General features: G+C 38.6%; 1 protein-coding gene and 1 pseudogene across 1 annotated transcript; both read right to left on the reverse strand.

The window, feature by feature from the left end:
- Positions 1-41,694: 41,694 nt before the first annotated feature.
- Positions 41,695-58,091, reverse strand: Nnmt (nicotinamide N-methyltransferase). The gene is made up of 4 exons (XM_020180119.2): positions 57,773-58,091; positions 57,014-57,274; positions 55,419-55,626; positions 41,695-42,164 (listed from the first exon to the last, which is right to left on the reverse strand). The coding sequence occupies exons 2-4, from the start codon at positions 57,165-57,167 to the stop codon at positions 41,723-41,725; spliced, it is 804 nt and encodes a 267-aa protein (XP_020035708.1). The 5' UTR covers positions 57,168-57,274; positions 57,773-58,091; the 3' UTR covers positions 41,695-41,722.
- Positions 58,092-58,264: 173 nt separating this feature from the next.
- LOC141420946 (U2 spliceosomal RNA) lies at positions 58,265-58,442 on the reverse strand (annotated as a pseudogene).
- Positions 58,443-60,948: the final 2,506 nt, after the last annotated feature.

The raw sequence follows: 60,948 nt of genomic DNA on the forward strand, positions 1-60,948 counted from the left end.
TCTCATTTATTCTGTTAATTCAATGAATTACATTGATTGATTTCAAATACTAATCTACAATAAACCCTATTTTGCTATTCTTAATATATGTTGATTTGCTAATATTTTTGAGGACTTTGATATTCATTAACAAGGAAGTTTGGTTTATAATTTTCTTGTACTAGGGTTTAGGAGATTTCAATGATGCAATCCAATTTATCCAGATTGGATAAACTGGGCAGAAAAATGTCATTAAATTGGCAAAAGAAAGAATTCAGCCATTCAACCTTATGTATCTGGTGAAAGGAAGGGGAAAGGACAAAGAAAGAACTGGTGTTTTTCCCATTTTATTATAATTTTCTTGCATTTCAATTTGTGAATTTCAAAAGTGAGAAAATTCAACTTACTGAAATTGGAAGAAGTTTTGGGTTGTCTCAATAATCCTTATGCAGAGAAGCATCTAAAACCTTTGGCAAGTTCTGACTGGCAGGTCCTTATTAATGACAAGTCTGTATGGGGTTTTTGACAGCTCTTTGGTTTAGTTTTCATTCAAGGACCTCCTTTGAAAGGCCATTGTCCCACATCTCTATCCTAAATTGAAAAAAAGAAGTTATTTATATGTGGCTAAGAGCTACTAGAAGGGTAAAAACAAACAAATTGATGGAACAGAGACAAGATAAGTGTCACACATTGTTTTCAGATGTAAAGACAGTGGGAAGAATATGGCACTAATGTGTTAAAAACACATGTTTTTAAAAAACTGACAACAAAATCTTTGAAGAAAGCTGCCTCCAAAGACAGAAAAGCATCCTATACTTACTTAACGACAATTTTAAAATCAAAGATATGAATGAAGACATATACATGCTACAATATAAGAATATACCTATAATAACAAACTTTTCTAACTGTACCAGAATTATTAGTAAATAATTAAAGAGACACATGATACAGTAAATTGCAGACATGGAAAGTCATATTCATGAAATATATGCAACTTTCTAGAAGATATCTATGGTAAAATGTAACACAAAGTCCAAACATGCACATATTTACATATGGTATGCTCAGCAAAAAATAATCAATTAAAAATAATGAAAAAAAAACCCCTCAAATGTTACATATATACACAGAACAGTTATTAGAAGCAAAATACTAAACTGACAATAGTGATTATCTCTGTAGGACAAGAACATATATGATTTTGTTTTTCTTATAGTTTTCTGAACATTTGATTTACTTCATAAAATCTATTATTTTTCCTATAAGAAAAAAATATAGAAAAGTGATTTTTTTTACATTTGGTTTGGCAAGTATACCACGTTATATGTGACCTAAGAGAATAATTTTCCATTCAACATTGGATATGCCCATGTAAGATAGTAAGGGACATAACACCAAGGGGTGGCTGTATTTTGGTACGGAGTTTGTCTCTTGAAGGCTCCAGTGAGGCAGGCTTGGTTCTTGAAGAACAGAGCGTGCAGCCACATCCTCAGCGACCAAGCTCTCATTTCCAGCCAACTTCCTTACTCACAGCTCTCCTAACACCTCAAGCTATCAGTTTCCAAATTACTCGGAACCACTGGTATCTTTGAAAGCAGGTTGCTATGCAGTAGACCTGTGTCTTGAGTAAGTATTGTGTTCTCTCATGCATACAGCCCTGGTACTCTAACTACTAAACAAATTTAGATGTCAGTACATATTCATGCTTGAACTGTTGTCTAGAGTTGGTAGGGAGGAAAACACTGGGGATTTGGCACCAGAAGATCTGGATTTGAGCCTCTGCATGGCATCAGACAAACTCTTAACTGTCTTGATCCTTCAGCTCATCTGAGAATGGATAAGTGAAATTACCTTTTTCATAACACTGAATCAGAGTTACGAATCCAAAGAGTAAATGTATGGTATCTATAAACCAGTTCTAGAGTTCACATAGAAAGGAAAAACCAAATCAAAACAAAAACAGAATAACCAACACAATATCAAAGAAAACAAACTCAGACGCTGATACTACCCAACTTTAAGACTTACTATAAAACCACAGTAATCAAGACAATGTGGTATTATTGAAAAAAATGGGCAGGGCTGGTAGTGCGGCTCAAATGGTAGAGCACCTGCCTTGCAAGCATGAGGTCCTGAGTTCAAACTCCAGTGTCACCAAAAAAAAAAAAAAAGAATGGGGAAATAGAAACAAAGGCAGAATAGCAGAGGAAAGACAGTTTTTTCATCAAATGTTCTGGAACAACCAAACATTGACCTGTAAGAAAAATAAACCTACTCAAAGGTGAAGATTGGGAGGATTGTGATTTGGGGTCAGCCTGAGCAAAAGATTACTGAGATTCCTATTGTAACAAACAAGCTGGGTGTGATAGTGCACGCCTCTAAATTCCAGCTACACAGGAGGCATAGGTAAAAGGATGAAGGTCCAAGGCTACCCAAGCAAAAAGATGAGACCCTATCTGAAAAATAATTAAAGCCAAAGGGACAGGAGACACCACTCAAGTGGTAGAACACTTAGCTAGCAGCAAAGTCCTGATTTCAAACCCCAGTACCACCAAAAAAAAAAAAAAAATCTACATGAGCTTAAGTTTGGTGATGACTTTTCGTTTTGCTTGTTTTTTGTTGTTTTTGTTTTGTTTTGTTTTTCTTCTTCTTTTTTTTTTTTTTGGTAGCACTGCAGTTTGAACTCAAAGCCTCACACTTGCTAGGCTTGAGCACTCTGCCAATTCTGGGTTTGGTTTTTTTGAGACAGGGATCTTTCTATGTAGTTGACGTTGGCCTTGAACTCATGAGCCTCCTGCCTCAGTCTCCCAAGTGTAGGTATTACAGGCATGAATCACTGTGCCCAGCTTGGTTTTGACTTTTTAGGTACAAAACAAAAAGCACAATCCATAAAAGAAAAAAATGGTAAGTTGGGCTTCATTAAAAGCAAAAGTGTCTGCTCTGTGAAAGACACTGCTAAGAAAATGAAAGACAAGCCTCAAACTGGGAGACAATATTTACAGAACATATATTTGATAAAGGACTGGCATGAAAAATTTATTTCAAAGAACTCATATAACTCAACAATAAGAAAACAAACAACCCAATTTGAAAATGGGCAAACGATCTGAACAGATCACCAGAAAGGATGTACAGATGGCAAATAAGCATATGTCAGCAGGGAATTTCAAGTTAAAACAACAATGAAATAACACTCCATATAGCCTGTTAGAATTTGAGCCTGTTAGAATGGCTGAAATCCAAAACAATGTCAGATCCTTGCTAGAATGTACAGCAACAGGAACTCTTCTTCCTTCGTGGCTGGTGGGAGTGCAAGATGGTGTAGCCACTTTGAAAGACAGTTTGAAAGCTTCTTATAAAAATAAACATACTGTTTCCATATGATCTAGCAATTGTATTTCTTGTTATTTACACAAATGAACTGAAAACATTTGTACACATAAAAACCTGCACATGGATGTGTATAGTAGCTTTTTTCTTAATTGCTAAAACTCAGAAGCAACCAAGATGTCTTTCAATAGGTGAATGTGTGACCAACGTGTGGTACATCGGTGCAATGGAATATTATTCAGTAATTTAAAAAAAGAAATTATCTGGAAAGAAATAAGTTTCACGCTACAGAATGACGTGGAAGAAACTTAAATGCATATTGTTGAGTGAAAAAAAATCAGTCTGAAGAGGCTATGTACTATATGTTTCCACCTGCATGACATTCTGAGGAAGGCAAAACTGTAAAGACAGTGACAGATTAGTGGTTGCCAGGAGTTAGAGGAGAGGATGGGATGAAGAGGTGGTGCACAGAGGATTTTTAGAGGACAGTGAACTGTTGTGTCTGGTACTGGAAGGGTGGATACACATCATCCAACATTTATCAAAATACACAGAATGTACAAGGTGAATCTCAATGTAAACTTTGGGTTTTAGTTAATAGTACTACTGGCTCATCAGTAGTAAGAAATGCGCCTCACTAATGTAAAACAATAGTAACATGGGAAGCTGGGTGTTGGATGAAGGGAGTGTGTAGAAACTATACCGTTTGGTTTTCTTCAAGCCTAAAACTCTTCAATAGAAAGTATATTTTTAATTGTGAAAACATTTTTTTGGCAGTAGTGGAGGCTGAACTCAGGGCATTGTGCTTGCTAAACAAGTGCCCTACCTCTTGAGCCATGCCCCCAATCCAGTGAAAGGCATTTTTAGCTAAAGCACTAGATGAAGACATTTTGCCTGCAAGAAACAGAAAGAACAGTTTAAAATGGCTTAAATTAGTGATTTTCAATATCTTTTGATTGTATACACACACACACACACAGACACACACACACACACATGCTCATATACAAAGCTTGGATGCTTCCTGTACCGATATATACTGTACATTTTGTAAACATAAAAATAGAAATTTAACAACATAAGTGAAAAGTAATCCAATCTTTTAAAATAATTTCAATATTTTATTACTTTTTCTTGGCGGGATTGGGGTTTGAATTCAGGACTTTGTGCTTACAAAGCAAGTACTCTACTGTTTGAGCCATGCCTTCAGTCCATTTTTCTCTGGTTACTTTGGAGATGGGGGGTCTCACAAACTATTTGCCTGGGCTGGCCTTGAACCTTGGTCCTCCTGATCTCAGTCTCCCACATAGCTAGAATTATAGGGGGAGCCTCTGGTGCCTGGCTAATTTTTGGCAAAATTACTCTGTTTTCCTATTTTGAACTTGGAAAATATTTTTTAAAAAATTAAAATCCTCAATATTAGTGTCCAATGTTCAATTTTTGTTCTTTGCTGGGTTTTAGTAGCTGTCAGAGTAAATAAAAGATCCTTGACAAATATTGGTAGACTTAAATGGAAGAAAGTCATAACTGACTGTGATTTTTCAAAGCTTAATACCCTCTATCATCAAAATGTGCAACTAGACAAGATATTACCAGTTTTCCCAATGAAAACCATTGTTCTTGAAAACTACTAGAATTTTGGGGTTTACTTCATCCTATTTATTTTTAATTTTCTAGTAGTCCTAGGGCTCGAACTCAAGACTTTGTACTTGCTAGGCAAGCACTCTACTACTTGAGACATACCTTCAGCCTTTTTTGCTTTTAAGTTATCTCTCAGATAGGGTGTGACTTTTTTTTTTTTTTTTTTTTTTGCTGTCTTCCCCATGATCCTCCTCCCTGTGCCTCCTGTGTAGCTGGGATTGCTTGTTGAGATGAGATTTCACTAACTTTTATCTGGGCTGGTCTCGAGCCATGATCCTCTTGATCTCCATCCACCTCCCAAGTAGCTGAGATTTCAGGTGTGAGCCATTGCACCTGGGTAGTTTTTAGTTTTAACCAAATGGGATCAAAATCTATTGGAATGCTATACTAGGGAGATTTTTGAAAAGTTGGGTAACTTTGTATTCTTATAGGTAATGACACACTGACTTAATTTTTAGCAACAAAAACAAAACATTGAAAACATTTCCAAACATCCATTTTAAAAAAAATCTCCCAAAGTTCCATAAATTCTATTACTTAAGATAATATAATCCTCGAATCCACTGAGCTGAGCACAATAATTTAATCTGTCCTGATATGCTGAAAGCAAACACAAATAGGGGGAAGCCTCATTCTGCCTTGTGGAACTGCCATGTTCATCTCCTGGTTGTCTGGAGACACAGCTATCTGCTAAATAATGAACTGTGAAAAGCTACTGATTTCTGTCTTGATTTGAAATATATATACATTAGTTGTACAAAAGGGTTTCATTGTGATATTTCCATATATATAATGTACTTAGACTATAATATTCACACCATTTATTACTCTTTCTTACCCCTCTCCCCTTTTATTTCTTACAATTTCATGGGTTTTATTATTCTATTTCCATACATGCCTATAATGTACTTGGATCATATTTATATTCACCCCACATCATCTTTCCTTTACCCTTCCTCCTTCCACTGGTCCCCCTTCCCAAAAGTCTCACTTTTACACCCATGTCATTTTTCCCTTAGGTCTGGATTCCATATATAACAGAAAACATGTGATATTTGTTTTTCTGAGTCTGACTTATTTTGTTTAACAAGATGATCTCCAGTTCCATCCATTTTCCTGCAAATGACATAATTTAATTCTTCTTTATGACTGAATAATGCTCCATTGTGTGTATAGTCCACATCACATGTTCTTTATTCATTCATCCATTGATGGGCACCTAGGTTGATTCCATAGCTTGGCTATTGTGAATAGTGCTGCTAAAAGCATGGGTGTGTAGGTGTCTCTATTGTATGCTGACTTACACTCCTTTGGATATAAAATCAGGACTGATATAGTGAGATCATATGGTAATTCTATTTTTAGCTTTTTGAGGAACCTCCATAGTGCCTGCATTAATTTACACTCCTCCCCACCATTTTCTGTTGTTTATATGAGGCATTCTCAAGGAGGTAATAGTTGTTCCCAGAATCACTTCTCCAATGATCAAATGATGGAGCCGGTGCTGGCCCTGGTAGGAATATCGTTCCTACTCCATTGCATCCATCTCCAACTATAAAGGTCAGATGAGTTGTGGAGAGTAGCATCTATTTAGGCCAGAAATAGCAGGAATGGTTGACTAGATAAGATGAGAGTTTATGGATGGGGATAAAGATGAACTAGATTACAAAATGGAGAGTCTCAAAAGATTATCCCAAATAATGTTGGCATATTGGAAGCTCACTCTTACTGATCAGTTTTTCAGAAGCTTGAGTAACTCTAGATTAACTGATAAAATCTACTTTGTGGATATCTAGAATGAGGACCATAACCCAGACCACTTCTCACGACCCCTCATCAACATCCTGACCTTTGAAAGCCTTCCTGTACAGCAAAAGGCATTCTTTCCTAGTTAGCTACATCGATATTTCTTGTTTTTATCCCCAAAATTTCTGAAATTTTCTCTGATGTTTTAAAATCCAGTATTTTAAGACTGCTATCTACTGCCAGCCTGTATTATTACTGAGAGGTGCTTCAAAACTGACCTTGGGAGAAGGAGAACGATTGGCAACAAAGTCACTAGGGATAGACCCAAGAGAGCAAGAACTCATCAGAAAGCATAGCTAAGAAATTCTCCATAAGCAAAGATAAAAATACCCATAATCTCACAAAGCTAATAACCCGGGAGGGTAACTGGAGGACTACCTTCATGCAAACCTTAACGAGTGTAAAGTAGTTGTGGGGGTGTTGAGTGGAGGGCAGCTATAAGCAAACTGTAAATTGAAGACATCAGCATATAATTGGCTATGCAACCAAGGATAGGGGTGGAGGGGCATTCTGATAAACAGAATAAATAGTACCCTGTGGGTCCCGAGGGAAATGCCTAAGACAGAAAGATGGTTTCTAGTACCAATTAATTAAAAGTTAGAAGTGAGTGTAATTGTGGCTGTTGAGTTTGTACTCAGGCAGGCAAAATTTAGACTATATCAGAATCACCTGAGGGCTTGTTAAATGATGGGTTTCTGAGCCCCACTCTCAGAGTTTCTGATTCAGTAGGTTTGGAGCGGGGCCTGAAGTTTTATATTTCTAACAAATTCTTAGATGTTGCTAGTCTGAGACCATCCGTTGAGAACCAGAGATTTAGAAAAATTGCAAAGGCTGTAACAACTCCATTCTTGACTTACATTCTCACACTTCATGCAAGTGGGAACTTTTTTTTTTAAATATTGTATGAGTGTATCAGTTAAAATCATATTATAAATCATAAAGTAGATTATTTTTCTAACTATGATTTATAAATCATACATTTCTTTTTACGATTTAGAAAATGGAAGAAAGTCAAAGTAAAAACTAATGATGGGTCCAATTATATAAAAATTAAATTCTGTAAAATCAAGGCAAAAGAGATGCAAGAGAATAAGAAAAAGCATTGCGATAAACAGGACTGCATACTTAAAGTTTAATATCAAAAATATATGGAGTTCATTTAAACCAGGTTCCCAGGGGAACAAGGACACACGCAGACAGTTTCATACTCCAGGAATGCCAACATTTGAAACGCTAAGCCTCTAAAGTTAATTAAAGAAATCCAAATGCAAACAATTATAAGGGGCCATTTAACACATATCAGATAAACAAGTATAAAGATAAATGATAAATTTAGCTCTAGTGAGACTGTTGGGAAATCATTGCTAGTGAAAGTGTAAATTGGTTGATTTTTGGAGTATGAGCCACAAAAATGGTAATACCAGAAAATGTATCCCATATAAGAAGAAATTATAACTATAAAAATATTTATAGAAGAATCATTTGTTAGCTAAAAATGAAATTACCCAAGTACTCAGTAGTAGGGTAATAATAAAACAAATAATGCTGTATAATCTAATATTCACTCACTAGAAATGAAAGTGGATGAAGATTCTGCAAGCACAGAGAAGCATCTGAGTTTGATGGAAATGGCAGAGGGAAAAGCAGTGGGTTTGGAGTCAGGAGACCTGAAATTAAGTGAGCTTTACTAAGAATTCAACCTCTCTGAACTGTGTTCATCTTTTAACAAGGCCGTTTTCTTCTCATCCATCACTTTTCAAATGTTTTGACCAGTACCAAAATTTAAGCTTTTTATTATTATTTGTTTTGCTTTTCCATTTTGGATAATAGTGCTTAACGTAAGTTCTACTCCCTTAGCAAACTTTTAAGTGTACAATTCAGTATGGTTAACCATCTGCCCTATGCTGTAGGTAGAGCTCCAGAACTTATCTTGTATTAGTGAAATTTGGTACCCTTTTGAAGGACTGAAGGACGGACTGCAGGAGGTCCCAAAAGGTGGTAAGTGGTCAAGGAGACACTTCTCCTCCCTAGGAAACACCCGTTTGCATCTGAAAGGCATCTCCACCATCAGGCAATGCAAAAAGACTATAAACCCCACTCCCCACCCTGACCCCACGGGATCACTGGTTTCCGGGTCCCCGTGCATTCCCCAATATGCAGTCTTTCTCTTCTTTTCTCTACAAATAAATTCTCTACAAATAAAATCTTTCTGACCTCTGCTGTTAGAGTCTGTCTGTGTTTTCATTCTCAGAGCAGGCTCAAGAACCCTGAGCACCTGAAATTCCTGTGTGTGTCATCTGTGCATCACTTTGACCAATAGCTCCCCATTCCCCTTTCCATTCTACTTTCTGCTTCTATGAGTTTTACTATTTTAGATTTCACATATAACTGAGATCAATCATACCTCAGTAAATGTTTAAGATAAAAAGGAATTTTGCATTCTGGCCCACTATAAGCAGGCCCACACAAACACTTGTACTAATGGTAATACATGCTGGTCTATTTTATTCTGTTCTATTCTCTATTTAATTTCTTTCCATTCTAGTTAGAAATTCTTGTCATTAAATAGACTTCAAACCCACTAATATGCCACAGCCATTCATTCATATAACAATGGTTGTAGGAGTGCTCAAAGCTTACTTCTACTCCTTCTCCCACCTCTGTCTAACCCTCCTCCCCTACATATTCACAATATACCCAAAGAGCTCCGATAGAGGCCATGACCAAAATGGAGGCAGAAAGAGCAATTCATTGTAGCAGGCTTGCAACTTTTATGCCCTACTACATATAGGGTATATGTATTGGGAGGAGTAAAATGATTATTAATCTAACTAGGTCAATGTGCTTCTCAGGTAACAACTATCTTAAACCTCTCATAGGCTATTTCTTCCTCCCCTCTTCTCTCCTATAGCTCAAACCCCCCAAAATCATGTGAGATACACATAGCAAGTCACTTGAACAAGCATGTCCATTTCTACTGGTTGGACAGACTTGAAGATGTCTTCTGCTTAGACAAGGACTGGCTTATGCATTCTGCCTCTAGTCTTGGCAAAATCAAGGATGGTCTAGCTTGGCTCGAAATCCCTAGTTGGTTAGTGTGACACATTTGTCTGTGTGTCTTCTATGACTTAAACTCTCTGAAACAATGGTTCTCAAATTTTAATATGTTTAAGAATCACCTAAATTGCAAATGTGTGTGTCTCCTCATTGAGACTGATTTGGCAATGGGGTAGGGCCTAGGACATTACATCTTTTAACAAACACCCCAAGGACTTTCCCCAAATTTGGAGAAATCCTCCTCTGGGTCCTCTGGGCTGTTTGAATATTGTCTTCACCACTGCTGCTTTACAGTATGTGTGCCCAAGAAATCTCAGTTTTCTCATCTGTAAAATACAGGGCAATACTCAATCTGCAGGCTTCCTTCTGCTCTACCCTTGTTTGATGTGTCTATAAGTAATACGGAATGACAGAGCAAAGAAGACTTTTGAGTATTGTTTCCAACTCTGTTGAAAGAGAACCATGAATATGACTAAAGACTGGAAGAACCCAAGATATATGTAGTTGCATTATAGTGAAATTGCAGATATACTTTCTGAAAATAAGCCATCAAAATATTAAGTCATTTTGTTTTAGAAATGGTGAACAACGACAGGGACCCAGAGGAGGATGACAACTAAGAACAGACCATTAAATTTGAATTTGATGATTATGACATCATTAGTGCCATTGGACAGTGACGTGGTACAGAAATGGGCATGAAAATCATCCTGGGGTTACAGAATAAATGGGTGGATGGTAAAGGGAAGTGAAAAAAAAGAGTGAGTATAGCTAAGAAAAAAGGCAAAATTAAGACACGATTTTTTTCAAGCTGGAAGAGCTCTTTGTAGAGATTGAAATCCAAAGAGATGCTGAAATTCAAAGCACATTGTAAGGAAGTAGCCTTAACAAGAAAGTATATTTCCAATAGAGGGAGAAGACAGGATCTGTTACTAATTGTTCCTTTGAGTAGAGAACATCAATCAATTTCTTAGCAGTGCCCAGTATTTTATGTCATGACAGCTGTATTACACTTGATCTTAGCCAAAAGGCCGGGAAGCGATGATGACAGCTGTATTTAAGCCATCTTTGGTAGGAGAAAATCTCCCAGCTAACAGTTAAGGTTCTGTGTCTGGAGTGGGGATGCTCCTTACAGAATTGACATTTGCATGAGGCAGTTCACAGGAGAGCATACCCCACCTGTGTTATCAATCAGAAGGCTAGTATGACCTTACATTTGTTTTCTGTTTTAACTTCTAAGTATTTTCTATTTTCATGTATATGATGTCATCCCATCTCCACAACTCAGCAGGGCATTTGGGGAGTAAGAAAGGCCTTGGTATCTATTTCTACCTTTTCCTCTTCCCTTCTGCTTCCCTAAATCCTCACCTGAGTTCCTGCCATTGGAACCCATACACAAAGGCCAATACCCAATTGGAGAAAGCACTGACTTTATTTTTTTTTCCTTTTTCTTTTATTATTCATGTGTGCATACAAGGCTTGGTTCATTTCTCCCCCCTGCCCCCACCCCCTCCCTTACCACCCACTCCACCCCCTCCCTCTCCCCCAACCCCCTCAAAACCCAGCAGAAACTATTTTGCCCTTATTTCTAATTTTGTTGTAGAGAGAGTATAAGCAATAATAGGAAGGAACAAGGGTTTTTGCTGGTTGAGATAAGGATAGCTATACAGGGAGTTGACTCACATTGATTTCCTGTGCGTGTGTGTTACCTTCTAGGTTAATTCTTTTTTGATCTAACCTTTTCTCTAGTTCCTGGTCCCCTTTTCCTATTGGCCTCAGTTGCTTTTAAGGTATCAAGCACTGACTTTATTAAAGATGGCGGGACAATACTCCAATGCAAAGGTTTGGTAAAAGTTGAATCAGAGGTGGTAAACCAATGTCAAAGTGGAGCTCTTCTCTCTCTAATCCCATACCTGAATTTGGAAGCTACACTCTCAGGGTAACTGTGGCCAGAGAGTTGAGCAGATTTCAAAGAAATTCCAGCTCAGTTTGCCAATTTTATTACAAGAAGTGATACAGAAGAATCTGTGGTCATGCCATGGCAGTCCCTGCTTGGTCTGCTTATCCACAGCAGTGGAAAGGAAGAAGACACAGGGGCTGAGCCACACATGAGTTGGACTTCAACACTTCCTACTTAACTCTGTCTTCCGGAGTGACTCTATCAGCAACAAATGGCTGATAGAAATCTGCAATTCTACTGAAATCTGCAATTTCTACTTTCAGGCGGATCTAGCAAGAGACAGGAGAGGGAGATCAGAAGTCTGGAGGTAGAAGTATCTACTTGTATGAGCCAACACTAAAACAAAGAACAGATACATTCCCTCCTCTGTGATCAACACAAAATAGACAAGTGGATTATTATTATCCCATTATCCCCATTTTACAGATATAGAAAAGAGCAGAAAAGTTAAAAGATTCAGATGTTATCACAAAGTTGGTAAGCATTATTACCAGTTGTCTGCAGGAGCCTCTCTCATAGATAGTAGAGCCAATGATGAAAAAATGGCCAGTGTCTTGAATCTCCATTTTCTGTACCACCTGCTCTTGAGGCTGCTCCACGGGATGCTCACAGAATGCACAGACAAGGAATTCTGACTGATGCATGCTGTCTGCTACTAGTTAGGGTTTTCTCAAAAATCCCCTTCTTTCTGGGTGAACAGGCGGTGTGGGGCAGACATGTAAACTCTGTTGCCCCTCCAACCCCAGGACTAGACTGGAGGTAGGCTTTCTTATGGTCCTTTCCCTGGGACCTTGTCCCTGTCCTATCCAAGCCCCACATCTTTCTCTCTAAGACCAGAGAAAGGAAAGGGGAGACATGTCTATCCTGAGGAAGTATGCTAGTTTGGAGTACACGCCATCTAATTCAGTACTCTGATTATGTTTGGGTGTCATTCCTCTCACACACCCCAGGTGCTTGAAGAGAAACTGACTTCACATTCAGTTCCAGGGATGAGCAATCAATACAGCCTACCCCTCCCCATGGCTAGTTCAGGAAGATATATATGATCAATGAGGGTTAAAGACTAACACATTTTATGATGGATTCTGGAGACTTTACTTTTTTCTTAGAAAATATCCAAGAGACATTTTCTGTCTTCTGTATGTGAACAAGGGAATTATTTAGCACTGAAAGCTACTGGCAGCCATCTTGTGGCCACTTGTGGAACTTCATGTTGTGGAAGAGAGCAGAGAAATGAAAAGCAACCAAGTTGTTCAGTGTTAGCTCTGAGGTGCTGGATCAATCCTTGACTGAAGCCTTGTGTGTGTGTGTGTGTGCGCGTGTGCGTGTGCGTGTGCGTGTGCGTGTGCGTGTGCGTGTGCGTGTTTGCAATGCTGCAGATCGAACCTAGGGCCTCACCTATGCTAGACAAGTGTTCTACTTCTGAACTATATCCCCAGGCCATTGTATGCATTTGTATTTTCTTTGTGTCTTTTCATGGCTTGTAGCGTATTTCTTTTTAGTGTTTAATAAAAGACCTTTGTCTGGATAAACTACAGTTTATTTATCCATCCACCTACTGAAGGACATCTTGATACCTCCTGCTAAAAACCTTTATATGCAGCTTTTTATGTGGACCTAAGTTTTCCTCATTAGAGTAAATACCAAATTGTGTAACTGGTGGATCATATAGTAAAAATATGTTGTGTTTTGTAACTGTCTTCCAAAATGGCTGTACCATTTTTAATTTGAACCAGCTATGGTTGAGAGTTCCTGCTTGACATCTACGCCATTTGATGTCAGTGTTCTAGATTTTGGCCATTCTAAATTGTTGGTTTAATTTGCATTTCCCTGACATGGAATATCTTTTCCTATGCTATTTGTCATCATATGCTTCTTTTGACGAGGTACCTGTTCAGTTCTTTGGCTCATTTTTTAAGCTGGGTTGTTTTCTTTTTTATGAGTTTTTAAAAGTTCCTTGTATATTTTGAAAACCAATCTTTATCAGAAATGTCTTAGGAAAATATTTTCTCTGTGTCTTTTCATTTCCTTGATAGTGTTTTTGGCAGAGCAGAACTCTTTCATTTTAATGAAGTCTAACTTTTCAATCCCTTCTTTTATGATTGTGTTTCGTTGTGTTGTATCCAAAAAGTCATTGCCAAACTCAAGGTCATCCAGATTTCCTGCTATGTTACCTTCCAGGAGTTTTACGGTTTTACATCTTGGTCTGCAATCTATTTTGAGTTAATTTTTGTGGAGAGTGGAAGGTCTGTGTTTAGGTTCATTTTTTTTACATTTTAATGTTCGGTTATTCCAGCACTGTCTGTTGAAAAGCCTATATTTTCACAATGGCATGGCCTTTCCTCCATTTCAAAGGCCAGTTATCAATATTTCTGGGTTCTGTTCTGTTTCATGGATCTCTTTTGCATTGCTCTTCTTCTTACCCTCCTCCTTCTCCTCTGCAGCCACTCTTTTTTTTTTTTTTTTTTTTGGACAGGATCTCACTATGTAGCTCAGACTAGCTTCAAATTCAAGATCCTTCTGACTCAGTCTCCCAAACAATGGGATTATAGGTTTGTACCACCACACTTGGTCTTACCACACTGTCTTAAATTACTATTGCTCCAACTTTATTCTTCTCTGCAATATTTAGAATCAGATTGTCACATGGACCAATAGAATGGAATAGAAGGCACAGAAATAAACCCATGCAGCTACAGTGACCTGATTTTCAACAAAGGTGCCCAAAGCTACGTTGGAGAAAAGACAGCCTCTTCAATAAATGGTACTGGGAAAAAGATATCCACTTGTAGGAGATTAAAACTAGATCCATATCTTTGACCTCATATAAAAATCAATTCAAAATGCATCAAACACCTTAGTGCAAGACCTGAAACTTTGAAACTGCTAAAGGAAAACATGGGTAAAATACTTCTTCAAGATATAAACTCAGGTAGTGCCTTTCTGAACAGGCTCCAGTAGCCTAAGAAATAATAACAAGAATTGACAAATGGGATCACATTACATTAAAAAACTTCTGCATAGCAAAGGAAGCCAATGCCAGAGTGAAGAGACATTCTACAGAATGGGAGAAAATCTTTGCTAACTATCCATTTGAACAGGGGATTAATATCCAGAATATATAAAGAGTTCCAAAGATTAAACACCCAAAGAACAAATAACCCAATCAATAAATGGGCAAATGAATTGAACAGACAGTTCTCAAAAGAAGTACAAATGACCAATAAATACATGAGTAAATGTTCAATAGCTTTAACCATCACAAACGGCAAACAAAAACTACACTAAGATTACATTGCACACTGTCAGAATGGCTACCATCAAGAAAATAAATAACAAATGCTGGCAAGAATGTAGGGGAAAGGAACCCTTATACACTGCTGATGGGAATGTAAATTAGTGCAGCCACTATGGAAATCAGTGTAGAGGTTCCTCAAAAAACTAATAATAAGAGAAATGACCCAAGCCTTGTATGCACATATGAATAATAAAACAATAAAAAAAGAAAAAAAACTAATAATAAATAATAAAACTACCATATAATCCCATGATTCCACTCCTGGATATATTCCTGAAGGAATCTAAGCCAGCTTACAATACAGACACCTTTACACCCATGTTTATTGAAGCACTATTCACAATAGCCAAGCTATAGAATCAGCCTACATGCCCAAAAAACAGATGGACAGATAAAGAATAATAAAATTATGTCATATGCAGGAAAATGAATTGAACTGGAGATCATCATATTAAGCCAAATAAGCCAGACTCGGGAAGCCAACTATCTCATGTTTTCTCTTATATGCAAAACCTATGTAAAAATAATACATGAAAGTAATGCGGGAATGTTTGGGGAGAGGACGGGAACCTGTTAGAGTGGGTAGGAGGGACAAGAGAGAGTAATGGGTGGGGGGGATGAGTATGATTAAAGTACATTATATAAATACATGAAAATGTTATGATGAAATTCACCAAAAATACACACACACACACACACACACACACTCCACACACACAAAAACAGATTGCTGATATCCACACACAAAAGAAACTTGCTAGGGTTTTTATCTTGATTCCATTGAATCTATAGATCAAGTTGGGAAGAACTGACATTTTGACAGTATTCAGTATTCAGTCTTCCTATCCATGAACACACAATATCTTTTTATTTACATCTTTGGTTTCTTTCATCAGAGTTTCATAGTCTCCCTTATATAGATTATGTACATATTTTATTAGATTTGTACATAATATTTCATTTTTGGAAGTGCTAGCATCAATGGTATTTTCTTTAAAATTTTACTTGTTCATTGTTTGTAGAAAAATTATTGTATGTTGACCTTGTATCCTACAATTTTGCTGTAATGGCTTACAATTTCCAAGGGGTTACTTTTGTTGATTTTTTTCAGATTTTCTAAATCTAAACAATCGTGTCATCTGTAAACATGACAGTTTTCAAGTGTTAAACCAGCCTTGCATGCCTGCTAGCTCTCCCACTTGGTCATGGTACATATTTCTTTTTATACATTATTGGATTCAATTTGTTAAAATTGTGCTGAAGATTTTTGCATCTATGTTCCATGACAGATATTGGCTTATTGTTTTCTATTTTTGTGTTGTCTTTGGTTTTAGTATTAAGGTGATAATGACTTTGTAGAATGAGTTAGAAAATATTCCCTCTGCCTCTATCTTCTGAAATAAATTATAGAGAATTGATATAATTTCTTCCTTAAATATTTGGTAGAACTCACAGTGAACCATTAGCAACAGACAGGTTACTAATTATTGATTAAATTTCTTTAATATATATGCCTATATATGTTTACCTCTGTTTCTCAGAGTATTTCTTCTTAGGTGAATTTTGGCAGATTGTGCCTTTTAAGGAATTGGTTCATTACTTTTGGTCATCAAATTTGTAGGCAAAGTGTTATTAATTGTACCTGTTTATTATTCTTTCAATATCCATGAGTTCTGCAATGACATCCCCTCTATCATTTCTTATAGTACTAATTTATATCATCTCTCTTTTTCTTATTAGTCTGGCTAGAGGCTTTTTCCAATTTTATTTATCTTTTCAAAGAACAAGCTTTTGGTTTCATTGATTTTTCTCTATTTCTTTTCTGTTTTCAATTTCATTGACTTCTGTTTTAATTTTTATTATTTCTTTTCTTCTGCTTACTTTGAATTAATTTGCTCTTCTTTTTCTAGTATCTTAAGATGAAAGCTTAGGTGGCTGCCTTTAGATATTTCTTCTTTTCTAACACACGAACACAATGCTGTAAGGTTTCCTCTTGGGACTGCTTTTGCTGCATCCCACAATTTCAATACGTTATGTTTTCATTTTTGCTTACTTCAAAGTATTTTTCATTTCTCTTGTCATCAATTCTTTGAATCCCATATTATTTATAAGTGTGTTGTTTAATATCCAAGCATTTGGGGATTTTCCAGCTTTCTATTGATTTCTAGTTTAAATTCACTGTAGTCTGAAAGCAGACATTGTAAGATTTATATTCTTTTAAACTGGTTAAAGTATATTTTTTATCTTTTTAAAAAAATTATTGTTGTGCTGGGGTTACATTATGATCTTTACAAAGTTCTTACAATATAACATAGTCGAATTCACCCCCTCCACCATTCTCTTAAACAAGTTAAGGTATATTTTACAAAGCAGAATGTGGTCAAATTTGGTGAATGCTTCATGTGAACTTAAAAATGTACATTCTGCTGTTGGTGGATGAAGTAGCTATAAATGTCTGTCATATCCAGTTGTTTGATTGATGATGTTTTTGAGTTCAAGTAAATTCTTACTGATTTCATTTTTTGCCTGTAGATAGGTTCATTTCTGATGGAAGGTGTTGCAGTCTCTACCCATAATGACAGACTTAGCTATTTCTCCTCTGATTTTGATCAGCTTTTAACTCCATGAATTTTCATGATCTATTTCTAGGTGCACATATGTTAAGAGTTGTTATGTCTTCTTTGAGAATTGATCATGTTCTCTTTATGTAATGCCTCACTTTTTCCCTGATAAATTTCCTTGGTCTGAAGTCTGCTTTGAAACTTATATAGGGCTTCCACTCTTTTTTGATTAGTTTTAGCATGGTATATCTTTCTCCATCCATTTTCTTTTAATCTATAAGAGACTTCACATAAAAAGTGAATTTCTTTCTTTTTCTTTTCTTTTTTTTTGGTGGTGCTGGAGTTTGAACATAGGGCCTCATGTTTGCTATGCAGGTGTTCTACCACTTGAGCCACTCCACCAGTCCAAAAGTGGCTTTCTTACAGACCACATATAGTTCAGTCTTGTTTTTTTGATCCACTCTATAATCTCTGTCTTTTAACTGGTGTAGACAATTGACAATGTGATTATGTATATAGTTGGATTGTATCTACCATATATTTTATTTCTATTTGTTTCCCTTGTTCTTCAGTCCCATTTTTGTCTTCCACTATGGTTCTGCCTTTTGTGGTTTTAACTGAGCATTTTATATTATTCCTTTTTCTCTTATTTTTCAGTATATTCATTATACTTAAAACTTTTTAGTGGCTATTTTAAAGTTTGCATTTATATTTACAATTAATCTAAGTCCACTTTCAAATAGCACTATGCTGTTTCATTGGTAGTGCAAGTGCCTTAAAATACCAAAGTAATTATAATTCTTCCCCCTTTGTATCTCTGCTGTTGTTCATTTCACTTATACATAAGTATACACATAGCTAGGCACTGGTGGTTCATACCTGTAATCCTAGCTAGTGAGGATATTTGTGGTTTGAAGCCAGCCTAGGCAAATAGTTCTCAAGACCCTATCTTGAAAATACCCAATACAAAAAAGGCCTGGCAGAGTGGCTAAGTGGTAGAGTGCCTGCCTAGCAAGTGTGAGCCCCAGAGTTCAAACCCAGTACCACAAAAATAAATAAATAATACATGAATATATAAGCATACACAATAAAATAATATTATTGATTATTGGTATTATTATTTTTCACAGAAGTCTGTTAGATAAATTAAGCCTTAGAAAAAGAAAGTTGTTCATATTACCTTCATTTACTTCTTCTTTGATATTTTCCTTTAGTTATGCAAATCCAAGTTACTGACCTATAAATGTTCTCATTTCAAAAGATCTTCTTTTAATGTTTCTTGAAGGCAGATCTACTGGTAACACATTCCTTCAGTTTTTGTTTGGCTAAAAATGTCTTTGCTTTTCCTTTATTTTTGAAGGATAGTTTGATATGTACAGAATTTTGTTGGGTGGTGGAATTATTTCGTTTAACACTTTAAATAGTTCACTTCTCCTTTTTGCTTGCATGGTTTATAAGAATTCAAATGTAATTCTTATCCTTGCTTCTCTATATGCAAGATGTTTTCCCCTCTAGTTTCTTTCAAGACATTTTCTTTATCATTGATTTTTCTTTAGTCTGAATATGAACTGCCTAGGTTTAGGGTTTTTGTTGTCATTTCTTCTGCTTGGTGTTCTGCAAGCTTTCTTGAAGGGGAGATTTTTTTTGGCTGTACTGGGCTTTGAACTCAGGGCCTCACACTTGCTAGGCAGTTGCTCTACTCCTTGATCCACTCCACCAGCCCTTTCTCTGTAAGCTTTCTTGATCTGTGGTTTAGTATCTGACATTAATTTTGATAAATTCACAGTGATTATTGTTTCAAGTATTTCTTCTGTTTGTTTCTTTCTTTTTCCATTATATGTACACCTTTTATAACTGTCCTACAGTTTTTGGGTATTCTAGTCTTTTTTTCCCAATCTTTTTCCCATTTGTTTTCAGTTTTGACAATTTCTACTGAAATATCCTCAAGCTCAGAGATTCTTTCCTTAGCTGTGTCTAGTCTATTAATAAGCTGGTTGAAGGCATTCTTCATTTCTATTTTAATCTTTTAGGTATTTAATGTTTAGATTTTTTCTCCTTAGGATTTCCATCTCTCTGCTTACATTACCCTTCTGTTCTTGTGTGCAGTCTATTTTGTCCTTTGGAGCACTTAGCATCTTAATAATATTTGATTTAAATTCCCAGTCTGATCATTCCAACATACTCTCTTCTTCTTCTTCTTCTTCTTCCTCTTCTTCTTCTTCTTCCTCTTCTTCCTCTTCTTCTTCATGGTACTGGAGGAGGAACTCAGGCCACTGTGCTTGCTGGGCAAGCATTCTACCACTTCAACCACACTTCCAGCCTTATTTCTTCTGGATGGTCAAATGTGGTCTACTGGGTAAAAAGTACTGCTCTAAATAGGCCTTTAGTAATGTGGTGGGTGGGCCGAGGAGAAGCATTTTCTCTATTGTCCTATGATTAGTGCTCAGTCTTTCAGTGAGCTTGTGCCTCTGGACAATGAACTTCACAACTACTTCTCAGTTTCCCACCCCACCTCCGTAACTGGGACAGGATGGTGGAGTGGGTTGGAGTTGAATATTTCCCATTCACCAGGCTCATTAGCCCCCAACAGATTAGGCTCTTATTAAACAGTTTCTCTCAAGGGGAGAGTTTGTTAAGAAGAAGAAAATGCTGTATGGTCCCTTTTTCTCTCCCATGTCTCCAGCATGAGTGGTTTCCCTCCTCCCAGTATTTACCATGTACAACTCACAGAGGTATAGAAGGGACTCTCTTTGATTGTGTCCCCTGGAGTCTTTAACTCCCAGAGTTGTCTACACTGAGCCTGTAGCAATTCATCATTATAGTTCAGGGAATCCTACCCTACCACTGCTAACAATTTGTGGGTTTCTGCCTCAGTAAGTTGTGATTCTCTGAATTGTTCTGTCTCCCTTATTTTGGGGAAACTTTTGTCCTGTGCCCACATGTCTCTTATAGATCCAAGAAGAGTTGTTGATTTTTAGGTTTTTTTTTTTTTAGTATACTTACTTGATGTTAAGATAGAGTGATGACTTCCAATCTTCTCACATGCTGGACCAGTTATTATTATTTTTTATACCTCTCCCTGACTGTCTCTCCCTGACTGTCCCATCTTCTGTTTCGAGGGTCCCATGGTGTATGTTTGCAAATTCCATTTTAACTTAGTTATGCTGTTCAGGGGAAGGAAAACCTTGAACTGCCCTCACAAGTTAGAAGACATGACTAGTGCACCACCACTGTACCAGTGCCACAGTTTCTTCAGAGGCAAGGACAGTTCACAAATGATATAGAGCTCTGCTCTCCTGGGCATTTTTCTTTTAGTATCTTTTATCATCTGAGAAGCTGTTCATTTTCTGAATTTAAAAAAATGAAGGCAATGGGAATATCCTATAAAAGGAATCTCTAAATTGTAAAATAAATGGGTCTGATTCTTCAACTTATACAGAAGTTTGCTAGGTTTGGGAGAAGGCAGTAGGAGTAGACAAATATCTTAGTGCCTCTTTGCAAAGAAGGTCTGAGGCCTCTCCCCTTTTAATCAGTGATTTTTCTTACCCTAATGAAACCCAGATGCTTCCAATAAAAAGAATGGCTTGTGTTCAAATCATTTGCTAATTCTGCCTAGAGGTAGAGGGAAAGAAAAAAAAGCTGTGCCTCACATCATTAATTTTAAATATTCTATTTTGTTTTATTTTCAGAATGAAATGGAATGGAACAGTGTAATGAGCAATAGAAATATGGAACCAAGAAGCAATTATATCTTCAAAAAAGCAAAATGAGAGCAAATAAAAGGACTTGCACAAGTTAGCATACAAACAGGCAGATCAGAACATCATTTGCAGGGTCCAAATACATGCCTTTTGGTTATGTCTGTAAATTATCTTCTACAAACATCGTGTTATATCCCTGGAGACTCATTTCTGGGCTGTAGTAAAGAATGAAATTCTCAAGAGGCCCTAAAACATCTTAAATTTAATTTCTCCAATACTGAGTACCTCTCATCAGCAGCTGCTGTTGTGGGAACTGGGGCAGCAAGATAAAGAGGGAAGAAAGTCTACCTTCAAAGTTCTTACATTCTATTGAGAAGACAGAGCTATACACAGATAAATATGTGATGTATGATGGTAAATACATGATGGCATATTTAATTCTGTGTGAAAAGATAGTGGCAAGCTTCACAAAGAGGTAGGCAGGAACTGAAGCCAGGCAGTACAAGAAAAGCTGGAACTAACTGAAAGTGTGAAAGCCAAGCCTTCAAATACTCTTAAGAAAACTGCCCAAGACCTCACTGGGTATGGATCTAGCTCTCTAAACCAAAGGTCTCAAGTGAACTGGGGCTAAGATAGTACTAGCTAAAATTTCAGAATCATTCTGTTTAGAGTAACAGAAAACAGCAATTGCTGCATAAAAATGGGAACTATTACCTATACTGTGCATAAGTATGCTATCCCAAAATGGTGCTATTTAATGGAGCAAAATGCCAAAGTCCTTACATAAAGACTTGGTTCCGAACCTGGTCTGAACCAGGTGCATCTCAGAGGATTGGCTTGAGGTAATTCTGAAACCATTCAACAGGGAGGAAGGAGCAGCAGGGGAAAAACTGCATAATCAGTTTTCATGCAAAAGTTATACATGCAGTGACATCGATAATAATGAGAACTGATTGGCACACCTAACAAGTAAGACAAATCACATTTAAGGAAACAAATAGCAAAGTAACTTGAGAACACCTTTAAAATAAATTTGTTTAGAAACCTCAGAGATGAATGAGGAAATAGCATTTTTAAATGGACAATAGGTTATAAAATTGGAAAAAGTATATACGTGAATGAAGCCAAAATTATTGAAAATTAAAATTGAATAAAAAACTTAGTAGACAATTAAATAGGAGGCTACAAGGTAAAAGAGGGTAAGTATGTGGAAAAGAGAACTAAATAAATACGGTAGAGGTTGGTGAAATACTCGTCAATTCTATTTCCTTTCCTGGACACATAAGGTTTTTATCCATATTTGCGAGGAAGTTGCTCAAGCTCTATGCTAATTAGGTGTGCGATATTAGGGGTTCTTAAAAACATTTCTTGTATGGATGAATTAATGCAGAGTTTGCACAAGATTACTGTGCCACTCTCTTATCTGAAAAAGCACAGCTCTATGGAACCATGGATTTTGACTTGGACAAAACATTTTGAATACCTCTCCCTTAGACATCCAAGAAGGGAAATATGTTAGCCAGCACCAGTGCCGTGATCCATTTGCCTTACTCGTGACATGTTGCCTTCTTTACTGACTTGGAACTTTTGTCTTGCTCTACTATCAGGTGATGAGGGGGAAGATGGCTAAAATGCAAGACTAAAGAAGAAAACTGGGTATTGGGTATGTGCCACATGTTTGCGATCCCAGCACTTGGGAGCTGAGACAGAAGAATCAGGTGCTCAAGATCAGTGTGGACTATACAGAGAGACCCTATCTAAAAGGAAGAAGAAAAATGGAGCGGAGTATAGGACAATAGAGGGAAGAATATGCAAAGGCAAAACTAGGGGATAGCAGTTGGGTGGCTTGACCATGAAGAATAAAGGACTATAGAAAGAGGTTTGCCAAGAGAGTTTTTAGGAACTCTGCTTATGTTGCACAACATGACACTCGTTGCTACCTCCTGACATTGCAGAACAAACCTGTGTTACTATTCCATGCTTTTGGATTCAGAGTTTTGTTTCATTTTAAGGTAGTACTGGTACAGTTGGTTGTGAGAGGGCCAACTTTTAGAAGTTCCAAGGGCAAAGTTTCCAAAATTGTAAAAAGGGACCTGTTGAGATGGGAGAAGCAGAGAGGGAGCAATCCACAGCTACTGAAGAGCAGTAACTGTCTAGAGAAGGAAGGTGGTGTGGGGCTAATGAAGACAAATTCCATCTACTTTATCATTTTGACCAGACCCATTCTCATTGTACAAATGGTTCCAGGGCCTTGGAAAAATGAGATGAGACCAGACTAATATGAATTATGGTCAAGGGAGAATTTGTTAAATGTGAAAATGTTAACTACAGTGCTGGGGCTGTTAAGACTGTGGCCATCCTTGGACTGTGGGAGGCAGCGGAGGACTGGTCCTTTGAGAGCTTCTAAAGTTTCTTCAGAAATTCTTGGGGTGTGGGAGGAGATTGGATCTTCCCCAAGATGAAATCATCACAGCAATACCAGGCAGGTGGGCCATGGGGGAAAAACTGCAGAGCAGATTCCTTATTCATTTTTTCATGAGGGAATTGAAACAAATGCCAGGCACTCCCTCTGGCAGAAAGAATTTGTGCATAGGTAGTGACTGTCCCTTCTCTAGAGATCCTGGCCTTTCTGTTCGTGGAAAGGTCTGACAACTTGCTCTGAAGTATGGAAATTGCTCTCACTGGAGACATTCAAGTCTCCTCCCAGCTGCAAGCATTCTCAGCTGCCCCCTAATCTCCTGTGACCATTTGAAGGACTCAAATGAGGATTGTAATCAGCTGGGGATGTGAATGGTGACAGTGTTTTTTGAGAACTGAGTGTGGCTATGTTCAGAATCAGAATATCTAGGCCACAAATAGAGCTTTGACTCTCAGTTCCTTTAGAGATGGCAGGAACTCCTCTCTGGCCAGAGAAGTTATGGATGTCCCTGGACCCAAGGTGATATTTCCTTTTATGCTCATTTATTCCCTGAGCACACAGTCATTTCTTCAAGGTTTGGCATGCCAGGCACATTGCTTAGCAGATTATGGTTGATAACTTGATAGGTAGAGCTTTGGCCTGGTCCATGTTCCCTACTCATCCCCGAGGGGCTGAGGTGTCTTCCCTACATGGCCTTTCTCATGTTACATATGACCTTCCAGCTCCTCCATGGTTGAAACATAGTCACATTCTTCCTGACATGATCAGGCCCAATTTGGATAATTCACTTGCCACAGTTCAGTACAAGTCTTCCTTGTTTTACCCATGGGCAGAAAACCCCTTCTTCCACCCAACAATTTTGACCATTCTCCTCTTGAACCAATGAGTGACTTAATCCTCCAGAACCACATATAAGAGCTGCTTCCATGGGCTCTGTTTCCTCCTAAAAGCCTCTCCTCCCTCCTCTCCTCCAGTGAGATTCACTGCCACTGTCAGAGGCTGATCTGCTGGTTATGTGAAGGTCATGAATTTCCTTTGTAGGCATGCCTCTGAAAGGATTGAAATTTACAGGCAGAATAACAGGGTAATTAAGCATGTGGGTTTCTGAGTCAGTCTTTGCTTCCAACACTAACTACATTACAAGTATTGATATCACTGCTAAGCCTTGGTTCTCCCACCTATAAAGTGGGAATAACAATAATATGTAATTCTCAGAATTCTTGTGGGTGCTGAATGAGCAAACACATATGGAAAATTGCATAGTGGGGTCTTCATGGTAGTTTGTTGTTGGCATTATTTCTTACTGTGCTAGCTCCTCAAGGAGATCACAGTACTCACCAGACTCTAGTGGAAGAAAAGTCACATAAACTACTGAGTTCAATTCAGAGTAATAAATGCTACAATAGAAATACAATGTCTTTTCATTATCCACAGATTCTTTATTTATGGATTGGCCTACTCACTAAATTTTGTAAACTCCAAACCAATACTTGTACCTCTGTTATGATCATTCACAGACATCTACAGAGTAGTGAAAATTCTAAGTTATCCACACATACATTTGTAGCTGAGGTCAAACGAGGCAACACTCTGTCTTTCTGTTTTAGTGCTCAAACTTTAAATAAGTGTCTTTTTCATGGTCAATTGAGTGCTATGCTTTTCATTTCTCTCTCTCTCTCTTTCTCTCTCTCTCTCTCTGTGTGTGTGTGTGTGTGTGCGCGTACACATGAGTATGTGTTTTGGTCGTTCATTTCACTGTTTAAAAATAGTTCCAAAAACATAGTTCAGAAGTGCAGTTCTTAACCACGATAAGGCTTTAATGTGCCTTATAGGGAAAATATGTGTGTTAGAGAAGCTTTCTATAGGCATGAGTCACAATGCTATTGGCCTGTGAACCAACAATATGTAGTAAATAATATGTCTTTAAACTGAAACACACATGAAACAAAATTATGTGCTGATCAGTTACAGTCAGAAGTTCATGGGAAACAACCCCATATCCCCCTAGGAACAGTGCCTCTATATTCAGCAGTTCAGTATTGTGGTGACTTTATAGATGTAGCTTCTACAAATAACAAGAACCAGCAGCATGCAGCAAGATCCCAGAGGAAGATATATCAGCTCTGTGGGAGCAGGGACTTCTCAGGGGAAGGACTTCTGAGCTGACTTGCCTGTTACAGAATGAGTGGGAGATGCAGGGAGGGGAGTCAAGCATAAAGTCCTGGAGGCACCCTGTGAACTACTGAGAGAGACACCCAAAGCCCACCATTGCTTCACTCTACAAATAATTACTGAACACATTCAAAGTGACAGGCATGTTTGGTTAGGGCCCACAGTTGGGGGCAGAGTTAGGTTAGGCCATTGAGAAAGGCTCTGGATGCAGAGCTACAGGGTCTGGATTCCATCTTGTGCACCATGGAGAACCAGCTCTTAGGCTGGAGTATGGGGATCCAACGTGGCTAGGGAGCAAAAGACTTGGGCAAAGATAAACAGCAGACTAAGAAACTATGAACACAAGAAACTATGGGTTTCTGTTCTGGAAATAATTGAAGGACAGTAGAAATTTCTATGTTTTAAGGTTAGGTTTTTGTTACTACTTTACGTAACACCTTCAAGTTGCTCTCAGTCTGCTTAGAATTAAGTAAAAATGCCTTCAGCCTTTCTAAACCAGGCTCTATTTCTCTCTTTAGTCCATCTCTTGCCTCTTCCTCACTCAAATCTTGCAGAACAGCCACAGAAAAACTTCTTTCAGTTCTTACAGTGGGTCATGCTCTGTCTTCTGGCCAACCCTTTGCTGCATTTTGTCTGGAATATGTTTCTTCTTCCTCTCTAGTCTTCTACCAGCTCTCTTTACTTACAAGTCTCAACTCAAAAGTTCTTTCTCCAGGAAATTCATAACCATGCTTGTGCTTGCCTCTGTGACACTTTTCTCACTGAATTGCTTTTGCTTGACTTATTGCCTATCTTGGCTGCTTTAGTTAGTTTGGACTGCCCTGACAGAATACCATTGGTGGAGTGGCTCCAACAATGAACTTTCATTTCTCACAGTTCTAGAGACTGGGAAGTCTAACCTCAAGTTGACTGCAGATCCGGTGTCTAGTGGGGACCCTCTTCCTGGTTGACAAATGGCTGTCTTCTGATTGTGTACTTACATCGCAGATAGAGCAGCAGGGAGCCTCTGTGTGTCCTTTTACAATCCCATTCAGGAGGGTTCTACCTTCAAAATCTAATTGTCCCCAAAGACCCCACCTCCCAAAATACCATCACACTGTGCATTAGGTTTCAACCTATGAGCTGGTGGGGGAGCACACAGTCACTCTATCCATAGTACTTGCTATAGACCATAAGCTTTTATCTTGGAGACCATCTATCGTATTTACTGTTTATATCCTCAGTACTTACTGCCTGGCACGCAGTAACTGCTTGACGTTCCAAAGGAAGGGGAAAGAAAACATGTTCACCCCAAGGGCTTGGGTATTCAGCTCAGCTAGCCTACAACTGGTGTGGTTTCCATTATGTTAAAGGTTGCATACTCTCCGTCCCCTGGGATGCAAGTTTCCTTCCCCATACTCATAATGTTCCTCTACTAAGGGTGCTGAGTTTTCCCTCCAGCCAATGGGACCCTCTGTGAACTGTGAAACAACTGATTCTTCTCAAGTGCACTAAGTGCATTTAAGTGTCTGTAATTACAGTTGCATTTTCTAGAAGGACACTAATTATCTTTAATTCATGGATTATACTTACTGCCCAGGAGCAAGAAACTAAAATGCACATTGCCTTGGTGGGGAAGTGTACTGCTTCTTTGCATCATGGTAGGTTTTACTGGAGTTCTTTCCACTCATCCTTCAACATCCAGCTCCCATCCTGTTCCACTGTGGGGGATCATTCACCCTGAACTGTAAGTGATAAAAAGGAGAGAGGAAAACATTAGATTATTTCAGGTTAAGTTTCAGAGAGTTCCAGTGTCTTGATTCAGTGTCTAATCCGACAGGTTCAGAAACTTAATAATTGACTCTATGGCTTATGTAGTCACTAATTCACACTAACCAGGCTTATAAGAGACTGACTCATAACCAGAAAGCAGACTCTTTTTACTCAGTAGGAGGAGTATGCATTTCCAGAACTTGGAATGTTGGTGGTTATAATGCAGCACATTCCTGCCTTCATGTCCCAGAAATTCAAACAATGTTAGACTGTCTTGATTTAGACTTTATTCTAGCCCTACTTTGATAAATCAGAGATTATGGATTTTTTTAATCCCTGCTTTTCACAGAGACTCAGGCTCAGAGAGGTTTTACCCATATGTCATTATTTACTGGGTCTCACTGCCTTATTTATGTATTTATGAGGTTGGACTAAGAGTTAAGTTTAACTGTGGTCCTAAAAATCAGAAAGTAATTGGAAACATGAGAATTTTTATAGAAGATGGCAATAACTTAAGTCAGTAAAATTTTAACATGCTAATGGATGGTTCAAATATAAATTAAGTCCACATGGAGACTTTCTCTCAACAGTTCTCCTTGTACTTTCAGTTGGAGTTCTCCAGGAGCAGATCTCAAAACAGGGATTTGGGGAACATGTAAGTTATTGATAGACTCAAGAGGAGGTCAAGCAAGGATGTGGTCTCATGCAAACTCTAGCATTGGCCCAATCCAAGAAGGAAAAGGCACAGCACCATAAATTGCATTGATAAGTGTTGTCCCAAGCAAGAGGATAAGCCTTTTGAGTTCCTGAATCAGTCGGTCATGGGCTGTGGGCTGTCCTTTGTATGACAGTAGGAAGAGAGGAGGGGGGAACAGTGGCCTTTTGCTTCCCAGATGACACGATTCCTATCAGCTAAGGGCAATTCTGAGAAGGAGCCAACACTCAGAGCAGCTGAGGGCTGTGTGTGCTTACTCAGAGGAGGGGTCCAAGAGGGCACCCCAGCACCTAGACAGTCACCATTGTGAATACCATTCCTCTTACTTCTGGAGTTTAAACATGCTCTTCTTTTGGCATGGAACTTGTTTCCCTCCCTTTTTAAAAATAAATCTCGGTGCATCCTAGACACTACTTCCTCTAGGTAACCTTTTGCCAATCCATCAAGACTGGACTAAGCTATCCCGTGTTTTCCCTGTGAGTCCACATCACATATTAAAGCCGACTACCTGCTTGCCTATGCCCACCTTGACTCTAGGAAGCCAAGGAGCATGTCTGTCTTGTGTCCCTGGCTCCCCATAATTTAGGACCATTGCATTCCTAGTGCTCAGTAAATGCCTTTTGTCTATAAGAATTTGCAATACTTTTCTAAAAGATTTAAATTTTTAAAAATTCAAGTTACAATCACTAACTGAGCAAGACCAGGTAAACCACAGAGGAGACAGGCAGGTGAGACACCCTTGATCATAAACTTGAGAGTTTTCAGGGAAATGTGCAGCTAGTTTGGTTTGAATTTACAAGCATAGTGACCCTTGTAACTGATACTTCCCATCTTTGCATTGGGTGTTAGGAAGCTCAAAGCCTGAACTGCTGATTAGGTAAAGGAGGTGATTCTCTAATTTTAAACACAAGCACTAAAATTCCTTCCTAAGAAAATACCTTGAAGGCTTAAAGGAAGTGAAGACTCGGGGCTACATGTGAAGAAGCAAGCAAAATGATTAGGTGGTTATAGTGTTTGAGAGGAGAAGCAGGAAGCCAAAGAGGAGGCCAGAGAAGGGATGGCAGACATCAGAGCAACACGCTGAGAGAAAGTGGAGGAAGTGAGTTTCTCAGGAATTTCCCCGTAAGATTAAGGAAAGAGTACTGTGATGGGACATCAGGAGAAAAGTAAGGACCATTCAAAAAACTTTACCTCCTCTCAACACCTAAGTTTTAGACCTAGGCGCAAACTATAGGGGTTCTACAAGTCAGGTCCATGCACTTGCCCCACCATGCCAAATAGATAGCCATGGTGAAGGGCAGAGAAAGAAGGTTTATTATGCAGCATAGGTTCACTGTAGGAAGAGGCAAAGGATGCACCTCAGCACATTGGGGTACAAGACATGAGCTTTAAAAGGTATAAGTAGAGAAAGAATTTGGGGGAGCAAATGGAGAAAAGTATACATAATTATTAAATAGTCCTGAATAATCATTACCTCAGTCCTGGTTTGGGGAGGTGATTTGGAGAAGTTGTTACTGCTGTCATCACTTGAAGGGAGCAGTTTGGTCAGGATAAGCAAGTCGTTGTTGCCTGGTAGGTGGTCTGTCCTGTGGAGGCTCTGCTGTTCCCTTGCTTGAAGGCAGTTTCCTCCATCTCTTCCTGTAAAGATGTTATTGTCCAGTTCTATCTTTCCTGGATTCCAAGGTGACTGCAGAGAGAATGGCTCAGAGTGAAGGCAGATGCAAATGGAGAGAGAGATGCTAGACTTCTCTCCTGTTTTTAGTTAATCCATAGGTCAAGAAAGTAATTGAAGAATACCTGTTAGAATTCCCCATTGGACATTCCTCAGTCTTGAGGGACTTAATGTATCAGTTAATCTGGTTTTGCAGGATTCCTGGCCAGGGATAAACCAGTATATAAGAAGGGGACAAATGATAATAGCTGAAGCATAAAGTCAAAAGAACCTGGCTGTTGTTTAAACCTAAAGCTAGGAATACCATTATAAAGCAGAACAGAAGAGGGAGTAACAATCAGAAGACTTTCAATTAAATAAATAGTGTAGGGAAAGCTTTTTTTTTATTATTGTTTTATTATTCTTTTATTATTCATATGTGCATACAAGGCTTGGGTCATTTCTCCCCCCTGCCCCCAACCCCCTCCCTTACCACCTACTCCACTCCCTCCCTCTCCCCGCCACCCCCTCAATACCTAGCAGAAACTATTTTGCCCTTATCTCTAATTTTGTTGAAGAGAGAGTATAAGCAATAATAGGAAGGAACAAGGGTTTTTGCTAGGTGAGATAAGGATAGCTATACAGGGAGTTGACTCACATTAATTTCCTGTGCATGTGTGTTACCTTCTATGTTAATTCTTTTTGATTTAACCTTTTCTCTAGTTCCTATTGGCCTCAGTTGCTTTTAAGGTATCTGCTTTAGTTTCTCTGCATTAAGGGCAACAAATGTTAGCTTATTTTTTAGGTGTCTTACCTATCCTCACCCCTCCCTTGTGTGCTCTTGCTTTTATCATGTGCTCAGAGCTTTTTTATGTAACTCTATGAGTATGTACTATTATTTAAAAAGGTATGTTTGGAGCTAGTAGAAATAGTCAGAAGGCCTTGGTCAAAGTATGAGTTTGCCTTCTATCAGAGGTGCCTGAAAGGGTTTTCGTGTCTGGTAATCAAGCATAAAACCCTTTTTCATAAACTCTTGGCTTTAGTTACTTTGGAAGTGTTGGCACAAGTAACTCCATTTGGATTTTGATAACTTCCCTTCTTGTCTGAACAGTTGTTTTGGAAATGTTTATCTCTGAACATCTACCAACTCACCACTCTTTTGGCTCTAATGGTTCCTCTTTGCTATGATGAGCTTTTTCCTAGATGGTCTGATCTGATCCTATGTCAGAACAGAAGTGGCAGGCAATTCAGGTGGGAGTCAGTGCCAATAAGATTGAATTGAAGCAACTGAGAGGTTTAAAAAGAATGGTTCTTAGGCTGGGCTTATCTGGAATCCATTTTTAAGTTTAATTCTGTCTGTTTCGTAGGTGATGTCATAGTTTCTCAAAATAATCCTATTCAAGCTGCTATATTGTTAGATGTTGTACTTCTGCAGGATGTCAATAGACATTTGCAAAGTTTTATAAGGAAAACACAAAACCAAACCAACAAAAGCAAATTTTTTTGGCAGTACTGGGGCTTGAACTCAGGGCCTCACACTTGGTGCTCTACCACTTGAGCCACTCCACCAGTCCTCTTTTGTGTTGGGTATTTTTGAGATAGGATCTCGAAAACTATTTGAACAGTGATCCTCCTGATTTCTGCCTCCTGAGTAGCTAGGATTGCAGGCATAAGCCATCAAATCCTGACTAAAAGCAAATACTTTTTTAAATAATTTGTTTGATAGATAAGTACTTGCTAGAGTTATTCTCCATGGGCCCAGCTATAAATGCTCCCAAAAAGGACCAAAGTGTAGATGACATAAAAACACCTGTGTTAGAATTTTGGAAAACAGTTTAGGAATTAATAAGGCAGTTTAGTTATTTTTATTTCATACAGCATTTTAGAATAATAATTATGATTGACAGCATTTTATCAATTTCATTATGCTCTCCTTGCTGCAATTAGTAACACATGGACACAAGCCCGCACAAGGCTAGCATCATTAACAGTTTCAATTTGTAGAAGACATGGTTGTTAAAGTGTTCTCCTAAGTTTTACATTTTATAAGGCTTATATATTTTGGGGAACAGAAGTTTATTTAAGATACAAAGGAGCTAACAACAATTAACATCATAGCTAAACAGAAATCATATATACATATTAGTTTAGCTTTTTCCTTTGCAGTAAAATTTAGACTCTTTGACTAGATACGATAATAGGTGTACAGCACTGGAAAAAAATCACAACTTTAGATCTCTTATAATTTAGAGGAACAGTGTCAGTGACCCCAAATACACTTATATTCTAATGTACAAGTGTATCTTGTACAATAATGCTCATTTAGTGAAGAGAAATAGATGTGGGCCAGGTTTTAAATAGCAGGACTGCCTGAATGGCAGGATTTAAAAAATCTAAACTGTACTGATTACAAACAGTAAACATGCCAAAAGTTTTATTGAGCATGTTAAGTGTCTAGTGTTTAAATGCAGTGCATTTTGTATAATGGAGAGCATTGTTCATTATTTTTCAGGTATTAAACTTACATTTTTTAACTCTGTAAATATTTGCACAACATTTTGATAAAGTTTAGAGACACAAGCATATATATTTCTAGTGACAGCTAGTCACTAAATGTATTAGAGTCACCTGAATAATAGTTGTTTAACCACAGTTACAAGGTGGTCATTAAAGAAGACTTTGACATAACCAGATATTTAAATGAACTCTGATTTAGTTAAAGCTCAGTTTCTTAAGAAGACAAAAGCCTAACAAAATCTGCAGAAAACAAAATCTATTATCCTGATAAAATACAAAATATTTTGTTTAAGCCAGTTTTTTTGCAGATGTTATCAAGAGCAGAATAATATTTTAAAGAGCCTTGTTGTTATAGAAACAGAATCAGGTTTTAATTTTACATCAGTGCATTAATTCTTGACCTTAGGAAAAAAGTTTGCTAACTCTTAAATTATAGCCAATTTAAACATATTAAGCTCCAACTTTTGTATTCTTAAATCTTAAAGATTTACTCATATACTTTGTAACTTTTCTGAGACTTCTGGTTTTTGCCCTTTCCTTTTTCCATCTTGGAACAATCCTTTAGGACAAACCTTCCTTTACAAAATCAATCCCCATTTAAATTCATTTTCTTTTTCCTTTAATTTTTTTTTCTCAAAAAGAAAAAAATACATCCCCATACTTCTTACATCTCTTCTGTTTTCTGATTTTTGTCTCTTTTTCTTTCTAATTTGCATTTTGAAATCACTTCCTAAAATTTTGAGCTTAGATGAGTTTTTTCTTTTCCCAATAAAATAAAATATTCATAGTAGCCTTATATTTTAATGAAGACTCAGGAAGAAAGCAATCTCAAACTGTTTTTAAAAATTTTTTATTAGCATACAATAGTTGTACAGATGAATACATCGCAATATTTACATATGTGTTTATAATATATATTACTTAGATTTACCCCCTCTATCATTCTCCTTCATCCCCCTCTACCCTTCTTAGAACAATTTCAACAGTTTTCATTTTGCTATTGTTATACATAAATACAAAATACATATTCACCCTCATTCATCCTTTCCTTATACCCACTCCCTCCCACTAATGACCACCCCTGGAAACAGTTTGACCTGTCAAACTGTTTTTTATATAATAACAATTTACAAAAACATATTTGTTAATTTAAATATATATATGCATATGTACATATTAAAAGAAAGTTGAATCCAAATTACACTTATAACAGAATGAAATAAAATAACTCCTTTTTTCTTAATTACTAAATTTGGGAGTAAATACTTGCATGCCAGCATTTCAGTTAGACCTGGTTGAGATAAGAACCTTGGAAACATGTTTTCTTAGAAGTGGCAGAAGAAAAGAGAGAAAAAGAGAGGTAACTCAGAAAGCAGACCCTATTTATTAACTCTACAATGAAATCATGCTTATGATGTTTACATACATATATGCACACATATGTAAAAAAGTTTTTAGTTAGTCATGCCAAATATATCAGTTTAAGCACACACAAGGTGAGCTTAATAAAATGCAAAAATATGGTGCCCACAAGTGCATTGGTCAGTTATTTCTAGGAATGTTGGGAGCAGATTAAATTGTGCCCAATCCTGTTCTTTTAGGATTCATTTTGTTAGAGGCTACCCTTGGTGACTGAAGCAGGAGTCCATGCTAAAGAACTGTTTTAAGTCAGTCTCCAATAGGACCATTGCCACAGCCATCAGACTTTTTAACCTCCATCAAGTCACTCATCATAGACATAGACTTATAAACAAAATGACACAAAAACAATCACATTAATTAAGAGTGCACTCTTAGTCAAATCATCCTTTTGTCCTCTCTTTTCTTAGTAGGCTAGAATTCTCCTAAGATAGATTTAGTGCTTTTCATTCTTAAGCAAATCACAACAGAGACCTCAAACACAAACACCCTGGTTTCTCTGTGTACCTTGCATTCCTTTCCTGCTAATTACCAACACAAAGACCAAACATCACTGCCACAAAACTGGCAGAATCTTGAATTAGTTCAAATGAACCCAAATGCTCAGAAGAACCTCCAAACCAGAGATCCAAATTTCCCTGTTAGAAAAATGGCAAAAGCCTAAATAGTTCAGATGAAACACACATTGCTCAGAAGAGCCTCCAGACAACAGGGAAAAGGAAGGGTAAGGGCCCATGGTGTACCAATTAAGGAGAACTTACCAATGATCAGACTTCAAGGTCCCTAGAGTCCAAATGTTCATTTCTCTGTCTCACCAAATTATGGTAAAAAAGCAGCTGATGCTGACTGAAGTGAAAAGATAAGAAAAAGATTCTTGGAATAATAATAATTCCAGCAGTTGCAAAGAACCAATTCAATCTTTCCTCTTCATTGAGGGTCAAGTAGCAGTGAGTGGCTAATGCCTAAAGGGTGTATTTCCTCCTGACTGGCTTGCCAAAGCTGAAACCAGAGTTGTAGGCTGTAGGACCAAACTCCAGAGTTCCACATGTGAGGCCAGTTCCAGGTGGTCTGTCCTGAGGATGCTCTGCTGTTCCTTTCCTTGGGGGCAGTTTCCCTAACCCTTGTTGTAAAAATGTGTTCAGTCAGTCCTGTCCTTTCTAGACTCCAAGGTGACTTTAGAGAGAATGGTTAGGCAGATACAAAATGCAGACAGAGGTGCCAAGCTTTTCTCCTGCTTTTTAATTCATGAACCCAAAAAAAGAGTCAGTCCTTTTCAGCAAAAACCGTTTTTAAATATCTGTTATATGTTTCTATTGAAGGACTTGGTGCATTTTCAGTTGTGTGAAGAAGAATTGCATCATGTTAGGCAGAAATCTGACCTTGTTATTGTCTTTATTTGAAAATTAAGTTGGGTTTAAGGAGATGTGTTTTGGTGACAAGGGGTGGACTAGTGATGGTTAATCTTGGCTGTCAACTTGATTGGATTAAGAGATAGCTAGAAAATTGGTAAAGCACACTCCTGGGTATGTCTGTGAGGGTGTTTCCAGAGATGACTGGCACAAGGGTCAGTAGACTGAGGGGAAAGGCCCTCGTATATGTGGGTAGCACCATCCAATAGGCTGGGGCTTGATGAAATAAAAAGGGGAAGAAGGGGAAGCTTGCACTCACACGCTTGATCTCTCTTGAGCAGATGCACTTTCTGACATTACTGTCTTGGGTGAATATCAGACTCCAGATTCTTCAGTCTTCTTGCACCAGAGAGATCTTTGTCCTTGGACTAGGCCTGCATTGTTTATCTTTCTTGTTCTGAAGATTCCGGCTCCTTGGACTGAGCAGCTACTGAGTTCCCCAGCTCTTTAACCTGCAGACAGCCATTGTAGGACTATCCAGTGTCTGCTTGGACAAGCCAACCCAATAAATCTTTCTTATAACTGTAGACCTCCTATTGGTTCTGCTCCTATGAGTACCCTGGCTAATACAGATGCCGAGTTTAAGTTGCTCTGGTCCTAGAGCATGAACAACTCTCATTATCTTGAAACTTCAATAAAGTTTGAGAATCACATATGATAATAGCAAGTAAAATTTCAGAAAATGAAGGGGTGAGGGTGGATCCATCAGGGGTTGTATGGTACAAAAAAGGACCAGCACATGTTTGAGGTGAGGTGATTCCTAAGCTGGAATGAAGAGTAAGCAAAAGCACTGATTCAAGGTGACAAGAAGAAATACAAGTCACTAGCCACTTCCCCCCCACACCAAGTACTCTGAAAGATGAGAGGAATTATGGATTGTGTGAATGATGGGGTTTTGAGCCAATTTAACTTGAACCTTAAAGGATAAGATTAACTGAGGTGGTCCTTGTGTTAGAATTTTATTTCAACAAGTGTGAGTCTCTAATTCATAAATCATACAACATTGGACTTCATGGATACATGATTCAACCTCTCATTTTACTGTAGAGACTGAGCTGCACAAAGGTGAAGCTCCTTTGCCTGATTTTGGTCTCAATTTCTTCAGCAATAAATCAGGAAGTTGTGACATTTAATTCTGTAACTCTTAACTCACATTAGGAAGATTATACATTCTGCAAGGGCCAAAGTGTCATTAAACACATGAGATTTCCATAGCACTTAGCAAAATTGAGAGGGTGGTAAGAAGGGGACAGAAATGACTTCTGAGAGGTAAGGGACAATAAGCTAACTGTGTTTGACTTTTAGAAATGTCTTTCTCCTCCTGTTGCTCAGGAAGTACCAGATCCTTCTCTTAAGGGGAATACAGTCACTTGAGTAAGAACAGCCTAACTATTGTTTATAGCTCTTAATGCTACTTTTGTTAAAGTCCAAAAGCTCTTTTTAAGAAAGGAGAAAGAAAATAATTTACCAGGAAAGAAACTGTTTCCTGGTTTTCAACACTGAAGTCAGAACAAAGGCATTATCAACCCAAAGATCTGTTAAGGGTTTGAAAATCAGCCCCACTTTTTCCCCTGAGTTCACTAGACATTTTAAAGTAAAAATCAAAGTTCTGAGCACAGTGGTTTTGTCAGCAATCATAGCCACAGAAAGATTTCTTCATTTTTTTTTTTAATATTAAAACCTGGGTTTTGAAAAAGCACAAAAACTTCTTTTCCCCATTAAATAAACAGGAAATAGAAGGAGATGGTGAGTTAAATGCACAATATAATATTTAACATTTCTCATGCTAATCTGACCCAGAGCATCTGTATGATTTATTAGATTTTACATTTTGTATATAGATCCAAAAGGGGAAATTATTAATGTATCTATAAAAATAATTATACATTTTTTTGTTAGAGGAAAATGTGATGAGTTCTCCCTTCCCCTTTCCCTAGCAGCCTCATAAGTAGAGTGTACAATAGGCACTACTATGGAGTGGCTTCTTGTTTTAGAAGGTTTATCTCAATTTAATCTCCTTTTTGCATAAATGGGCAAACTCAGGGAAGGAGAGCTTCAACAAGAGCCACGTCCGCCCTCTGCTGGCCATCAGAGGGTGGAGGAAAGTGTTTCCATTCAATGCGCAACGCTGTGGCCAGCAAGGGAAAAAAAGAGAACCAGAAAGTTGAAATCACTACTTTCATTGGAAAATATAAAAATGAACACTTCAGTGATTCCATTCATGATGGTGTTACTCTGTGATATAATATTCCTTAAAAACATTACCCTAGCTTTTTTTTTTTTTTGAGCAAAATTGAGCTATACATAGGAAAGTACAGCTAAAAGAAAGGCAGGATTTGTCCTGTTTGGGGGGCTCTGTCAGAAAAGGCAAAAGATCTCTGAATGGTTGACCTGATAACCAAAAGAATCTAGTGCTTTTCCTAGATTCTGTAACAGTGCATGACCTTCTGGTTGTTCTCCCAGGGATGTCAGTGACAGGAATCAAAGCCACCCCTGCCAAGCAGCAAAGACTTTCTTGTAACAAAACCCCACCTGACCAATCCTGAGATAATGAGCAACAGGACCGCCCCTGACCACACCACACCTGTGACCAGGACTATTTAATAATTACGCATACCTCTCACCCCCAGCCCCATTTGTCCTCTATTTAACCTGGGATGGTGGGCTGAAGTGCTTACTTTGCCTCTACCTGAAGCATGCCCATGTTGCATTTTTAATGTCCTTTCTCGGCCCTTCACCACAACTCATCTCTTTATTTGGCATATTGGAACAAGTGACTGAACCTGACAATGGGAAACCATGGACTTGGACCAGTGGCCCAGGACTCTGGTTACAAAACTTACTCAGTCCGTTAAGGCAATCTAATAAATGCAGCAATGTGGCCCAATGGCTATCCTAGAAGGGGTTAAGAAATACCAAGGTTTTCTGATATGTGTCATCTAGCAGGTTACAAAATGCTTTCTTGGGCATCTCATTTGATTTCAATCCAGTCCTGAGATTATCACCCCCATGGAAGAATACCCTATGGCAATTGCATTTTCTCAGTGTCCCTTAGTCCCCAGTGTTTTCACCTCCTCCTTGATTCCATGAGATCTGCTGGACACCCTGTACTGCACTCTCTGAGTTGCCCTAGGTTCAAGTAGAGGGGCAGTCACAGCTTTTAAAGCTGAGCCCAGTAAATTCTATCATGGATATCTCCTTTATTACTCTTGACTGCCAGATGATGGAAATTACCAAGGCTGGGCTGCACGACACCAAATGGGTTAACAACCTTTTAATAGCTTTCTTTTTCCTGGTCTTTCCCCAGGGTATTGCACGAGGACTTGCAACTTGCAGCATCATAAAAGTTTACTCAGAGTGGAATTGTTGAATGCTTCTCCATAAAGTGAACTGAAAAAAAAAAAAGAGCTGAACTGGGTCAGTGGTCAAAGAGATTTACAAGTAAGGACCAGACTGACCCCCCCCCCCCCCGTCCATGTTTGCTCACAACTTGGTTGATATGTTTGATTTCAGAGAAAGCAAACGAAAACCAGAAGTCAAATGTTTGCCCAGGTCCCAGTATCACTACAGAATAAACCAGGGAGGAGTCTGCTATCAGGAGTCATTCCATGCCTTTGTTCACGCTGTCCCCAGCTTGCCCTTTCCTTCCCTGTTGACAAACACGCCCTATTCAGCCTGCAAGACCCAGAGCAAATGTCATGAGTCTTGGCACCTTCCCTCCAAGTACTCAGCTTCTGATCTCAGACCCCTTTGTTCACTCCCTATGTTTTAACTGTTTGCATGTCAATTTCTCCAAATCACTTTGCAGGGTGGGGCTATTCCTTTTATCTCTGCGTGGAAGAAAAATGTTGGCCATCAGAGAGGAAGCTCAGAAGCCTAGAGTACTTTCAAACTTTTCAAACTTTTTTTTTTTTTGGTGGTACTAGGGTTTGAACTCAGGGCTTCACACTTGTGAGGCAGGAGCTCTACCACTTGATCTATACCCCCAGCCCTTTTTATTTTGGAGATGGGGGTCTTTTTTTTTTTTAACCCAGGCTGGCCAGGGTATACCCCACCACACCCAGCTTTTTTGCATTGAGATGGAGTCTCATAATTTTTTTTTTTTTTTTTTTGCCTGAGATGGCCTGGAAACTTGATCCTCCTGATCTCAGCCTCTGGTGTAGCTTGGAATGACAGGCACACACCACTGTACCAGTTAATTGGTTGAAATGGGGGTCTTGCTAACTCTTTGCTTGGGCTGGCCATGAACCAGGATCCTCCCAATCTTAGCCTCCCAAGTAGCTAGGATTACAGGCGTGACCCACCAGCCCATAGCTGGTCTTCAAACCGTTTGATCATAACCTACAGTAATAAATGTTTTTTGTATCACATCCAGTAACAAATGTGTATAGATATATTTGTAAAACTGAAACAAAACTCCACAAAATAATACTACGTGAAGTGTTATTACCTGGGATTTGTTTTCCAACTTGTTTTCTAGTATTTTTATACTGTTTATTTTGGTATACCCAATTGATTTGATGATACAATAATGAATGGCAAGTTACAGTTTGAAAAAATATTGATTCAGTTGACACTTCATCTGTCATTCCCCTGCCTTCCACTTGTTTTCTGATTCTGTTTGTACCCATTGAATGCTTCAAACTGGAGAGGTTTGATTGGTGGACACAGCAGGACAGAGAGTGAAAGAGCAGGATGACTACAGAGGAAACAATGTTCTCTCTATCCCTTGTCCAGCCTCTTGGACCAGTTTTAGCTCCTTTGTAAGTAGGACTGACTGTCAGAAATTAAACAGACTATTCACAAGAACAGTCTTTATTTAAACATTGGGTACAAACAGTCTACTTCAGGGTCTAGACCAGAGGTCTGCAAATTACAACCCTTGTTCCAAATCCACTTGCCCATCTGTTTTTGTAAATAGAGTTTATTAGAACATAGACACACATCCGTTTATATGTTGTCTATGGCTGCTTCTGCTACAATGGCAGAGATGAATAGTTGTGATCAAGACTGTATGACCCGCAAAGCCAAAAAATATTTATGATCTGGCCCTCAGCAGGATAAGTTTCCTAAATCCTGGTATAGATGGAAAGTGTTCCCTATCTCTCTGGAAGGAAACCAACATGACTTATAGCCCCCAAGGCAGAGCCACTGGCAGAGTAGGATCTTTCTCAAAAGGAACCACGTCATCCCCTGCCCAGCATGGTCAGGCTGGGCACGTGGGCTGGCAGCAGTGCAGCCTGAGCAGGAGAGGGTGAGCAGACAGGTTTGGTGTGGGGACTGCACTGCAGAGCCTCTCTGCCTTTGACAGCGCCTGGGAGCATTGCGTTGTCACTGTGACTGTAAAGATGAGGCTCTTGAGCCAGCTGACACTGGGGTTTCATTTGCAATCTCCAGACCTGGCTCAGGAAAGATTCACAGAAGGTGCTAAATAAATGTTTGCTGAATATCTCTTTAATTAGAAAGAAATTGGTGGCAGGTGGTATAGAAACTGAGTTTTATCACAGACCCTCTTGAATGCAATGCCAGTGAAGAGCTTGAATGCCTGCAGCTCAGAGCAGAGCACTTCTCTCCTACTTGGAGATCAAGATATCTTTTCCCAGATGCATTGGCAACCAATATCAAAGATGATGATTATAATTATGGCAATAATAATTATAGTTAGCGTTTCTCCAAATGTCTATCAAATGCCAAGTATTACTCTGAGTCCTTTATATGTAGCAGTTCATTTTAATTCTCTTAAGAGGTTCTGTGTCAGTCTCATTTTGCAGATGAGGAAACTAATGCAAAGCAAGGTTATATGACTTATCTAAGGAGAAACAGCTAGGGAGTGGAAGAACTTGAAAATGAAATGATCTTATGGAAGAAAAAAATTGATCACTGATCAGCTGTTCTCTGACCCCAGGCCAGAGTGATGCTGGCACCAAGAGAGTCCATCAGAAGACAGATGTGCCCAGGGAAACACAGAAGCAGTAGAGGCTGAGATGTGGTCACTTCTCCAGAGAGAAGTCAAGAGAAGGAGTTGGCAGGCTTTCTAGGAAAACTGACAGTGACTAAGAAATACAGACAAATCTCTGTGGGCATGAGTGGGCTTGGATGTTTGGGAAATGAGGCCTTTTTGTGAACACAGAGAGGGGAGGCTAGGCATCCTCGTACTCATCTTTGGATCCCAAAGCACCAACATATGTGTGGAGCATAGAGTACACGGTCCACAGTTTTGTCCTAAACTGACTGCCCACCCATTCCACCCGCATGCTTGGTACACTGAGCACAGCAACTAGAACCAAGGCCTGAAGTCAACCCACAAGCTGAAAGGATTGCTTTAATTGAGATCACAAGATGTCAACAGATCTGCCCAGCTTCCGCCCAACCAAGGAGAAAAGTCCTTCATTGTCAGCAGTGGTGGAGGAATAACTTTGAGAGATCACTTCAAACTGCTCGATTGTGTAGCCAGCCTCTTTCACGGCAGCTTCCACCTCCTCCTGGTCGAGGGAGAGGCTGGAGAACCTCTGCTCACCAACCATGTAATAACTGCTCTTCAGCACATCGATGATCACCAGGAAGCCTCCCGGCTTGAGCAAGCTGCTGAGGTTCTTGAGGGCGGTGCGGTAGGTAGGGAGATCTGGGCAGGCAGCATCCAGGCACAGTGTACTCAGCAGACAATCAGCCTGCGGCAGAGGGACCTCACCCAGAGGCTGGCTCTGAGTCACATCACACTTCAGCACCTGCTTGACCACCTGTCTCAACTTCTCCTCCTTCTCAGGTCCCTTGACTCTGAAAAACACAAACCAGCCGGCATTGCTTTCTATCCCCTAGTCATGAGGACCCCAGATCTCTTTGGTCAGGGCTGAAAATGACAGTGTGGTCCAGAATGTATATCTTTAAGATTATTCCTGTGGTATGTAAATGTGACTACATTATGCTGAGCTAGGTTAAAGCTCCTTATAAAGTGATTAATAACATGGAAATGATACTGATCAATTGTTGGCTGCCATTCTACAATGAATTGCCACCTCCCCCTTCCCCCATGAAATTATTCTTCCCTTACTGTTTTATTATTGTTGACTTATTCATTATTATTACTATCTTTGTCCCCTATGCCAAACTAACTACAAAGTTGTGGCTTTGCTATTTGACCCTTAGATAATAGTGGGTTTTAATGCTGAAATGTTATCAGTGAGGGGGGGTGGGGTCACGTAGACATTTTTGGAAATTTTGACCACTATTAACAGTTAACTTGGCCAAGGTACCTCTGGAGAGAAGAAAACTACTAGTCTCTATTCTCATGCTTCAAAAATTACTGCAGAAAGAAGTATATTTTCTTTCTTTTTCTTCTTTCCTTTGCAGTACTGGGGGTTGCACCCAGGGCCTCTTGTATGCTACTTCTTGAATCTACCTCTAGCCCTTTCTTTTGTTTGTTTGGTTGTTTTGTTTCTGAGATAAGATCTCAATAGCTGCCTGAGTTGGCTTTGAAGTCTATCCTCTTGCTTCTACCAGATCATTTTCTTGATAGTCTTGCCAAGAACTGTCTACTTTTATGCCAAATCAATGGAGTCGCTTGAGAGAAAATCAATGGGGAAGAGAAACCAAGAACAGGGGACGGACTAAAATACCATAATCCTATCATGTGAATCTGGAATGCCCCCCAAAGGCCCATGCGTCCTCGGTTTGACACTACTGGGAGGTGGTAGAGCCTTTAGGAGTTGGGGCCTAGTAGGAGGTCAATGGGGGACATGGCCTCAAAGGGGATTATGGGACCCTGGTTTCTTCTTCTTTCCCTCTTTTGCTTCCTGGGCATGAGGTGAGTGATTTTGTTCCTCCATGTTCTGCCACCATGATGTGCTGCCTCACCACAGGCCCCAAAACAACATGAAATTGTGAGCCAAAATAATCCCTTTTTTAAAATAAGTTGGTTATCTCAGGTATTGATTACAGTAATGGAAAGCTGACTAGCATGCATAGTTCCTTCTCAGATCTGTTAGGGAAGGAATGAAGGAACAAACTAACAAATGATCACAAGTAAACAAACAATGAACAAAAGTAAACAAGAGTGCATACAGAAATTGGAGAGGAAAAAAGAGAAAGAAATAGCAGAAAACTAAAGAGGTGAGAGAAAAGGAAGAAATAATGAGCGTGTAAAGTACCAGGACCTGGAGCCCCAAAAGTAGGAGCAATCATTGGTGTGGAGCCCTTTCAGGAAGTTGGTCAACAAAGCACCAAGGAAGAAGGTCCAGTGCTACACTCAGGAACACAATCCCTTGTGTGATCCAGACACCAGGAGAAGACAGACACTTGGGTAATAGGGCTTGGTGGAGGCATCAGAGAATGGTCCAAAATCAGGAGAGAGAGAGAGAGAGAGAGAGAGAGAGAGAGAGAGAGAGAGAGAGTTACAGTGGGACCATTTCTGGTCATGAGGAAAAGTCAATGATTTAAGTAAATCTTACAGATTTACCTCCAAATAGAATGATCTGATTTGGCAGAAATTAGTTGTGAGCATCCAATTTAAATACTTAGTTAAAAATCTTAAGCCTAGTGCATATAATCAGTTATTTACAAACATTCTTTATGTTTGCTATAATTTTCCATTTAAGAAGTTTAGCAATAAACATAAAAAAAGATACTTAATGTCATTAGCCATCAGAGAAATGAGAATCAAAACCATGAGACACCACTTCACATCCACTAGGATAGATAGTGGAAGGAGGGTGATGCCTCACATCTGTAATCTGAACTACTTTGGAGGCAGAGATTAGGAGTTTGAGACCAGCCTGGGCAAAAAGTTAATGAGACCTCCATCTCAACAAACAAATTGAGCAGTGGTGGCACACATCTGCAATCCCAATTTTAGGTAGGAGGATTGCGGTCTGAGACTGGCCCTGGACAAAAACATGAGACCCTATCTGAAAAATAAAGTAAAAAGGTCTGAAAGCATGGCTTAAGTGGTAGGAGTACCTTCCTAGAAAGTGCAAGGTCCTGAGTTCAAATCTCAGTATCACCAAAAAGGAAGGAAGGGAGGGAGCAAAGGAAGGAAGAAGGAATTATAATCTAGCTGCTTTGGAAAACAGTCTGGCAGTTTCTCAAAAATTTAAGCATAGAGTTACTATATGACTTGGAATTCTATGTATATACCCAAGAGAAATGAAAACATATCCACATTAAAAACGTGTATATGAATATCCACAAGTAATCAAATGGTGGAAATAATCCAAATGTCCATTAGCTTATAAACAGGTAAATTAAATGTAGTACATTTGTCAACAAATGATAAGAAGTTGTAATACATGCTATAGCATGGACAAAGCTTGATAATATTATATTAAGTGAAAGAAGCCAGAACCAGAAGTCCACGTAGAGTTCCATTTATAAGAAATATCCAGAAAAGGCAAATCTAGAGACTGAAAGCAGGCCAGAGGTTGCCAAAAGCTGAGAGATTTGGGTACAGGTGAAGGGTAGGGGAGAGAGATGGGAGTGACTGCTAATGGGCACAGGGTTTCTTTTGGGAGTCATGGAAATGTTCTAAAATTGACTGTGGTGACAGTTGCATGCACAATACTGTGAGTATACTAAAAACCACTGAATTGCACATTTTAAATGGATCTGTTGATTGTATGGTATGTGAGTTCTATCTCAATAAGCTGTTCTATTCAAAAAGAAAGAGATGCTTAGCAAGGTATTAGTTTCAGGGAATTCTACAACCACTAAATGGGTATCTATGCAGGGAATAAAAAATCACCCTGCTCCCTTATCAAAGACAAAAGCAGTATTTGTCGTTATTTGTCTTGGACTTCTCTGGTTTTAGCACTGAAAATCCCTTCACCTGGGTTCTCCTTGCAATCCTGGGCCAACTGGACAGTTCCCATGGTAAAGTTATGGAAATTAGATACAAAGCTGGCATCTATCATTGATAGAACATCGATGATTTAATAGAATCTTTTAAGAATAAAAAATACTAATTGAACTCTATGGAAGTCTGATTTGAATAGGTAAATAATCTAGAATAAAAAACTTGGACTGACTTATCTGCACATGTGAACAACTTAAGTATATAGGAAAAGCTCAAGCAGTAGAGTGGTGTTCCTTAGGACGTATTTTTAAACACTCCTCTGGCAGGCAACACTGTGAGAACTATATTTGGTGATTACGTCAGCAGCAGAATGGACCCCTGGGCACTATTGTGTGTTAAGCTATTTTAAAGACACAAATTAGCACAGAACCAGTACTCGCCAGTCAGATAATGATGAAAGCTGTTCCCAAACTGTGAGACACACTGTGAAGTCTTGAAAGCACACAGAGATCATGGAAATTTGAGAGGGGAGTTTGTTAGGAACACTCACTGTCTCAGATACCCGCTTGTCCTTGGACACACAGCAAACATTGGTGAACTCAGTTGCCAACACAGCTGTGTAAAGATTACACCTCAGGAACCTACAAGTGCACCCCAGGGAAACAGACTCACCTGGAGAACCAGGCAATTACCACTCAGCTCACGGTAGCTCAAGGGGTGTGTTAATAAGCACACACCAGATCAGTGTCACACTGTTTTACAGAAAGATAACTACAGTGTGGCCATTTCTCTCCTTCCAAAGATCTACTCTTCAAATGAACCAATATGCAAAGGGAGCAGCAACTTCTTTTGTAAATAAGCTGTCTATAAAAGCCTGAGGAACATGGGAAGGAAAGAAGGAAGAAAAAGTTATAGAGGAAGAGTCTGGAAGGCAAAATGCATGCATTTGTTTATTTTACAATATATTTGGGACCTCTCCTATCAGACAGGAAGCGTGTTGAGTGTTGGGCACTCAAGATGCACAATTAAGAAACATCCTATCCTCATGGAGATTATGGATGGAGAGGGGGAGAAAGAATTACTCCAGTCATCATCCACAAAAATGGAAGTTAAACTGATAAACGCAAGGAAGGAAAGGAACGTGGCACTTGGAGAGGAATGCTGGCATGTGGGCTTTTTCTACAGTGTCAGGAAAAGCTCCTGAAAAAAGGAGTTAAATAAGGAGAGACATGGAAGATATATAAGTAATCATTAACTAGGCCAAAGAGAGTACTGAGGGGAGGAAGACAATCCAATAGGAAGAAACAGCAAGGGCGAAAGACAGCTGGTGGAGTAAATATGGAGAAAAGCCTGCCAGTGTGGCTAGATTGTGGGGCAGTTGTGTTGCCAGGTGCCAGGTGAGGCAGGGCTTTGCTTTTGATCCTAAAAGCCATAGGAAGTCATTAAAGGGTGCTAAGAAGGGAGTGACAGGATGGATTTCCATCTTGGGATGATCACTGGGGCTACAGAACAGAGAAGAATGCAGTGGAAGGAAGAAAGTAGGGGTGGGAGGCCTGTTAGGAAGGAGAGTACGGTAGCTCAGACCAGGATGATGGTAATATTAGAAGAAAAAAATTGGTAGGGAAGAATGCAGGAAGTAAATGGGCAGAACTTGGTGCTAGGTTGTACATGGAATGTAACAGAGAGAGAGATGACAGGGTTGACATCCAAGCTTCTTGTTTGTCCAACTAATTGTACCATGATACCATTCAAGGAGATAGGAATACAAAAACTGAAGCAGAGCTTAACTCTATTTTGGTCACATTGAGTTGGAGCTACTTTAAGACTTACAAATAGAAATATCTATAATGGGCAAGAAATGGCTAGCTGAAGATTTCTTAGTTTACCTTGCTAACTTTCCCAGAGAGCTAACACTGCCTCTTTGAGATAGAGGCATCCTTATAAAATGCATCACCAAGCAATCACCATGATCATCACAATCTTAATTTTGAGAAAGCATATCAGGACGCTTTTGCAAGCCACAAAAATATAGAGGCATGTCACAGAATACCTAGTTCACTAGTGCATGGAACAAATTTGACATAATTGAGTGCGTTTTTACACAATACACCAATTCCTTTTTAAAACAGACACAGAGATCTTGGTGCAGAGAGCGTTTGCTTTGGGGAACCACCACCTCTACAGGGGCTGCAGCGCTCTTCTGTCAGGTGCAAGGAGATTCAGTGAACCTACAGTGCTGTCTACAGTGGCAACTGCAGGCCTCCAGCCTCTCCAGGTCCTGCTTGGCTGCCCTGAGGGCTGAGAACAAACACCTTACAGAGCACACCTGTAACTCACTCCCACTCACCTATATGTCCTGGCACACCTGTGGGAAGCTCCACTCTAGACACCAGGTCTTCTCCTACGGTAAAAAGTAAACAACCTCTGGCAGATCTTGTAAAAGTGCAGACTCCAATTGTGTAGGCAGCCAGCAGAACCTGAGTGTCTGTATGTCTAATGAGTTCCCACACAATGTAGAAGCTGCCAAGTGTGGGGACAAACCACAAATCTAAACACTGTGTTCCAAGTTCCAGGGACTGGAGGCTAATTAATGCAGTTTCTAGAATTTCTTATGGGAAAGACTCATTTTCCTCTGTTCATGACAGAAACTGCAGTAGTTATATCTTAGCGTTCGACTTTCTGACTTAATAGTAAGTGAAGAGTGTGAGGCAAGAGTTTGGTACTGATGTCTTACAGCTTTCCGACAGTTGTGAACATCGGTAATTTCTAAATGTATGCATCACACTGCAGAAGCAGAGGAAGAGGAGACAGCTCCTATTGTCCTTGGCAGCCCTCAGCAGGAAAAATAGCTTCAGATAAAGAAGAAATAATCTTGGGGGAAATAGGTTGTAGGTTGATAGCGGTACTTGAAAATGTGAGAAAGACTTAAGTTGAATGGGATCACTATCATTCTCAAAATAGTTGAAGCCACGGGATCTGGCATGAGGATAAGGATGAAAATGCAGGACTCACTGCCAAAAATACAGTTCCTCATTCGAACAGAGTGATGGGGAAGGGAGGGTATCTCAAGAGCCAATTGTTCCAAGCTGATGATTCTGGTGTGAGATAAGTAATGCTTTTATTATCCTGCTAGGTTTTGAGAGCTCATTTTTGAAACGATGGGAAGGCCTCTGATTGCTAGGGAAATTGAGAACAAAGTTCCAAAAGGCTTCTTGACACATGATGTAGATTGTAGAAAAGAGTGTTGTCCAACAATGACTAAGAACTTTTTTAAAAAATAAACTTCCCCTGTAATTCTACGAATCCTGGTAAATTCTTTATTCATTTAATTAGTTTTGATAGTGTCCAAATCCTCATAGTTACAGTGTTTTTTCCTAGTTAATATCAATTTCATTCTGTGGAATCACATATTTCATAGAAAAGAGAAGTATGAAATTATTTTCATTTTGAAGAATATATGTTCACTTTGAAGGCTAAGTGTATAAAATTCTAAGTAAGGGGTGTATAGGTCAGAATGCATAAGAAAACAGTCTTTTTCAAATTCTTACTGAATGCCATAAAAACAGAGCAATATTTAAGCCATAATGAAATTTTTTATGATATTGTTCTTGGGTAAAAGTGATAAAAATACATTCCCATATATGCATGGACTTAGAAAAATATGTCACTTATAGCCAGGCATGGTGGCACAGGCCTGTAAATCTAGCACTTGGGAGACTGAGGTAGGATTGAAAATTCAAGGCCAGTTTGAGGTACATAGAGAGCGTCTCTCTCAAAAAACCAAGTTAAAAAAAAAAGAAGGTGTCATTTTTTTTTTCTTGCAGTGCTGGAGATCCAACCTAAGGCCTTGTGAATGCTGGATTAAGTACTCTACTACAGAGTTACACCTCCTGCCCTCTTATGCGGTCTTGAAAAAAAAATTATTTGGAGACCTATTCGGTTGACTAAGAGCTGAATCATAATTAAAACTCAGTAATGGGAAAAACCACATCAAATGAGCACAAAATATGTCCATATAATTATAATATGATTACAAACCAAAAGCAAATGTTCCAATTGATCTTGAAAGAAAATGTAAAGATAATAGATCATGTATGATTATTTATTTATTTTTGTAGTGCGGAAATCAAACTTGGGTTCTCACACATGCTACACAAGCATTCTACCACTGAGTCACACTTTGGACCTAAAGATATATTAAATTACAATATTTGGATTTAAACACCTCAGATTTTAACAATAAATACCAAAAAGAGACACCACAGGGATTTCAGGTATCAAAAATTGTTCCTTATATTAGGAGAAGGGAAGAAAATTACTGATTCTTGCCCGACATTGGTGAGGTAAGAAGATTTGCTTTCAGCATACATAAATTATTAGAAATACTGACATATCTTTAGGTAGAAGAGAAATGATGACAGACAGAAGCACATATCTATGGAAAGGAATGAAGAACAAGGAATGAAGAACACTAGACAGAACAGATACGTGAGATATATATATAGCCTTAGCCAGTTTGTTCTTCTATAATAGAATTCTTAAATTGAGTGGTTTATAAATGAGGCTGGAAATCCAAGATCAAGGTGACAATTTGGTCAAGTTCTGGCAAGGACACCTGGATTGCAGATGGCTGATTTCTTCTTGGATCATCACATGAGAGAAGAAAAGCTAGAGAGTACTCTGGGGTCCCTTTTGATAAGAACACTAATCCCACATATGAGGGCTTCACCCTCTTGACCTAACTACTTCCAAAACACATCATATTAAGTGTTAGGTTAGATTTCAAGATGAAAATTTTGGAGGAATACAAACATTCTTCACAGTTCACTTCTTTTTATTGTTAAATGAGTTCATTGTCTAGATGTAACACTGTTTATTCATTCATTTAACTGAAGGACATCTTGGTTGACTATAATTTTCAGCAATTGTGAATAAAACTGTTATAAATGTCCATGTGCAGGTTTTCATGTGGATGTAAGTTTTAAATTCCATTGAATAAATACCAAGAAGTACAATTGCTGGATCATTTAGTGAGGGCATTTTGAGTGTTGTTAGGAATTGCCAAAGTGACTGTACCATTTAGCAATAAGCGAGAGTGCCTGTTGCTTTCATTTGGTGATGTCAGTGTTCTGGATTTTGGCCATTTTAATAGGTGTATTGTGCTGCTGGTTTTTGTCCCATCATTGTGCTGCATTTTGCCAGTTTTGTTAGAACTGAAACACTAATGAACACCAGTGAATGTTATAAGAGAAGGGTTGCACAGGTGTGAATACTTGGGACAAGGCTGTCAACAATACTATGCAAACACCAACCACAGGAAGGTTGGTGGCTGTATTAACATCAGAGAAAGTAAACTTTAAAATAAAGTGTACTCTTTGGAAGTAATAGGTATAGGCAAGGACTTCCTCAATAGAACCCCAGCAGCTCAGCAACTAAGAGATAGCATAGACAAATGGGACTTCATAAAACTAAAAAGCTTCTGTACAACAAAAGAAATGGTCTCTAAAATGAAGAGACTACCCACGGAGTAGGAGAAAATATTTGCCAGCTATACATCAAAGGACTGATAGCCAGAATATATAGGGAACTCAAACAACTAAACTCTCCCAAAATTAATGAACCAATAAAGAAATGGGCAACTGAACTAATCAGAACTTTCTCAAAAGAAGAAATTCAAATGGCCAAAAAACACATGAAAAAATGCTCACCATCTCTAGCCATAAAAGAAATGTAAATCAAAACCACACTAAGATTCCACCTCACCCCTATTAGAATAGCCATCATTAGAAACACCACCAATAACAGGTGAGGATGTGGGGAAAAGGAACCCTCTTACACTGTTGGTGGCAATGTAAACTAGTACAACCACTTGAAAAAAATTTGGAGGCTTCTTAAAAATCTAAACATAGATCTGCCATATGATCCAGCAATACCACTCTTGGGGATATACCCAAAATACTGTGACACAGGTTACTCCAGAGGCACCTGAACACCCATGTTTATTGCAGCACTATTCACAATAGCCAAGTTATGGAAACAGCCAAGATGCCCCACCACAGACGAAAGGATTAAGAAAATGTGGTATCTCTACACAATGGAATTTTAGGCAGCCATGAAGAATGAAATCTTCTCATTTGCAAGTAAATGGATGGAACTGGAGAACATCATCCTAAGTGAGGTTAGCCAGGCTCAGAAGGCCAATAATTGTATGTTCTCCCTCATACACAGACTTTAGATCTAGGGCTAAAACAGTAATGTGATTGGACTTTGGTCACATGATAAGGTGAGAGCACACATTACCCGAAAAACGTGACAGCATTTGATGTCCTCAATGCAAAGGAACTAATGCAGAAACTAAAATGACAGAGGCCAATAGGAGAAGGGGATTAGGAACCAGAGAAGAGGTCAGTTCAAGAACAATCAACCTAGAATTTAACACATTTGTGGATGGAAGCAATGCTAGGAATCTCCCTGTATAGCTATCCTTATCTCAACTAGCAAAAATGCTTTGTCCTTCTTATTATTGTTTATACTCTCTCTTCAACAAAATTAGAGATAAGGGCAGAACAGTTTCTGCCTGGAAGTGAGAGGGTGGGGGGGAGAGGGAGGGGATGGGGGGGTAGGGGGCAGAAATAACCCAAACATTGTATGCACATATGAATAAACAAGAAAAAATTTTAAAAAAAAGTATATTACTGTCGATAAAGGGAAATATTTCATAATAATGGTCAAGAGTCAATTCATCAAGAAGATATTACAATCTTAAAAACAGAGCTTCAAAACGCATGACATGAATGTTGATAGAACTGTAGGGAGCAAGGGATTAAACCACAATCATGGTTTGTGATGGCAACATCTCTCCATGTAATTGATAGAACAAGTAAACAAAAAGTTAGTGAGGGCATAGAAAATTTGAAAAATATTATCATCCTGCCTGACCTAATTGATTTTTATAGAAGCTATACCTATAAAGTGGACAGTATTCATCCTTTTTGATGTAGAAAGCACAGAGAATATGCCGGGCCGTAGAGATAAATCTCCAAGTACAACAAAATTATGACAAGATGTCAAGAAAATTCTAAAATGTTTATAACTTAAGCAACATAATTCTAGATAACTCATGACCAAAAAAGAAATTGCTCCTCAGTACCAGAAAGAAAGAAAGAAAAGGAGGGAGGCAGGGAAGGACAGAGGGAGGAAGGAAGGGGAAAGAAATTGCAAAAGGAATTAGAAAAATATGAATCAGATGATAAAGACATATCAAAAATCACGGTATCCAGCTAAAACAGCGCTGAGGGAAACTTACAGTTTTAAATGCCTACATTAGAAGAAAGAAATATGTTAAAGCAACAGTCTAAACATCGTTCCAAATAAGCTAAAAGAGGGCTGGCGGCACAGCTCAAGTGGTGGAGCGCCTGCATAACAAGCCAAAGTTCTGAGTTCAAGCCCCAGTACTGCAATTAGTAAATTGAGTAATTAAATAAAGAAGACAGAAGAATTAAGACAAAAATGTTAGAAAACTAGAAAATGAATTAAAAAGAAATTAGGAAAAGAATTAAAATGGGAGAAAGAAAGTAAGAAAAATAAGATCCCAAAACCAATAAAACAGAAAAATAGACAGACAAAAGAGAAAATAAGGGGAAAAGTTGGTTCTTTAAAAGATCGGTAAAATCGACCAATTTCTAGCAAGATAATCAAGAATTTTTATTTATTTATTTATTTTGGTAGCACTAGGACTTGAATGCAGGGCCTCACACTTGCTAGGAAGGCACTCTATCACTTGAGCCATGCCAGCAGCCCAAAAGAAGGTTTAAATATCTATTTTAAAGCCCTTTTTTTTTTGGTGGGACTAGGGTTTGAACTCAGGGCTTCATGTTTGCAAAGCAGATGCTTTACTGCTTGAGCCACACCTCCAGGTCAAGATTTTTCAAAAAGACATGTTACCAGTATGAAGAGTAAAAAAAAAAGAGAGATCACTATAGATCCCACAGACACAAAAGAGAATTTAAAGGATAATGTAAAAAAATTTTTTTTAAAACCCAGACTTTTATTTTAATAAGCTTGACAGCAAAGGTGAAAAGGATATACTGCTTGAAAAATGCTACTTATCAAAACAGATATAAAAGAAAAAATAGAAAACACAAGTAGCCAGTAAAGAAATATTATTCTGCAGTGGCTCACACCTGTAGTCCCGGATACTCAGGAGAGGATTGTAGTCTGAGGCCAGCTACAAGCAAAGAATGAGAGCAAAAATTAACTGAAGCAAAAAAGGGCCAGTCTCAAGTGTGGCTCAAATGGTAGAGCACCTGTTTAGTAGGCTATAAGCCCAGAGTTCAGACCCCAGTACCAAGTTTTTTAAAAAGTACCATTCTGAATAATGATACACCCCCCAAAAAACTTCTCAGGTCCAGATGAGTCCTATAAATTATTTAAGAAAAAAATAAGACAAAAACAAATTCTTTTAAAAGGCAGAGAAGGAAAAATCACTCCCAACTTGCATTATGATTCTAACATCTGCCAAGCACATTACAAGAAAAGAAAATTATAGTTCAATATCCCTCATAAATATAGAACAAAAAATTTTAGGCAAATAGTAGCAATTCACACCCAGCACAAATAAAAAAGCTCAACATAGCTACCATTCGGAACATACAAATCAAACAATGAGATAGCCCTTACTCCAGTTAGAATGACTTATCAGCAAGACAAAAGAACAAGTGCTGGCAAGGATATGGGAAAAGGGAACTCTTGTACACTGTAAGTGAGAATGTAAACTAGTATAGTCACTATGGAGATAGTGTTGGAGGTACCTCCAAAAATTAAAAATAGACTGGAGGTGTGGCTCAGTTGTAGAGCCTTTGTCTAGTATGCATGAGGTCCTGGATCCAAACCCCAGCACCACCATTAAAAATAGAACTACCAGCAATTTCTTCTTGATATATAATCTCACACCTGGGTAGGATGACAATAGATAGCAAATATGGACTATATTTCAAAAGCTAGAAGAAAGAATTTGAATGTTTTAATCATAAGGAGATGAATATGTTTAGCCTCATTTGAAGATGACCCAATATATCAAAACATTACATGATGCCCCATTAATATGTACAATTTTTGTTTTTATGTATCCATTAAGATAAATTTAATAATAAAACGTATATACTTTCCCATTGTGAATAAAAAGACAAAAAAGGAAAGACAGGATATACAATACACAATGTATGCAGCACTTAAACAATGGGGAAAATGTAGGAAAAAGTGGATTTGGGGCATCTGAAAGAAAGAGAGAGATCGTGTGAAAATTAAATCATAGATAGGGAAAGACGGAAAAACACAGGAAACACAGGAAAGGGAGCACAAAAAAAGAGAGAGGAAAGAATAACTGAGTATATAAGAAGTAGCAGCAGATGGGTCAGTTGGATATTAGAAGGAACAGTCATCTTTCTCTTTCCTTTTCTCCTTCTCTTTATTTGCAGTTTGTAAAGGAGTCTGAGGGGCCTTGGCCATAAGCATAGCAGCAAACACAGGATGTCCCAGGAGCTAATAATATTCAGCTGGACAAGAGTGGACATCAGGACAAGAGAAAGACAAAGTGAAACACAGACCTGGCCACCTCTATCCAGTGAACTATTGCCAAGTTCCTGTGTGAGAAGAAATCAGTAATTTAAACAAGATTCAGTTACAATAAACTTACCTGTAGATGTGGTACTGGAAGATTTTGACCATTACCCATGAGCATGTAAGCCCTAATTTTATGGATGGTGAATAAAGAATTCTTTTCACATAGTTGCATTGTCTTTTATATCATCTAAAAACTTTAGTCGGCTTTTTGTTATTTCTGATGGTGTTAGCATTACGCCCAATCCACAGCACATCTTTTGTGTTTGGATGTCTAGTAACAAAATGGCACAGGGAGGCAAGCCCTGGCACTTGTAAGCTGTTCTCAGTAGCTTTCATTCTCCATTTGCATCTCTTTGCTTCCTCTCTTTCTGTTCCCTTGCCTTTTCAACTTGAATACTTCTATTTACTTACTTATTTATTTATTTATTTATTTATTTATTTTGAGATTGGATCTCACTATATAGCCCAGGTTGGCCTGGAACTCTCGATCTTCCTACCTCAGCTTCCCAAGTGCTAGGGTTATAGGCCTGTACCACTCACCTTGGATTCTAAGGACAATTTTTGGTTTAGACAAATTAACTGTTGCTCAGGTACCCTCAGAAAGCCAAGAACAGTTGCTCTACCTGTTCCCTTCAAGATCACACACATAGGTCACCACAGAAGACCAGTCAAAGGCCCCTGGCTCCTTCTTCAGCCATTTCTCCAGCTCCTGCAGGTTCTGGTCCGTGTAGTCAGTGGCAATGATCTCCTTGAAGGACTCACATGCAGAGAGGAGCTGGTAGATGGTTGGCCCAGAGCCAATGTCAATCAGGAGGTCTCCCTTCACATCACCTGTTCCAAGGGGGAAATGGGAGCAGGCATCATATGGTCATGGACAGACTTGTGTTTATATTGTCCTCACCGAACTGTGATGGGGACCCCCAAAGGCAGACCATCCACTATTTACCACTCTTCCCTCAAAGCCATTTTTAAAAACATCTTTTCAGTTTGTATTTTGGAAGCAGAAAGAAAAAGCCACTTAAGATAATATGAAGCAATTAAGTTCCTATGTCAGTTAACAAGTCATTTAAATTTCTATATTCAACAAACCCAAAAATAGATCCTAGCTGTCAGGATTCCAATTTTAATTGAAGAGATAAGTAAGTACAGTTTGTATTAGATTTCTTACTGGTGATATTTTGCTGTTTTAGGAAAAGGGTGATATTGTTATATAGTTATTGAATTCCCTTCCCCCACATTAATGAAAAGATTAATAATTATTTTTGCTGCATGTTTTAAGTTGAAGTTACCAAACCAAAGGTAGTCTAGTCTACAGAAATACGAAGTTAATAAGTGTTGGCTTTTCTAATTTGTACTGTAACACCCTTGTACTTTCTATTTTAATTGTATTTATTTCTCAAGTAAACAACTTAGATATTTTTCCATAGATTTTTCTTTCTGACACAATTCAAGTTAATTAACATTTTACTGCATCTGATAGTGTATTATAGGTTTAAAACCTAGTACTTTTCATTTTGATATTCTTATGATTTCATATACTGTATTCGTCAAGTGATAAAATTCTGATTTGTTTTATTTAGTTCTTTTTATATTTTCCATCCCTTCCCCTAGTCTAGGGTACAGCATATTTTGCTGGGCTATTTTAAGGTCTAGGGGAAAAAAAAGATCTACATCTGATGTACAGATCCTGATCTAGAAAGACTGCTACTCTGACAATGCAAATACTAGTAAGGAACAGTTGTGAGGGAATATTCATTTTTGTTTGAAAACTGAGTTTATAATATCTCTCCATCCCCCTACTATCCCCCTCCCACACACACCAAGCACCCCATTCTTAATATATTGGGAAGTCTTTACCCCATGAGTATTTACCATATTCTTTTCAGTGAAGAAACAAGTAAGTATTAGACTCTCAATTTCTTAAGTGGCCCATTGAGGCTAAGTGGCTCCCTCAAGTCACCTAGCAAATCAATGTAGACTCGAGGACAGTATTCAGGCCCCCTGGCTTTCCTTTTGCCTGATCAGATGAAATAATGGATATAAAAGCACTCTGTGAACTGTAAAATAGTGAAACCAGCATCAGTTTTTATCCAGTTGAAATAAGTGGGTGGTACCAAGAAACTGCCAAATAATGATGGCTACACACAAACCCAGTCATGCCCTGAGACCCTATGCCTCGCAATTTAGACAGAGACACACAGACAACAGACAAACTTACCCAAGTAGAATATTTTAAAAAGGGTTTTTAGAAGATGCCTAAGAATCTGGTTTTCTGCAGAGTCTCTGGATCCAAAGTTGTAATATTTTTGCAGGTAATCCCGAGGGTGAAAATGGCTGAGATAAGTGTCTTTGGAGGTGAAGCCAGATTCCATAGTGACTAATACTCCTTTCCTCTCCCCCAGAAACCAGAGTCACCCTGCAGAAGTTGTCTTCCTGAGTCTTGGGCCATCAATCTTCCTTCCATCAGTTCAGTCCATCCCTTAAAGACAGATGTTTGGTTAAACACTAACAGAGAAGTAGGCCACAAATGTTCAGGCTATTCCAGGAACTGATGAAATTCTTCCAAGAGCTGAGTCTAGGAAAAGGTGTAGGAGGGGGAGAGGGAGAGGGAAGGCCAGGAGCTGCGTGCAATGTTCTGCCACGGGTGAAAGTCTGCTGCAAAGTCTGCAGACAGGAGAAATCCCCCAGGCTCATCATAGAAATTACTTCTCATAGACAAATTTCTAAGTTCAAAGACTTGGGTCATTTTTTAATAGCACCAACATTCTTCACATTCCTGTAGTGATTACCCCTAAAAAACAAGTCACAAAGAATGACTTAAATTTATGCATGTAAGAGAAAGAAAAGAGAAGAGGGTAGGAAATGTGTTCAGAGCTGAGAAATTTTGGCTAAAGAAGGAATTTCAGATGAAATCTGGAAAGAGTAATTTAAAAAACCTGGACAAGGCTTTCTGTAAAGTCCAGGCCATCCAACAAACCTGAAACTCTTCTCATGCTGACGCCCCTCTATCCCTGCATCTGCAGCTCAACCCAGCACTGTCACTACTCAGCTCCTCAAGACCTCCTACTCCTGCTGGTCGCTCAAATCCTAGCAATTCTTTCAAAGTAAACTTCAAGCCAATACTTCCTTTAAGAATTCCTTAAATTTCTGTTCCTGAACTCAAATTACCCTTAAAATTCATTCTGCCCAACCAAATACTTGACTTTGTGCTACATATATTTGCTCCTGGTTTTGTCTGTCAATTTTTCTTCTCCCCAAGTTTTCATGTATGATAAACTTAATTTTATATATATGAAAAACTAAATGACCAGCTCCCTTAGGTAAAGGAGCTCAGTTCTCTTTATGTCCTTTACTCTACATCATGGGTTAGCCTACCTAGTAGATGTTTAAAATATTGGTTGATAATTGACAATTGTCCTTGCAGCATCCGGTATTTCATGGGTGATGAATTCTTGTTTTTTATTGCAGGATGGGATGCACCATTCCTGGAAGTACTACAATGTAGGGTCAATGTGTGGAGTGGACAGAGCAAGCTCCCTGAACCAAAAATTCATTTACTATATTGTTCTCAGACAAGGATGCGTTAGATATTAAACTGATAAGAGCAGGTATTACACTTGATCATAGCCAAAAGGCCAAGAATCTATCCATGGGTGATGATTCAGCAAGGACCCTTTGGTTATAAGGCACAGAAACTCACTCAAAGAATCTCAAGTGAGGAGAGAATCATTAATAGGAGAACATAATGGAAACAAATTGCAGGGTATTTAACTGGGCCTGTGGACTAAAAAAACATTTAGGCAGCTTATTTATCTTCCTTTCTTCATATTTCCTTGTGCCTAGCTTTGGACGGCTGGAAGGCTCAACTGTCTTTTTTTGTTCACCCTCAGCACGTGACTCTATTCTGATCATTCCAGATGGTGGCATCTGTACTTACTTCTGTCCCTGACCCTGTCTTCCAAGTAGTGATGGGGTTAGTTAAAGGAGTTCAGTGTAGCACTGATACTGCCTCTTGTAGAAAGTTATATGCTGCTGGCACATGGTTTCATACTGAATCTTTGAAAGTCAACTCACAGAGTTTTTATCAAAATGAGGAGTTTTTATGAATGATCCAAGGCTCAGGGAAGAACTTTTCTGCTTCTCCTGACTGTCTTGGCCATGGAGCACAGCAGAAAACACCCAGAACTCAAAGTCAGAGGACACAAGTTGCTGTCTTGGTTTGTTAACAATAATTTATATAATAACAGGCAGTCAGAAAAACTCAGGTTGGAGACTTTTACACCTCAGTTGAGTTTTGTAAATGGGAATGATAGCACCCATCCTATCCAAGGTACTGAGAAATTTTATTTTAACATCTTTTACATTAAATCCTTACTTTGGGAAATGCACCCTGTCTAGGTCCACTCATGGGTCAATGTATTTGGGAACTTAAAAAATAGTGGTTACATCCTTTATATGTGGCTTTGATACTGTAGAACTCCTTGTCCTTTGCCTTGTCATAATTTTCCCTACCTTTTCCAGAGCTTCCAAGATTTATAGTCAGAGTCAGATTTTACTGCAGATAGAAAACTGCATGTTTCTAGTGACCCTCTATCTACTCCTACATGAATGCACATATGAAGGAAGAGACAAAGGTAAGGGAAGGAAAGTGTGCCATTTCCATGTTGTCCGAGAGTTTGGCTCACTGATAGCTGCTCATCTCATGGACTACATGGTAAAGCATTTGGTTCATTATCCCAGTCATCACCTTATGTACAAAAGATTGAGGTAGTCTGACACTCTTTCCTCAAAAAACATACTGTAGATGCTAGAGGCTGCTAAATCAACTGTAATGCTAGAATGTACTATAAAAACCAAAAGTATAAACACCAGGAAGTCTTTGCTCCCGTTTCCTGCATGAGGAAAAGGAAATGTTTCTGTCTCTTTTTCTGTCCCCCATCCTCATACCTTTATCCTGTTATTCTAAAATAAATCCTTGCTAAAACTAGAAAACAATTAAACATCAGTATTGTTTATAGTTGGTAGAGAAAAGATTACTTATATTGACATGTCAACTTCTAGCATTGTAACTAACTCTCAAGACGTAATCTTTCCCTTAAAAAAACCTACTAAAATGTTGATATGTAGATATGTATTATATACATATACTACACGTATATATCAGTAGAAGGATTTAACAGAATTGTAGACATAATTAAAGAGAGAACTTAAAAATTGGAAAATAAGCTAAAAGAAATTATATAAAATGCAGCATAGAGAGAAAAGGAAATGTAAAACAATGAGTAGACAGCTAAGAAACATACGTGGTTAACTAAGCAAGGTGGAAATAAAATACATTACAAAGACTGTATGTTTTAGGGTGTTAAAGTTCTTTTAACATGGAGTTTAAGTGTTCTAGATTTCCTTATTGAACAGAGAGGACAACAGTGTCAATTCTCTATAGACTTTGGTAAGTTAACTATGCAGATTGTAATTCTAAGCAGATGGTGTTGCTTGGCTCGTGTTTGCTCACACTCGTTGTGCCTATACATCCCAATGGTTTTACTGTAACACTGAGACTCCACCTGAGGGCTTTCTCTGTTTTCAGGAGTGTATTCAGCCTCTACATGGGGCAGGCCAGAAATGCCAGGGAGTTAAAGCAGCAGCCCTCAGGCCCTTAACCAGTGACAAATCAGAACTAGTGAAAAACCCACCAGCTTCCTTGCTCCTAGGAAAGAATACATTTCAGGTGTGTTCTCCCTGCTTTCTTAGGTTCCCAGCAGGCCTGCTCCCTCATCCAAAAAGCAGTAACTGGTTCATTAGCTCCCTCTGCATCAGCTTCTGTTCTTTCTCTGCCCCACTTTATGGAGTCCAAAGTCCAACAAAAAATAATATAAATGAACTGCATTAGCTTCCAAATTAGTAGAGGAAGTGAAATGAAGTAACAAAATAATTTCAATTCAGAAGGAGGCAAGATCCAGCAATACCACTCTTGGGGATATACCCAAAAGACTGTGACACAGGTTACTCCAAAGGCACCTGCATACCCATGTTTATTGCGGCACTATTCACAATAGCCAAGTTATGGAAATAGCCAAGATGCCCCACCACTGACAAATGGATTAAGAAAATGTGGTATCTATACACAATGGAATTCTATGCAGCCATGAAGAA

This window comes from Castor canadensis, chromosome 2 (assembly GCF_047511655.1).
Source record: "Castor canadensis chromosome 2, mCasCan1.hap1v2, whole genome shotgun sequence".
In the NCBI taxonomy this organism is placed as follows: Eukaryota; Metazoa; Chordata; class Mammalia; order Rodentia; family Castoridae; genus Castor; species Castor canadensis.

Bases quoted from the DNA above. Each gene is read 5' to 3' on its own strand.
- Nnmt (XM_020180119.2), bottom strand. From the start codon at position 57,167: ATGGAATCTGGCTTCACCTCCAAAGACACTTATCTCAGCCATTTTCAC. The intron at 55,627-57,013 runs GTAAGTTTGTCT...CCCTTGGAACAG, and splicing joins TTTTAAAATATTCTACTTGG to GTGATGTGAAGGGAGACCTC. The intron at 42,165-55,418 runs GTAGAGCAACTG...TGTGTTTTTCAG, and splicing joins TGTGATCTTGAAGGGAACAG to AGTCAAGGGACCTGAGAAGG.